Raw genomic sequence first — 53,709 nt, forward strand, 5'->3', positions numbered from 1 at the left:
TTTTTAAAAATACCAAGAAGTTTCAGTTCAACTTCAAGACTATTGACAATTGAAAAAAGAAAAGAAAAGACTAAAATGCTCCAAAACATGCCTGTGAATAATCCTTCAGCAATAAGCATATCTAGTACAACTCAGCATAAAGACAAAAATGCTATCCAAATACTTGGACTAAAATGAAAGGGGGACTCTTCTCCAAAAAAAAAAAAAAAAAAAAAAAAAGTGAGGGGACTAAAATGCCACCGCCAACCTTGACTAGCCAACCCATAAGGAATCTTCGTTCTACTTTTCTCCACGGCCATTGACTTGACTTGATACTCCAAACTAATATATAAACTAGTCTAGCAAAAAATTAGAGTATTACTACATATTCACAATGGGACGGTCCTTGGTGAAGTGCTTATTGTGGGGTTTGATAGTTCTAGTTCATCTTCATGGCCACAGAGGTTGCTTTGAAGAAGAGAGGATGGGTCTGTTAGAAATCAAGGAGGAATTTGCGAGGTCCACCCCCAATGCGACCATCAGAGATCATCTTCCCCCTTCACTTGCACGGGCCTATATTCTCCCTTCATGGGTCGATGACTACAAGAGTGAGTGTTGTGAGTGGGAGAGAGTCACCTGCAACTCCACCACCGGTCACGTGACCCATCTCTCTCTCCAGAATATCTGGGAATTCGATACTGAAGGACCGTATTATTATTTCCTTTACACTTCCGATTTCAAAGATATGGTCTGGTTTCTAAACGTTTCTTTATTTGAGAGTTTGAAGGAGTTAAGAAGTCTTGATTTATCTTATAATGCAATTGGTGGTTGGATTGAGCATAAAGGTATGTTACTATATATCATCTCTCTGTTTCTTATTATCTGTAATGACTGTAATTTATCCTATGTTAATATCAGTTTTGGTCAACAAATAGATCGATACCGAAGAAAAAATAAAACACTCAGAAAACTGTAATTTTTCTCACCTCCACTCCCTTACATCGGTCTCTCCTCTTCAGTTCGTTGGCCTCTGTTAATACGGCCTCTTTATCTTGTTATCTACTTATTTATGTGTGTGTTCGTCTCTTAACTCCAAATGTTTTTTTTTTTTTTTTTTGGATTTGGATGCACTCTTTATCTTGTTATGTACTCTTTTATTAATTAACTGATGGATCACATAGACATATATATTACTAATTCTTTTTATAATTCATCCAACCATTTTTTAGTTCCATTAATTCATGAGGGGTGCTTTGACATAACAACTGTACTTGCTATATTTTAAGGTGGTGGCGGTCTATGTTCTCTATTGCTATCAAGAATAAATTTGTTTAATTTTGAATACAAAATATAATTATTTTTATTTCTTACAATCTTTTCATATATACAGGTTCTGAAAGTTTACTGAGATTGAACAAGCTGGAGAGTTTAGATCTTGATGCTAACAATTTCAATCGGAGTATCATACAATCATTGAGGTTACTTACGTCACTTAAAAGTCTGAATCTTTCTAAAAATGCATTGGAGGGATCCCTGCCTACCAAAGGTATGCATTCCCCATAATATATTATCTATTAATTACGTAATATATTCAATCAGAGTACTTTTTCTTTTTCTTTTTTCTTTTTTCTTTTGTAGAACTTTCGGTTTTTGAAGACTTGGAAGTTTTGGATTTAAGAGACAACCGGCTCAATGGCTCCGAAACAGTTCAAGGTAGAGATATAGAGAAACCTTGATTTCGATTTAACCAGCGTTATTAGTTAATACTAGTTCATCCTTCCACATCAACAAAATTAAAATTTAGCATTTATGTCAATGACTCAATATATTAATTAATTGTCATGTTTTAACGGAAATTGTTTTTTGAGAGAAATGTTTTAATGGAGATAAATGCATTGATTTTCATGTATTTTACATGGTACACTAATTTATATATATATATATATATATATAAATTATTTATATGATTATTTTAATAAACTTTAAATAATAATAATTATTAAATTAAAATAACACATTCAATAAAAAAAAATGGTATGCTTAAATAAATAAAAATAACTAATTACGGTTGAATTCACTAAAGTAATATATTTATATTTATAATTATTTTAATCTTAACCATTTATATTTCCTAAATTCTTTTAATGACATATAATAATTATGCATACTATAGTATTCTAAATTTGTTATGTAATTATATAGAGATTATAGGGTAAACCTATTTATTTTCATGTTTAAGATATTTATAGGCCGTCCAATAATTATTTATGTAAAATGGATTTTGTAAGGACACAATTCCTTCGCGGCCCAATAATGATATTGGGCTCGCATATGAAAGATCCCTCACAATATGATTTGTAGAGAGTGGGCTTGAAAAGCTAGCCGTTGGTCACGGGGCGATGCCCGGTCTTGGTTTTAGAGGAATTCGTGTAGAAAAAGGACTTGGGCTTGAACATTTAAGCCCTACGGCGTCGCATCCTATGGGATGGGTCTCCTCGGACTTGATCCGAGGACCATTAAGGTCTTACCCCGGTTACCCGACGATGAGTTTTTTCTGTGATCTCAGGTGTTGTTGAGGTGTTCTCACCCATGTAGTCTTTCTTTTTTGGAGGTGGGATGGGAGTCCCCTACCAGATTCACTTACTTCTTCTTTTATACCAGCCTGCGTTCGCTGTCCTTCGTCCACGTGTAGGGTCAACTTTTACAAGACTGACATTTGTCCCATCAGTCCAATCCCAGAATTGTTGGAGATGGTTGATAAAGCTGAAGAATACGGCTCTGTCAGGTGCAAAGTCTTATCTGGGAAGGGTAGTAAGGATAACTTCTCCCAAGATATTTTAGATCTCCTTACAAATTTGTTCCTATATCTCTTTTTTACCCTTCTTCTCAATGGAGCTTTGGGTCTGCCGAGGACTAGACTGTCCTCGGCTGCGTCTCCGGGCCATTTTTGCCTTATATTTTTGAGCTCGGGCCATCACCTTCTTCGGCTTGGGCCTTTGGACTCCCCATGAGCAAGTGGGCCTGGCCCATAAATTATTGGGCCCCACAATAGCCCCTCAAAACCCTGCTATCCGACTTCTTGGTTGGAAGGGAGGGTTTTGGCAAACCCGGGCCTTTAGTATGGCCTATTTAATTCAGCTCTGCATTAATGGGGGCGGTTTTCCACCTGTCCAGGAAACACACTGGTTTACAAGGTATTCCCTTTGATTTGCTCATGACCCGCTCCTGCCGTTTGGCTGTCCAAGACGCGCCTTTACTGACTTCTCTTTACGAGGCTCATTTACGTCCGGCGGCTCATCTGATGAGGTGGGGAAGTGGAACGGACACATCTTTACTCTTCAGATTCTTTTGGAAACCTGAATGAATTTAATACCTTCCGTTTTGCCCTTCCTATAAGATGGCAAGTAGGAAGCCATCACTTTCGTGCAGACACCCTTCAATCTTTCTGAGATCTGAAACTCTCAACCTCCCTTAGCGTTCGCTTAACCCAATTGTTATTCCCCACATCAGAATATGTTTACCATAACGAGTGATGAAGGAACCATACCCCTCCTCAAAACATCATGTTCTAATAAAGCTCGAAATGGCTCGGTCAGGGCAAGGATGACGGAGACTTAAGATTTGCCCCACCTCCCTTTCAGCCAAAATCCGAAGCAGGAGCTCATCACGTCCAACTTTCGGCGTGACTGAGTCGAGAACTCCTATCATTATAACCAACCGCTCTTTTGTGAGCACACCTAATATGGCCCCAGTGTGTTAGGAGTCAGGACCGAGGCAGGGACTAAGTGTCTCTGCTTCTTCCTCTCTTCGTTCACTGGTGCTCCCCTCCGTCTCCCTTTCTTAGTCTTCCCAGCACCAGATCCATCCTGATACTTTCACTTCTCCCTCTTTTGCTCATTTTTCTTTCTTTTCATCTCTTCCCTCTTCTTCATTGATTTCTTCCTTACTATTTCCTTCTCCTTCATCTTTTTCCAAAGAAGGTTCTTCTCTTAATATGAGCAACATTGAGGCAGAGATTGGAGAGACTTTTGAAGACGAGTTTAAAAGGCGCCTGACCGTTTACTTATCTGTACTGCGGATGTTAGTGTTGCTTCGGCAGCTCACCTTCTGAATAGGCTTGTTTAAGCCCCTTTTTGTACGTTGTAATAATTTTTCATATTAATAAAAATTGTTGTTATTTCATTTCGCACGTTATGTCTATGTTTTTATAAATTTGAAAGCGCTGCTCGGCACAATAATATAGCATCTAAATCAGTGACGACTAAGACCAAAATACTTGATAATAAAAAGATGTCGCCATAACCTTAATAGAAGTGCTTGGCACAATAAGGCCGACCCGTGAGAAATAATACTTACCCCGAACTAGCCGAGGAGAGAACCGAAGGCTTGATGCCGTGTGAGAAATAACCATCCGAGGACATATCACCCGCCAAATGAACAGCCCTCTTAGGCTACTGAATACTGGGGCGTTCCACCACCTTCCTTACACCTTTGTTGGCCTTAGCCTTTTACGGTGTTTAAGCCGTGGCTGAAGTAACTTGGCATTTTTATCAAGTAGCCAATCTTACGAAACTCGAACTCTTTTTTTTTTATTTATTTATTTATTTTATATCCAAGTAGTTGGTTCCCCCATTGGCTTGGGTCCGAGGACCATACAAGGCCCTGGTTCTGTCCAAAACTTGTAATTTTTCTTTTTTTTTTACTTGGTTTCCCCATAGGCTTGAGTCCGAGGACCATACAAGACCTTGGTTCTGTCCAAAACTTGTAATTTTTTTTTTTTTTTTTTTTTTTTTTTTTTTTTTTTTGTACTTGGTTTCCCCATAGGCTTGAGTCCGAGGACCATACAAGACCTTGGTTTTGTCCAAAACTTGTAATTAATTTTTTTTTACTTGGTTTCCCCATAGGCTTGGGTCCGAGGACCATACAAGACCTTGGTTCAGTTTATCCCTTTCCTCAGGTATCTCACAAGTTGCCGAGCAGGAGGTTGTCCTCGGCAACGGTTATTCCTCGGCGTGGGCCGTAGTCCGTGGGCCCCCATGCAGAACGGGCCTGGGCCGCGAATTTACTAGGCCCACAAATTAAGAGGCATTTCCGTACTCTTTGGTCACGCGGTACTTTTTGGCGTCCCAGTGTTCGAGGTGCGCCTTCTCGAGGATCTTCAAATCCTACGGCTGAGGATGAAGTTGGAAATTAAGCCAAGTCTGCTTCGTCCGTAGCGTTCCTTGGAAACTTGCATGAATTAAATGCCACCGGTTCACTTCTGGGTATAAATAGGATAGGGGATCACTTCACTTGCACATGAACTCTCCTGTTCCCTTCAGAACCATATTTCTTCCATATCCGCGATCTCTCTTTCTAGTGCCACTGCCTCAAAGCAAGATGTTTGAGGCGTGGATGGGGATGAAAGGTCTCCGCACGCTTCAGAGGCACCGAATCCTCAAGGTGATATGGTATGGACAAGGATGGCACAGATTCAAGCCAGTCCTCTGTTTTGACAGGAGGAAGATGGTATTCCTCCCTCTTTTAGTCAAAATCCGAAGCAAGTTCTGGTCATGCCAGATTTTTGGTATGTCAGAAGAAGGAATTTCCGCCATCAGCGTCGTCTGCCTTGTAGCAGGCAAATTTTTGCGGGGGCTCCCCAACTTCCGGCTCCCTGCACCTTTTCTGTAGATGGTGTTAGCCTGAGGTCAGGTTCCCTGCACCTTTTCTTCACCGGTGCAGGCCCCAAGTTGGGTTCTTTGGCTGCCTGAGTTATGGGTATGTAAAAGCGTCGAGGAATAGTTTCCTTAGATGCCATCTTGGAACAGTAGCCAATCTCTCATCTGCACCTTTTTTCTTCGGCTTTTCTTCATTCTATTGTATCTTTTCTTTTCACTTGCGTAGTTAGTTGTAATGTAAGCTTGTTTCAGCTTTTCACTGTATACTGTACTATTCCTTTGTCTTAATAAAAAATAAGTTTATTTCTTTCTAAATACTTTTCTTTCCTGCAACGTCTACTTTGTGCCTGAATGTTAGATATAAGCTTGCCTTTGATGACACTCGGGGCAGACAAATGCATTAATACAGATTCATACTAGTTTAAACCTATGAACACTATTAAGTATAACGATGGCAATCCTTAATAAATTAAACTCTTGGAACTAACCGGGATAATAGCCGAGCGCTGTGCGATGTGTGCTGGACAAATGTCCGAGAACGATAAACTCCTAAATAATTCATCCAAAGGGGTAGCCGAGCAATGAGGGACCTCAATCGTGTTTTTGGTAGCATATATGCTCTATGTTGCATCAATCCCTTTGGTACTGAGGATCCGAGGGTAGACTGGGGAATCCATTCAGTATGGGGATTAACCCAACTGTTAATGGGTAGATCTCGGATAGATTCTAAGGTTCATGTAACGCAATTTTTCTTTTAAGTAATTGGTTTCCCCATGGGCTTGAGTCCGAGGACCATGCAAGGCCTTGGTTCTGTCCAAAACTTGTAAGATTTTTTTTTTGTACTTGGTTTCCCCATAGGCTTGAGTCCGAGGACCACGCAAGGCCTTGGTTCTGTCCAAAACTTGTAAGATTTCTTTTTTGTACTTGGTTTCCCCATAGGCTTGAGTCCGAGGACCATGCAAGGCCTTGGTTCTGTCCAAAACTTGTAATTTTTATTTTTTGTACTTGGTTTCCCCATAGGCTTGAGTCCGAGGACCATGCAAGGCCTTGGTTCTGTCCAAAACTTGTAATTTTTATTTTTGTACTTGGTTTCCCCATAGGCTTGAGTCCGAGGACCATGCAAGGCCTTGGTTCTGTCCAAAACTTGTAATTTTTCTTTTTTGTACTTGGTTTCCCCATAGGCTTGAGTCCGAGGACCATGCAAGGCCTTGGTTCTGTCCAAAACTTGTAAGATTTTTATTTTTTGTACTTGGTTTCCCCATAGGCTTGAGTCCGAGGACCATGCAAGGCCTTGGTTTGTCCAAAACTTGTAATTTTTATTTTTTGTACTTGGTTTCCCCATAGGCTTGAGTCCGAGGACCATGCAAGGCCTTGGTCTGTCCAAAACTTGTAATTTTTATTTTTTGTACTTGGTTTCCCCATAGGCTTGAGTCCGAGGACCATGCAAGGCCTTGGTTCTGTCCAAAACTTGTAATTTTTATTTTTTGTACTTGGTTTCCCCATAGGCTTGAGTCCGAGGACCATGCAAGGCCTTGGTTCTGTCCAAAACTTGTAATTTTTATTTTTTGTACTTGGTTTCCCCATAGGCTTTAGTCCGAGGACCATGCAAGGCCTTGGTTCTGTCCAAAACTTGTAATTTTTATTTTTTGTACTTGGTTTCCCCATAGGCTTGAGTCCGAGGACCATGCAAGGCCTTGGTTCTGTCCAAAACTTGTAATTTTTATTTTTTTGTACTTGGTTTCCCCATAGGCTTGAGTCCGAGGACCATGCAAGGCCTTGGTTCTGTCCAAAACTTGTAATTTTTATTTTTTGTACTTGGTTTCCCCATAGGCTTGAGTCCGAGGACCATGCAAGGCCTTGGTTCTGTCCAAAACTTGTAATTTTTATTTTTTGTACTTGGTTTCCCCATAGGCTTGAGTCCGAGGACCATGCAAGGCCTTGGTTCTGTCCAAAACTTGTAATTTTTATTTTTTGTACTGGGTTTCCCCATAGGCTTGAGTCCGAGGACCATGCAAGGCCTTGGTTCTGTCCAAAACTTGTAATTTTTATTTTTTGTACTTGGTTTCCCCATAGGCTTTAGTCCGAGGACCATGCAAGGCCTTGGTTCTGTCCAAAACTTGTAATTTTTATTTTTTGTACTTGGTTTCCCCATAGGCTTGAGTCCGAGGACCATGCAAGGCCTTGGTTCTGTCCAAAACTTGTAATTTTTATTTTTGTACTTGGTTTCCCCATAGGCTTGAGTCCGAGGACCATGCAAGGCCTTGGTTCTGTCCAAAACTTGTAATTTTTATTTTTTGTACTTGGTTTCCCCATAGGCTTGAGTCCGAGGACCCATGCAAGGCCTTGGTTCTGTCCAAAACTTGTAATTTTTATTTTTTTGTACTTGGTTTCCCCATAGGCTTGAGTCCGAGGACCATGCAAGGCCTTGGTTCTGTCCAAAACTTGTAATTTTTATTTTTTGTACTTGGTTTCCCCATAGGCTTGAGTCCGAGGACCATGCAAGGCCTTGGTTCTGTCCAAAACTTGTAATTTTTATTTTTTGTACTTGGTTTCCCCATAGGCTTGAGTCCGAGGACCATGCAAGGCCTTGGTTCTGTCCAAGGCTTGAAGGACTGCAAGGCCTTGGTTCTGTCCAAAACTTGTAATTTTTATTTTTTGTACTTGGTTTCCCCATAGGCTTGAGTCCGAGGACCATGCAAGGCCTTGGTTCTGTCCAAAACTTGTAATTTTTATTTTTTGTACTTGGTTTCCCCATAGGCTTGAGTCCGAGGACCATGCAAGGCCTTGGTTCTGTCCAAAACTTGTAATTTTTATTTTTTGTACTTGGTTTCCCCATAGGCTTGAGTCCGAGGACCATGCAAGGCCTTGGTTCTGTCCAAAACTTGTAATTTTTATTTTTTGTACTTGGTTTCCCCATAGGCTTTAGTCCGAGGACCATGCAAGGCCTTGGTTCTGTCCAAAACTTGTAATTTTTATTTTTTGTACTTGGTTTCCCCATAGGCTTGAGTCCGAGGACCATGCAAGGCCTTGGTTCTGTCCAAAACTTGTAATTTTTATTTTTTTGTACTTGGTTTCCCCATAGGCTTGAGTCCGAGGACCATGCAAGGCCTTGGTTCTGTCCAAAACTTGTAATTTTTATTTTTTGTACTTGGTTTCCCCATAGGCTTGAGTCCGAGGACCATGCAAGGCCTTGGTTCTGTCCAAAACTTGTAATTTTTATTTTTTGTACTTGGTTTCCCCATAGGCTTGAGTCCGAGGACCATGCAAGGCCTTGGTTCTGTCCAAAACTTGTAATTTTTATTTTTTTGTACTTGGTTTCCCCATAGGCTTGAGTCCGAGGACCATGCAAGGCCTTGGTTCTGTCCAAAACTTGTAATTTTTATTTTTTGTACTTGGTTTCCCCATAGGCTTGAGTCCGAGGAACATGCAAGGCCTTGGTTCTGTCCAAAACTTGTAATTTTTATTTTTTGGTTTATTTTTCGACAATAAGCCCCTATACCAGGGCGGAAATAGGTGGCTTGAGGCCGGAAGCCCCTAGAGATGCCCACGCCCTTGGCACTGCAAGGCGTACCCCCTAGCAGAAGTTTATGCCGGAGCAGCAACTGTATGTCGCCGGAGACGGAGGAAACCCCAAGAATTTCTGCTTGCTAGAGAGTTGACTCCAACGCCACCTTTGCCAACGCGCAAGCTTTCCCACAGACGGCGCCAATTGTAAGGACACAATTCCTTCGCGGCCCAATAATGATATTGGGCTCGCATATGAAAGATCCCTCACAATATAATTTGTAGAGAGTGGGCTTGAAAAGCTAGCCGTTGGTCACGGGGCGATGCCCGGTCTTGGTTTTAGAGGAATTCGTGTAGAAAAAGGACTTGGGCTTGAACATTTAAGCCCTACGGCGTTGCATCCTATGGGATGGGTCTCCTCGGACTTGATCCAAGGACCATTAAGGTCTTACCCCGGTTACCCGACGATGAGTTTTTTCTGTGATCTCAGGTGTTGTTGAGGTGTTCTCACCCATGTAGTCTTTCTTTTTTGGAGGTGGGATGGGAGTCCCCTACCAGATTCACTTACTTCTTCTTTTATACCAGCCTGCGTTCGCTGTCCTTCGTCCACGTGTAGGGTCAACTTTTACAAGACTGACATTTGTCCCATCAGTCCAATCCCAGAATTGTTGGAGATGGTTGATAAAACTGAAGAATACGGCTCTGTCAGGTGCAAAGTCTTATCTGGGAAGGGTAGTAAGGATAACTTCCCCCAAGATATTTTAGATCTCCTTACAAATTTGTTCCTATATCTCTTTTTTACCCCTCTTCTCAATGGAGCTTTGGGTCTGCCGAGGACTAGACTGTCCTCGGCTGCGTCTCCGGGCCATTTTTGCCTTATATTTTTGAGCTTGGGCCATCACCTTCTTCGGCTTGGGCCTTTGGACTCCCCATGAGCAAGTGGGCCTGACCCATAAATTATTGGGCCACACAGATTCTTATGATTATTATTTTTTAAAGTATATAAGAAACAATTGATTTGGAAAATGACACTATGCTCAATGATTTGCTTTGATAGCAATTGTAACAAATTACAGCAAAGATATAATATCTAATTTAATTACACTCAATCTTTTTTTTTTTTGGAGAAAAATTACCCTCAATCAAGAACCTAAAAGATAGTTATACATTTAAATGAATGAAAATAATTAAATATTTTTCAATTAAGTAATTGGTTCATACTCTTGATTACTCTTTCTTTTTAATAACAAGTAATATAATTGAAACTGATTTCATATATATTATGACACATAATAAGTGTTATATGTGAGATATCATATAATTTCTTATAAAATGTTTCAAAATGCATTGCACATTAGACTAGTTCTGGCTAGTTGCTCAATAATGAAAGTCCCCAGCGTGAGTAAAAGTTATTTGATGCTCTTTGAAAATGAATGAGCATTGTCACATTCACGTTAGTTGAAATGTACAAATATTTTTTTATCATACACTATTTTATTGCAAATATATATATATATATATATATATATATAGAGGTAAAGCTAAGAGAAAATTCAATTAGGTTTTAAATTGGATTTCAATTGTTGTTTAATTTTGCGCCACATGTCCTCGTTAAGATTTTTTAATTTTTAATTTTAGTGAGTTAATGAGGTGCAAAAAAAGAAAGAGTAAACTCATGTGTATATTCAAAAGAAATTAAAAAAAAAAAATAAAAGAGAGAGAGAGAGTATAATCTGAATATATATATATATATATATATGTGTGTGTGTGTGTGTAATTGTAATTTTTTTTTTTTTAATTGTACCGTGCATATGCATGAGTTATACACTAGTTATATATATATATATATATATACACTAATAGATAAAGCTGAGATAAAATCCAATTAGAATTCAAGTTGGAATTCAATTAAAGTTTAATTTTGTACCTAGTGCCTCATCTAATCTAGGTTTTAAATTTTTGAGTCAAGTGAATTAATTCAGTGTAAAAATTGGATTTCAATTAAAGTTTAATCTTGCGTCACGTATCCTATCTAATCTAAGGTTTTTTTTTTTTTTTTTTTTTTTAATATTTTTGTGCCAAAAGAGTTAATTTAATGTACAAAAAGATAAGTCAAATATAAATAAACTATAAAACACCTAATCATATAATTAAAACAATTCAAATTTATAAGTCATTTATGTAACATACCAGGACTCTGCACTGTTCATTACTAACTAAAATACCACCGCCCACCTTTACTAGCCAACCCTTAATGAATCTTCGTTCTCCTTTTTTCCACAGCCATTGACTTGACTTGATTCTCCTAACTAATATATAAATTAGTCTAGCAAAAAATTAGAGGAGTATTTACTACGCATTCACAATGGGACGGTCCTTGGTGAAGTGGTTATTGTGGGGTTTGATAGTTCTAGTTCATCTTCATGGCCACAGAGGTTGCTTTGAAGAAGGGAGGATGGGTCTGTTAGAAATCAAGGAGGAGTTTGTGAGGTCCACCACCAATGTGAACATCAGAGATCATCTTCTCCCTTCATGGGTTGATGACCACAAGAGTGAGGGTCGTGAGTGGGAGAGAGTCACCTGCAACTCCACCACCGGTCACGTGACCCATCTCTCTCTCCACAATATCTGGGAAATCAAACGGGTTGATTATCTCTATTTCATGCCATGGTTTTTAAACGCTTCCTTATTTGATACTTTCAAGGAGTAACGAGGTCTTGATTTATCTTTAAATGCAATTGGTGGTTGGATTGAGCATAAAGTTATGTTAATATATATCCTCTCTATTTCTTATATATCTGTAATGACTGTAATTTAACTTATGTTAATATCAGTTTCGGCCAACAAATAGATCGACACCGAAGAAAAAAAAACACTTAGAAAACTGTAATTTTTCTCCCTAAATTTCAGGATTCACCTCCACTCTCTTACATCGGTCTCTCCTTATTATTATTATTTATCTTATTATTTATCTGTGTGTATTTGTCTCTTAACTCCAAAGTTTTTTTTCCCCCCCGGTAAACGTAAATGATAAATTATTTCAAAATTTCTTTTTATTTTGCTAAAAGTCTTTGTTTTTTTTTTTTTCTAAATGCTAAAAGTCATTTCAAATTTTCCATTGTACGAGTATTAGTTAGTATATTTATAAGCTAAAATATATATTGGTGATATGAGTAAAAATTATACATTAATATTTGTTTTAGTAATTTATTAAAATATAATGACAATCTCGAAAGAATACATTGGTATTGGTTAATACCGAAATATATTGTTTGTTTGTTAAAAAATTAAAACAGACTTTAGTACAAAATTGACCCCCTTCTAATTAACTACTCATAGATAATGGTGTTAAAAAAATTAATAGATCCTATAATAATAATAATAACAAATCATAGGTGCCTAGGATTTAGTGGTCAAAATTATGCTAATTTTAAATTCACATCCTCTTCTAACCATCACATACCTTTGGTGCGATGGTCACTCTATAAGTATAAGTGCTTGTGAGGTGTGAGGGGTAAGGACCGGGTTCAAGTCTACAAGAGAGAGCTTCACACACATATATACTTAAATTAAGTTAAAACAGAATTTCTATTTTGTATAAAAAAGAAAAAAAAATTCACCTCTTTTGATACAATTACTTTTCATTTGAACCGTTGATTTAGAATATTAGCTACTTAAGTCATTATATCATCATCCATACTAGCGTTATACTGTCATAGGACTGGCTCAAGGCTTAAGCTTAGTTCCCATGTTACAAAAAGTCTTCAGCCCTTCGTTAAAAAAAAAAAAGGCTTCCACCATATTATAAATATGCCCAAATTTTAAGAGAATAATTTTATTAAATGATTGTGCATTATTCTACTTATGAGTGATGTAGGGACGAGTAGTTCTAGGACGAGTAGTTTTAGTAAATGTAAATTTTAAAAATTAGTCTCTATTACTTATGAAATAACCAGTACTTTATACATGTGTGAGGTGCCTGTGAATAATTTTTATCATTGACATTTATTTGTTAAAAAATATTCACAACATTCATTTTCTTTTTCTGAAGCTTTATAAAGTATAATTTGATAAGCTTAGTTTACTCCTTTATTTTTTTAATCTTAATTTTTGTAGAAGAAAATATTCACAACATCTATTAGAAACAACAAAAAGTGCTAATTAAACTATAAGGCTATTGACATTTTTTTTTCTAATTTTTGATTATTTGATTTTTGGAGGAGGGTTGATTTGAACACTGAATGTATTTTTTTAGAACAAAAAGAATATTTCAATTGTACTCTAAGGCTATTGACTTGACATTAAAAAAAAAAAAAAAAATTTAATGCTCCAAAACATGCCTGTGAATTATCCTTAAGTAAGCAATAAGCATATCTAGTACAACTGAATGCCTTTGAATTATCAACGATTCTCCTAACTACTATATAAACTAGTCTAGCAAGCAACGAATGGTGGCGTAATACTATTAAACTATATTTTCAGCCCAAAAAAAAAAAAGACTTGACTGAATTCTCCTACGTACCTACCGCCTTCACTTTGTATAAAACTGGTCATAGCAATGAATATAGGAGTACTACTAGTTTACTACTACATTTTTCACTATGGGATGGTCATTGTGGGGTTTGACAGTTCTAGTTCAACTTCATGGGCACAAAGGTTGCTTTGAAGAAGAAAGGATATATGGGTCTTTTAGAAATCAAGAAATTTGTGAGGTCCAGCCCCAATGTTACAAATCATCTTCTCCCTTCTTGGGTTGATGACCATGAGAGTGAGTGTTGTGAGTGGGAGAGAGTCACTTGCAACATCACCACTCGTCGCGTGACCCACCTCTCCCTCCACAACATTAGGGATTTTATAGAGTATGATTATTATGAAAAGCACAATGCCTGGTTCCTAAATGTTTCTCCATTTGAGACTTTCAAGGAGTTAAGAAGTCTTAATTTATCATCAAATTACATTGTTGGTTGGGTTGAGAATGAAGGTACGTTAATATTGCCTCCTATTTATTTATTTCTAATTATATTTTCCTAAGATTAAAGAAAAAATGGTTTTCATAAAGAATTGGTGTTATTGTTAGATATATGTAATTAAATGATTAAATTTACTATATCCCAATATTTTAAACCGTTGGGAGAATTGGTAATTTAATATTGTATCAGAGCATTATATGGTAGATTTGAAGCAAGTCTATAAAGAATAATTTGGTGTTTAATATTGTTGTTATTGTGAATAAAAAATATAATTACTCTATTTCTTACCATTTCATTATAGGTTCAATAAGTTTGTTGAGGTTGAAGAAGCTAGAGAGGTTAGATCTTGGTTCTAACATGTTCAATCGGAGTATTATACAATCATTGAGATTACTTAAATCACTCAAAACTTTGAGTCTTCCTGACAATTCTTTGGAAGGATCATTTCCTGCTAAAGGTATGCCTATATATCATAATACCTACAAAGTATATAAACAATTCCTACTTTTCACTTTTTTTTTTTCATTTTTTGGTAGAACTTTCGGTTTTCGAAGACTTGGAGATGTTGGATTTAAGCAGCAATGAATTCAATGGCTCCCTAACAGTTCAAGGTAGAGAGATAGAGAAGATCATATTTTGATTTACTTAGAGTTACTAGTTTATAATAAAGCAGTGATCTAATTAAATTGACAACTTTATGATCAATATGATCTCCAAATTGACAGTTTGGGTAGAGCACGTTGCTTCCAAATTTTCTTTTTTAAATATTCTTTTGTGTTATACTTGATTTAATTGCAAAACATCACTTTAGTAATTACTTTAATTTTAGTGAAAATGGTGTTTTGCTCTGCTTATTACCATAAAAAAGTGTAATTAATTTAATTGCATACAATAAGGAGTCATTATTTCCGTTGTGTACTCTCAGATTTCAAAATTTTGTCGAAGCTAAGCAAGTTGAAGCACCTAGACCTCGGTGGCAATCATTTCGACAAAGGGATTTTAAGATCTTTGGGTGCACTGTCAGCGCTTACATCCTTGAAATTGGATTATAATCAAATGGAGGGCCCCCTTTATGACCAAGGTAATGCAAGGTTCTTTTGGTTATTACACCCAAAATAAAGAATTAATAAACAAATAATATATATGAAAAGAGTGGTCGATGGAGAGTGGGACTACTAAAACGTTACTCAAAAGTTGTTTGGTCTTCCAAAAATAAACACATAAGGACTTTGTTATTTGGGCAGAAGTTGACTGCTGCCCTGCTTTTCGATATATATATATATATATATATATATTATTTAACGTGCAATAAATAATGCTCTGTTTCTTCTAAATTTGTTATATTCATATCTTGCTAGTCTAAGAAGCTTGGAGGTCCTCAATTTAGCTGACAATTATTTCAATGGTTCCTTGCCAAAATGTAATGGATTTTTCATTATTCTCTTTACTTCTTCTTCTTCTCCTCTCTCCCTCCTAAATTCTATGGTTAAATTAGCTTTGGGTGCATGTCTATATAATGGTCATGTTCAAATTACACTACTCAATAATTTTGTATTTGTTGAGGTTTTTTTTTTTTTTTTTTTTTTTTTTTTTTTGAAAAATCCACACTTTGAATACATTGTTTAATATCTCTCTCTCTCTCTCTCAACAAATATAATAAAATAGAGAAAGAAATAGTCACTATGCATGGAAGAAAGCCACGGAGGCAGCCTCCCCTGCCTCTCTATCCTTCTCTTCTTTTTTCTTCTTACCCACAAACTGCCATAAAGCCTTCATATAAGAGAACAGACTACTAATAGAAGTTGCACAAGGAGTAAACCCCCCCCCCCCCCCCAAAAAAGAAGGAAATTCGGATTGGGAAATTCGTCAAATTTTCAGGCCCATGTTGCAAAGGTGTAGCCCTTTGAGTTAAATTTCCTATCCAACTTGAATCATTGCAATCCAATATCTGAATTGAGATTTATACTCAAAATACTGAGACCTATGCAGAAAAATTCTGATTTTGGACTTTGACATTTTTTTTCTCCAATTGGCTTCTTTTCTTAATCGGTTAAAATTCTCCACATCTTGTAGGTCTTTGACTTTGAGTTGGGTTCTGCCCACTTGAGTTAGAGTCTATCCTTATGCCTTAAATAAAGTCCATTAGCATGTAAATTCTCAGTTACTAATAAAACATAGATAATTCAAAATTAGTCACTAATCATCATAAAAATAAAGATAAAGATACAAATATAAGAGTACTTTATTATATTTATTTCATATATATCGAAACACAGAACACAACATATATGTTGATTTAATTGTGGGCTACTAAATATCTTATTATTATTCTCTTTACTTCTTCATCTTCTCCTCTCTCTCTCTCCTAAATTATGGTTGAATTAGCTTTGGGTACATGTCTATATAATGGTCATGTTCAAATTACACTACTTAATGACCAAGGTAATGCAAGGTTCTTTTGGTTCCTACACTCAAAATAAAGAATTAATAAACAAATAAAATCTTGTCTAGATAATGTTTATTAAGATCTAATCTAGCTTGTAAGTGCAAAGAAAATAAAAGAATAAATTTGGAAATATATATATATATATATAAGAAAAGAGTGGTTGATGTGAGAGTGGGACTACTAAAATGTTACTCAAAGTTGTTTGGTCTTCCAAAAATAAACACATAAGGATTTGGGAAGAAGTTGACTACTGCCTTGCTTTTCAATATATAATTATATATATTATTTAACGTTGCAATACGTGATGCTCTGTTTCTTCTAAGTATGTTATATTCATATTGCTGCAAATTTTGCTAGTCTAAGAAGCTTGGAGGTCCTCAATTTAGGAGGCAATAATTTCAATGGTTCCTTGCCAAAATGTAATGGATTTTTCTTTATTATCTTTACTTCTTCTTCTTCTTCTTCTTCTCTCTCTCTTTGTCCCCTAAATTCTATGGTTGAATTAGCTTTGGGTGCATGTCTATATAATGGTCATGTTCAAATTACTCTATTTAATAATTTTGTATTTGATGAGTTTTTTTTTTTTAACAAATCCTCACTTTGAATACATTATTTAATATATATACAGTTCATATTTTAGAAATACATATTAAGATAATCAATAATTAAAAAAAATTATACCAGAGCCTTGTAGCTCAATTCATTGGTAGCTCCTAATATGTCTGACATCTAGGGTTCCAAACCTCCCTCCCCTCCTTGCTTTTCAATATATAATTATATATATTATTTAACGTTGCAATATATAATGCTATGTTTCTTCTAAATATGTTATATTCATATTGCTGCAGATCTTGCTAATCTAAGAAGCTTGGAGGTCCTTAATTTAGGAGATAATAATTTCAATGGTTCCTTGCCAAAATGTAAGGGATTTTTCTTTATTCTCTTTGCTTCTTCTTCTTCTCCTCTCTCTCTCTCTCCCCTAAACTCTATGGTTGAATTAGCTTTGGGTGCATGTCTATATAATGGTCACGTTCAAATTGCACTACTTAATAATTTTGTATTTTATGAGTTTTTTTTTTTGGGGATAAATCCACACTTTGAATACATTATTATATATATATAGTTCATAATTTAGAAATATATATTATGATAATCAATAATTAAAAAAAATTATACCAAAGCCTTGTAGCTCAATTCATTGGTAGCTCCTAATATGTCTGACATCTAGGGTTCCAAACCTCCCTCCCCTCCTTGCTTTTCAATATATAATTATATATATTATTTAACGTTGCAATATATAATGCTCTGTTTCTTCTAAATATGTTATATTCATATTACTGCAGATCTTGCTAATCTAAGAAGCTTGGAGGTCCTTAATTTAGGAGGCAATAATTTCAATGGTTCCTTGCCAAAATGTAAGGGATTTTTCTTTATTCTCTTTGCTTCTTCTTCTTCTTCTTCTTCTTCTCTCTCTCTCTCTCTCCCCTAAATTCTATGGTTGAATTAGCTTTGGGTGCATGTCTATATAATGGTCATGTTCAAATTACTCTACTTAATAATTTTGTATTTGATGAGTTTTCTTCATTTTTTTTTTTTTTGAACAAATCTTCACTTTGAATACATTATTTAATATATATACAGTTCATAGTTTAGAAACATATATTAAGATAATCAATAATTAAAAAAATATTATACCAGAGCCTTGTAGCTCAATTGATTGGTAGCTTCTAATATGTCTGACATCTAGGGTTCCAAACCTCCCTTCCCTCCTTGCTTTTCAATATATAATTATATATATTATTTAACGTTGCAATATATAATGCTCTGTTTCTTCTAAATATGTTATATTCATATTACTGCAGATCTTGCTAATCTAAGAAGCTTGGAGGTCCTTAATTTAGGAGGCAATAATTTCAATGGTTCCTTGCCAAAATGTAAGGGATTTTTCTTTATTCTCTTTGCTTCTTCTTCTTCTCCTCTCTCTCTCTCTCCCCTAAACTCTATGGTTGAATTAGCTTTGGGTGCATGTCTATATAATGGTCATGTTCAAATTGCACTACTTAATAATTTTGTATTTTATGAGTCTTTTTTTTTGGATAAATCCACACTTTGAATACATTATTTTATATATATATATATATATAGTTCATAATTTAGAAATATATATTATGATAATCAATAATTAAAATTTTTTTATGCCAGAGCCTTGTAGCTCAATCAATTGGTACCTCCTGATATGTCTATAGCATTTGGGGTTCCAATCCTCCCTCCCCTATTATAATTACAGAGTAATCAAAAAATTATTTCATCAATTATTGATATTGAAATATAAAATAATAATAAAATCATGCATAGAACATGCCTTTAATGATCACAAGGAAAATAAAATTCTACTGGCATATATTTGGTGTATGTGTTAAGATTGTACATTTTAGTGAGATTTTTAAAATATTAATCTAATTAAGTTATAAAATTGTGTAATACATATAACAAAGAGTAATATTAGATGTAATTCTCACATACATAATTTGAGCAGTGATTTTTCCACACCACAAATGATTTTCTTTTTCTATAGAAATTAGGCAGCTTTGGGTAGGTTGGAGCTTTTAGTAACAATCACTTCACTGGAATTGTTCCTCCTTCCATAGGAGTATTATTTTCTCTCAAATCTTTATCTTAGTTTGAGCCGAAATTATTTTGATGGCTCCTTACCATGTATTTAATCAAAATTTGATGTCAATAGTTTTTCATGAAATTGAAGAAAAAAAGGGGAAAAAAAAAAAAAAAACTCAACTTTAGATCCTATGTATTCTTATGAATAAGATATAATAAAATTGAAGATTTTCAAACGTTTAGTCATTTTCTACAGGTTTATGTGGACTCAAAAAACTTGAAGAGTTAGATCTTCGCGGGAATTCTTTTGAAGGGACCCTTCCATCTTGCCTATACAATTTGACATCTCTTCAACAGTTAGATCTCAATGGGAATCAGTTCCGAGGAAACATTTCATCTTTGATAGTTGACCTTACATCCCTTAAGTATGTTGATCTCAGTTATAACCTTTTTGAGGGTTTATCATTCAGCTTATTTGCTAATCATTCCAAGCTTGAGTCATTTCAATTTAGATGTGATAACGAGAAGGTCGAGATAGAAATTGAAAATTCAGATTGGGTACCCTTATTTAACTTGGAGTCTTTAGTGATATCTAACTGTTCTCTGAATAAGCTATCCCATCAACTTCCGACATTTCTCTTTCACCAGCATAGCTTGAGAAAACTTGATCTTTCACACAATGGGTTGAAAGGACCGTTTCCTGATTGGTTGTTTAGAAACAATACTAGGCTAAAATCTGCCTTTCTTAACCATAACTCTTTCACGGGTCATTTTCATTTGTCGCAGTGTCTTAACTCTACTTATGCGATAGATGTGTCAAACAATCAGCTCAATGGAAAGCTTCAACGAAATATTGGGGAGATCCTACCAAATATACAGTACCTACAGTTATTCAATAATTCTTTCACAGGTTATCTCCCATCCTCATTTGGTAATATGAGTCTCTTGGACACACTCGACGTGTCCCTTAACAACTTCTCCGGAGAAGTACCAAAGGACTTATTTGTCGGTTGCTCCAGGTTGTTGATCTTGGTGTTATCCAATAATTATTTTGACGGCCATTTAGATTGGGTACCTTTATCTAACTTAACTTGGCTATCTATTTTAAAAATAAATCATAATCAGTTCTCCGGAGCTATGCCAAATGAATTACCCAATTTCGTGAATATTGCTATCTTGGATGTTAGCAACAACAAAATGTCGGGTAGGATTCCTACTTGGATATGCAATTTAACATCTTTTGGTGGTATTCTCATGCAAAATAATAATTTTGAAGGTCAAATTCCATGTGAAACAATTACATCTGAGTTTTTGGACCTTTCTCATAACCTCCTTCACGGATCTTTACCTTTGTGGTCAAGCACTCGGTTAAAACATTTACATTTGGAAGAGAACAGCTTTTCAGGATCAATACCAGAAGCATTTCTCAATATGTCGGAGCTTCGGACATTGGATATCAGTGATAATAAATTGTCAGGCAGCATTCCCAGTGCCATCAGTAAAACTTCCAACTTAAGAATTTTGTTGCTGGGAGGAAATCATTTGAGTGGCAATATTTCAACACAGTTATGTCAACTGACCAATATAACTTTAATGGATCTTTCAAGAAACTTATTTTTCGGGACAATACCTCATTGTTTTGGACACACACTATCTTTTGGTACTTTTGAAGCACGATATTTGCAATGGGCTTCTGGATTTGGTACTTCCTTCGATGGTACTGGCGATCTTTTTTATTACCTAGATGTGGAAATTAACTTTGTTACCAAATATAGGCTTAGCTCTTACAAGGATGACATTCTTACTTACATGTCAGGTTTGGATTTATCTTGTAACAATCTAACAGGTGAAATCCCACTTGAACTTGGACAGCTACAAGGAATTCATGCACTAAACTTATCTCACAATCAATTAACAGGTTCCATTCCAAAATCTTTCTCAGGCTTGACTAAAGTAGAGAGTTTGGATCTTTCTCACAATAGATTGAGTGGAGAAATTCCTCCAAAATTGATTGAGCTTACCTTTTTGGAGGTGTTCAGTGTTGCTTATAATAACTTATCAGGTAGGACCCCAGATATGAAAGCCCAATTTGGAACTTTTGATGCAAGCAGTTATGATGGAAATCCATTTCTTTGTGGACTGCCATTGGAGAAAAATTGCACCAAGAGATATGATTCTCCAACGCCAATGCATTCCTCAGATGTAAGTGATGAGAAATGGTACAAAGTTGATCAAACGGTGTTCTTCACTAGCTTTTCGGTAACTTACATCATGTTTTGCCTGGGAGTAATTACTATTCTTTATATCAACACTCATTGGCAACTGTGGTGCTACAATTTGGTTGAGGATTGCATGTATTCTTGTTATTTTTCTATTGCAATTACTCTACGTAAGTTATCAGCCTATTTGTATAATTAGCTAAGGTTGCTTCCTCAATATTTGTGAACTTTTATTGTAACGAATTTTATATCTATGTTGATGAATGATGGACTGAGAGCTTAAGAAGCAGAATCAATTGCACTGTTAAATTACTCTCCATAGAACTCATAATTGCCTGAACAGATTCTATTACAATTTTGTTACGGTCTAACAGCTATAAGTGAAAAGGCATTGTTTAACTATGCTTCATTAATACAATTATAAAATGTTGTCACATGCATCGTGAACTTTAACAGGTGTATGTGAAACGATGTCGTGTACATTAAGTGTCACAATATCATTTTGTTTTTTGAACTTTGACCAATGGTCACTACTCACTGGCTGTGGAACGGTGCCATTTCTACGTAAATATTACGGTACGTTCTAGTCAGGGCCGGTCCAAGTGTTTCGTGGCCTAAGGCGAAATCTTCAAATGGAACCTTTATGTTATCACTTAAATAATATTTAAGTAGTATTTTATATAATAATTTTTTAAAAATCCATTCTTTTTACTTTTTAATATGATTTTTTTTTTTTATTTTAGAAAATGCTAAAGTTATAACGAATTTTATTACAAACTGGTGTTGTAATGAATGTGATCAATGACATGAGGCTTACAAAAATACTAGAAATATTATAAAATTTACAACATAAGAATTACAAAGATATATCACCAATTACAAATATTCATTCAAAAATGCATTCAATAGTTTGTTGAAATCCACCTATCATATTCATTTTCATTTAAAATTATAAAAGTTATGAAGACCACCACATACTCTTGGTGCAGTGATCACTTCACAAGTATAAGTTCTTGTGGGGTGTGGGGGGCAATGGCCGAGTTTTAAGTCTCTAGAAGAGAATTTCGCATAGATATATATTTAGATTAAGTTAGAGTAGAATTTTTATCTTGTATAAAAATAATTAAATAAATAAAAGTTATGTAGTAAATTTTATAGTATTTTTAACATTTTCCTATTTGAATTACTTGTGATTAGTAACACGTCTATTTGTAAGACCTATTTATTTAAATTTGTCTTATCTCTATCTCTAGCATACCTTCATTCTTTGAGCCTTCTTAATAGTGAAAAAAAAAATGTAAACTAAAATATTTTAATATCTTCCAAAAATATTTATATATAAAAAGTAAAAATAAAATAAAATTTGCCCCCAAATTTGGGGCCTTCTCTAGTAAGGGGGCCCTAGGCAATGACCTAATTGGCCTAAGCCTAGGGCCGGCCCTTGTTCTAGTGCACTATTGATGTGGATGATCACACTAGATATTACTATCATAGTTCTTTTAAGTACTTTTAAGCTAATTAAAGGCCAGTTTGAGAACAACATTTTTAACTTTTTGCTAAATAGTCTAAAACATTGGCACTGGATACCTAAAATTCAAGCAGTTTATTTGTCTTTGATCAATAGTCAATACACATGTTGTTACGTCCACAGGTTGATAGCTCATTTTAGCATTTGTGAACCTCTTTAACTAATCTTCTTGGTAAATTAATTAAACTTTTCGGATTGTCTCTCAGGTTATGTGTAGGAATCATTTATGGTTTGTTTGGACTGAGGGAGAGAGAGGGAGAGTAGAGTAAAGCATAGTAAATTTGGTCCAAAATTAACCTATTTTCAACTAGCACTATACTATTCTACTCCCCTCCACTCCTCCTCCTTTCCCCCTCAATCCAAATGAGCCCTTAGTCTACGCCCTTATATATACTATGCTGAAAACTAATTCAAACAACTTGTAACTCTTGCTTGATCACAAGAAATTCTGGCTTCATGGCAAAATACATGAAATGTGCCTTTACTAATTATGTAGTGCTCCTCCTTAGTCACCCTTCCCGTTTGTGTATGAAGCGTGAGTTCATTTATCAACTTTTAAAAATCATTTTTAAGGTAAGTAAGAAATTTTTATTCAGTTTCTCAACCAAAAAAATAATAATAATAATTCAACAACACCAACCGTCTCTAATTAGACATGGCAAAACGGGCGGGTCGGGTTGGGTCAATCGGGTTGCAGATCAAACGGGTCGCGGGTTAAGTTGGGTCGAGTTGACCCGTATTTTTCAAACAAATTTTTTTTTTTTTTTTTTAGAAATAGATGTAATCTGTCAATTGTTTATGAGTTCCGTAATTGTGATTAGATTCTCACTAGTGATATTGTTACCAATTACCACTAAACACTTGAATTGATACCCAAATTTGGTGCAACTCTTGTTCCAGCTTTCTAGAAACTAATCTTGGTATAATCTTCAATCTATTTAAAGTAGGAAGAGAAAATGAAGGTGACAAGTGAAAAATGACAAACTATAATGGAGTATATAACATATTAAGTAAAAAAGAATAAGTAAATATTTTATAAAAATTACACCTCAATCTCAATCTACTCAACGTTGGTAGACGTGGCAAAACGGGCGGGTCGGGTTCGGGTTCGGGTCGGGACAATGGAGTCGTGGGTCAAAACGGGTCATTTTTAAACGGATCAAATGGGTTGCAGGTCAAACGGGTCGGATCAAATGGGTCTGACCCGTTTTGCCATGTCTATCTCTAACAGGACACTAATACAGTCACCGCACTCCTAGGTATAAACAATAACAGTCTAATACTACAAAAGCATTATAAATTACAACAAAGTTTTTAAATAGAAAGTTATATTTAAAGTAAAATATGCACAGATTTCTTATTATTGTTATTTATTTATTTATTTAGTAAAATATGCAGAGATGAAAAGCAGCTTGTCATGAATAGACATTAAACAGTGAAGTTGGTAAGTAAATATATATTAAAGAGACGAAAAGCAGCCTGTCATGAATAGAATGAAATAGCTGTTCAAAAAAAAAAAAATGAATAGAATGAAATACTAAAGTTGGTAAGTAAATATAATAAATGGCATTTTTAGACTTAAAAAAAAAGACTAGTTATCTTATTCATTGTTATGAATACTGCTTCAGATATTGTTTTGATTTATCTACTGGATTGAAATATTTGGATACTAACTTATTTCAACATAACATTTTGAAGTGTTTCGGGTTGCCTATTTTACATATATTATATATATAAATCTCAAATAAAGCATGCAGATGATTTTTCCTTAAAAAAAAAAAATAATAAGTAAATGATTTTAATTGTTATTTTAAAAATAAAATTGTAATAACCTTTTTGTAAATAAAAAAAACAAGTTGGGTAATTATATAAAAGGAACTTCCAAGAAGTTTCCTTTCACTAAACTTTTCCCATTCCGGCATTCCCCTACCCACTCACATCGCATGGCCCACACTATGTACTTCTCATCTCACCCCACCACTTTCTCCTCTTTTTCTTCTTCTCATTTCCAAAGTTCCAACGTCTCATCAATTTTCAGTGGCTCAGGTGCTCTCTTCAGTCTCTGTTCTCCTCTTTTTCCTCTTCTTCTTCTTTTGTATTTTCTCTCTCACACCGGCTGTGCTTCATGCCTTCATCACCTTCTTCTTTGTTTTGTTTTGTATTTTTTTTTTTTTTTTTTGCCCTTTCTTTTTCATCTCCTTTATAGAAGATCCAGTGACAGTGATTTTTCTTTTTAAGAGGGAAAGCCCAAAATGCGTGCCGGCCGAATCATTGATTTTGACGGAATTTACAGAAATCGACCGAAACGCCCGAAACACACCGGAATAGGCTGAAAGTTTCTCCGAGGTGGAACAAGAGGGTATCTCATTCCGGTTTGCAGACCGGTACGAGATTTTCAGTCCGTTCCAGCCGAAACGGAATGGAATTTATAACATTGCAATAAACAATTTAAAAAAACTAAAAAGAAAAAAGAAAGGAGAGAGAATGCACATTGCCACAATAATTTTTTATTTATTTATAAGTTTCAACTACAGTAAACTGACTACGCTGAGAGTTATTTATAAGTTTCAACTACAGTAAACTGACTACGCTGAGAGTTTTATATATATATATGTTTTCAAATATAATAGCTTTGACGTAGGGCCTACTTTAGTATTTTGAATTATAAAATGGAATTTTAACTATTTTAACATCTTTAAATTGAATGCTTTTAATATAGTCAAAGAACAAGCCAAAGAAACAAAAGAGTACATAAATAATAGCTTTGACGTAGGGCCTACTTTAGTATTTTGAATTATAAAATGGAATTTTAACTATTTTAACATCTTTAAATTGAATGCTTTTAATATAGTCAAAGAACAAGCCAAAGAAACAAAAGAGTACTCTCTCCTTTCTTTTTTCTTTTTAGTTTTTTTAAATTGTTTATTGTGTAAGATATATTAATTTATTATGTTATTTATATTATTTTAATACGTTGTATATTCAAATAAAATATTTAATATTGGGTGTATTATAAAATAAATTGTTAAAATAAATAATGTGACTTTTTAAGTTATTAAAAACTAAGTTATTAAAAACTATATTTTTAGATGTTTTGACGTGAATGCTCTAAAGTTACAAGACAACACAAGCAAAACAAAAGATAATTTCAATCTTCCATCAAGCACTACCAAAAACAAACAGTACTTTAGTGGTACAAACTGTTTTTTTTTTTTTTTGAGAAACTGGTGCAAACTATAGAAATGGCGCGCAACTCGAAGAGCAGTGGTACTGAGTTTATCCAAGGCTGTGGTTGAAGAAGTTAGCTCACGCCTGTAGATTAAGATATTTGGGTAGAAGAACTACATTTTGATTTGAAAGATGTATTTCAAATTGATTTTATTTAATAAAAATGTTTTACTTCTCAAAAAAAAAAAAAAAAAAAGTAAGACACTAGCCTATGACTTAAATAAATAAGAAAGAAAGAGTAAAACTCATGTAGATATCTATGACATAAACAAGGTATAATTTGAATCTATATATATGTGTAATTGTGTTGCTTTTAATTGTACCACCAAAGCTAAAAGAAAATCAAATTAGAATCCAAATTGACTCTCAATTGGAGTCCAATTATGCGTCATGCGTCCTATCTAATTTTTAATTTTTGTATTAAGTAAATTATTGATTGTAAAATTCGAAGTGTCCAAATCTAATTAGATTCAAAATAGGATTTCAATTAGATTCCAATTAGGCGCCATGTGTCCATCTAATTTTTTAATTTTTGTGGCAAATGATTTATTTATTTTTTTATGAATGACAAGTGACTTATTGGATGCAAAAATCGATGAGTATATATATATATATATATATATATATATAATGAGAAACCATCACATATTTTAGAAATCTATGGTTTAAAAAAGGTCTAATGTAATACCATGTATAATTTCAATCTCTTTTAAAAAAAAGGGTATAATTTGATCTATGTATGTAATTGTGATTTTTTTTTAATTGTACCTGTGCATATGCACGAGTTACACACTAGTTAAATATAAAACTTAAGTTTATTAATTACATGGTAAATAAATCAAATTGACATAAAATTTGGTGTAAATGTTAAAGAACATATAAATAGGTGACAACTTTAAAATATTTATCCAATAGAACTGATAAATGACATAAAATTTGGTGCACATGTGAATCCAACTCACATTTATATCTATATATGATTTTGCCAAAGATTTTTTCTCCGCGCAATTGATTATCTTTTTCGGCAGATTTTGCTGCTTTGGATGCCTTGGAGCTATTAGATTTGAGTTACAATGAATTAACTGGAATTGTACCTCCTTCTATAGGAGCATTATCTTCTCTCAAATCGTTAGTTTTGGAGGGAAATAAACTTAATGGCTCTTTACCAACTCAAGGTATGTATTTAATTCATTTGGTGTAAATAATTCTTTGTGAAATGAAAACAAATGAAAAAAGACTAATAAATTATAGGATTGGACCTGACGTATTCTTACAAATAAGATATTATAATTTTGAGAACTGCAAAAATTGGTTCCTTTTTGCAGGTTTATGTGAACTCAGGAAACTTGAAGAGTTAAATCTTAGGTGGAATAATTTTGAAGGAACCCTGCCTTCTTGCCTATACAATTTGACATCTCTTCAAGTGTTAGATCTCTACGAGAATTCTTTCAGAGGAAACATTTCATCTCATTTGATAGCTGGCCTCACATCCCTTAAGCAGATTGATCTCAGTTATAACCTTTTTGATGGTTTCTCATTCAGCTCATTTGCTAATCTTTCTAAGCTTGAACTCGTTCAATTTAAGTGTGATGAGAAGATGGTCAATATAGAAACAGAAACTTCAGACTGGGTACCTTTATTTCAGTTGGAATTCCTTGTGATATCTAATTGTAGTCTCAACAAGCTCTCCAATCAAATTCCAACATTTCTCTTTCACCAGCATAGCTTGAGAGTACTTGATCTCTCTTACAGTATGTTAAAAGGACAGTTCCCTGGTTGGTTGGTTGGAAACAATACAAGGCTGGAATATGTCAGTCTTCATGATAACTCTCTCTCGGGTAATTTTCATTTGCCGCTGTGTCTCAACTTTACTTATTGCATGGATGTGTCAAACAATCAGCTCAATGGGCAGCTTCAAGGAAATATAGGGAATATGCTACCAAATATATTGAGTCTAAAGTTATCCAATAATACTCTCAGTGGTTCCCTCCCATCCTCAATTGGCAATATGAGTCTTTTGAGCACATTCAGTGTTTCCTTCAACAACTTCTTCGGAGAAGTACCAAAAAAGTTATTAGCAGGTTGCTCCGAGCTAATGATCATGGATTTATCTAATAATAATTTCGATGGCCATTTATTGTCAAGTGATTTTAACTTGACTATGTTAGAGGCTTTGATAATAAATGACAATTCGTTCTCAGGAACTATGTCAAATGAATTTTCCCCAAAAACTTTTGATTCTTTCTTCTTGGATGTTAGCAATAACAACATGTCAGGTAAGATTCCTACTTGGATATGCAATCAAACACGTTTTTCTACTCTCTTTTTGGGAAATAATTATTTTGAAGGTGAAATTGTATGTGAAACAACTTCATTTAGCATTTTGGACCTTTCTCATAACTTTCTTTCGGGATCTTTACCTTCGTGGTCAAGCAATGCTTTACAATATTTAAATTTGAAAGAGAATAAATTTTCAGGATCAGTACCAGAAGCTTTTCTCAATATTTCAATGATTGTGACATTAGATATCAGTGACAATAAGTTGTCAGGAATCATTCCAAGTGCAATCGGTAAACTTTCCTACTTAAGAATTTTGTTGCTGAGAGGAAATCGTTTGAATGGCACCATTCCAACTCAGTTATGCAAACTGATCAATATAAGCTTAATGGATCTCTCTAGAAACTTCTTTTCTGGGACATTACCTCACTGTTTTCGACACATTGTCTCTAACGAGACTCTGTATTTTGGTGATTTTTTCTCAAGAGATGTGGAGCCCTTCACTTCCAGACCTAAGGGTGTCTACGATGGTGTACGTTTTGAACGTCACAAAAAAGACATTGAAGTTAACTTTGTTACTAAATATAGACTTAGCTCTTACAAAGGTAGCATTCTTCTTCACATGTCTGGTTTAGATTTTTCTTGTAACAACCTAACAGGTGTAATCCCACCTGAACTTGGACAGTTACAAGGAATTCGTGCACTAAACTTGTCTCACAATCAGTTCACGGGTTCCATTCCGGAAACATTCTCCAACTTGGCTGTACTAGAGAGCTTGGATATTTCTCATAATAAGTTGAGCGGAGGTATCCCTCCACAATTGATTAAGCTTACCTTTTTGGCGGTGTTCAGTGTGGCTTATAACAATTTATTAGGTAAGACCCTAGATATGAAAGCCCAATTTGGAACTTTTAGTGCAAGAAGCTATGAAGGAAATCCACTTTTGTGTGGACTACCATTGGTGAAAAACTGCACCAATAGAGACAATCCATCTCCAACGCCAACACAATCCTCAGATGCAAGTGATGAGAAATGGTATGAAGTAGATCAAGCAGTCTTCTTCACTAGCTTTTCGGTGACTTACATCATGTTCTTCCTGGGAGTTATTACTGTTCTTTATATCAACCCTTATTGGCGACTGTGGTGCTTCAATTTGGTTGAGGATTTCATGTATTTTTGTTATATTTCAACTAGCATTACTTTGCGTAAGTTATCTGTCCATTTGTATAATTAACTATTGTTGTTTTCTCAATATTTGGGAACTCTTATTGTAGCGAACTTTATATCTAATATTTAGAATAATGGACTGTGATTTAAAATACACAATAATTTTTTTTCATGGTATAACCTTTAATTAATATGGTTCTATTTACTTTCTAAAAATATATATACATATAGTTCTAATTAAAGTGGGAGAATTCGACTATCAATATACAAAGTCTATTCACCCTCCATTTGGCTTTTGCGAATATGGTCAGAAGGATGACAATTAAATGAAGTGTTTTCAATCTAAGTGAGTTCCAATTTGGGAAACTATTAAATCAATCTTATAACAACTATCAAGACATTCTTTGAAGATTAAAGACCAATTGGCACTGACAGTCCTACCCCCAAATTTATCCCCATCAACAGGCATTTCAATGAAATCACCAGCAATAAACCAAGGCTTATCATGAAGGTTAGCAACATTTTTCAAATTATTCCACAAAATACATCTTTCACGAAACCTAGGATTAGCATAAATGGCAGTAAGAATATAATCAAAGTTGGAAGAGATTACCTTTACCAAAACATGGATTTCCTGTTCAGACTTGGCAAGCTGAGTAACATGCACCTTCTCAGTGTTCCACATGAGCCAGAGGCCACCAGCATAGCCTATTGTGTCCATATGAATCGCTCCATCAAAAGGGAGCTTGTCCGTAATTTCCTTAGCTCTCTCACTGCCAACATTTCATCTTTGATAGCTAATCAGTCTAGGTTTGAATTCGTTTGATGCATATGCAATGACAAGGATGTCAAGATAGAAACAGAAAGTTCAGATTGGGTACCTTTGTTTCAGTTGGATTTCCTCGTGATATGTAACTGTAATCTAAACAAGCTCTCCAATAAAGTTCCAACATTTCTCTTGCACCAATATAACTTCAGAGTACTTGATCTCTCTAATAATATGTTGAAAGGACGGTTGCCTAGTTGGTTGTTTGAAAACAATATGAAGCTAGAATATGTCACTCTTAACGATAATTCTTTCTCGGGTCATGTTCATTTGCTGCTCTGTCTTAACACTTATTGGATGGATATGTCAAACAATCAGCTCATTGGAAAGCTTCAAGAAAATATTGGGGAGATCCTACCAAACATATTTCATCTAAAGTTATCCAATAATTCTTTCACAGGCTCTCTCCCATCCTCAAGTGGTAATATGAGTCTCTTGGGCACATTCGATGTGTCCTTAAACAACTTCTCTGGGCAGGTACCAAAGGAATTACTTGCAGGTTGCTTGAGACTATCATCCTTGGTATTATCCAATAATAATTTTAGTGGTCATTTTGATTGGTTATCTTTGATTAACTTAACGGAGCTATTTCTTTTGAAAATAAATCATAATCAATTCTCCGGAGCAATGTCAAATGAATTACCCAATTGGGTGTTTCTTGCTTTATTGGATGTAAGCAACAACAATATGTCCGGTAAGATTCCTACTTGGATATGCAACCAAACAAGTGTTTCCACCCTGTTTTTGTGAAATAATTATTTTGAAGGTCAAATTCCATGTGGAAAATTTGATGTTTTTTTCTTGGACCTTTCTCATAACTTTCTCTCGGGATTTTTACCTTTGTGGTCAAGCAATAGTATACATCATTTACATTTGGAAGATAACAACTTTTCAGGATCAATACCAAATGAATTTTTCAATATTTCAGAGCTTTTGCTGACATTGGATGTCAGTGGCAATAGGTTGTCAGGCAGTATTCCTAGAGCAATCGCTAATGCCGCTTCTAGCTTAAGAATTTTGTCACGCAGAGGAAATTGTCTGAGTGGCACTTTTCCAACTCAGTTGTGTCAACTTACACAAATGAGCATAATGGATCTGTCTAGAAACTTCTTTTTTGGGACAATACCTCATTGCTTTCAATATTTAGTCACTGCTTTCACTCCTTTTGATTTAGCTTTTTCAACACAAACTGGTGGTAGTGATAATGGACAATTGGAACAACGCTGGGTCCTAAGTTACCAATGAAAAACGCTGGGTCCTAAGTTTCGTCAAACTCTCATCATCCCAAAGGACGAAAACGTCGAAATGGAATTCGTTAAGAGTTGGTTCCCATTATAAAAGATCACCATAGTCCCTGATGGCCATCTTCCTCCCTAAAGGAGCAAAAGATGTGCATCATCTAGCCCCCACTTGCAACAAATGAGTTAACATCAAAACCAAAGATCAATCGGATTGCTGAAGTATGTCCACTCTATCACTGGGAAAGGAAAAGACGATCCAAGAAAGCATCCTATTTCAACACAGTCCTATCCACACATTTTCTTCTCAACCCTACTACAGTGCATGTATTTCAAGCGGTGTCTCGGAAAGAAACTTGAATTTCCAGAGGGGATGGGGTTTTAACAATTGAAGCTTGGGACACTACTGTTCCATCATAATCCAAAAATATTGCTCTTCTATTCGTCCTCCTATGTGCAGAGATAATATGATCAAGATAGAACTCTAGAACTCAAACCAAATCCAAGGCCCCGGTAGTGATCTTTGCATGCTCGATCCAAATCCTGCACAAAATCGCGGGACCAATAAGCCACACCATGACTGCTAATATAGCGAAAGTGTTTCTCATGCCGCTACTGCTTCTCTAAATCAGGCATCGTGATTGCCAAATACAGTGCATTGGCTACAGCATCAATACCCTATGAACTCTGAAGCATCAAATCAAAGTCAAACACACAAAATTAACCAACAGAACAGTCCTAATTAAACTAGTTAGACTCTAAGAAATTAATTAAAAAATTATTCAGACTCTACAAAACAACAGAAAAAATAAAAATAAATAAACATATAATAAATCAATGAAAAAATCCTCACCCCACATTTCTCCACATCCCTCAAAACCTTCAAATCCCAACCACCCATCATCATCATCACCATCCCCATCCTCCGAAAAACTAATTTCGTCACTAATTGAGAGTAATTTCTCCCACAGAATAATCATCAAACACCTTTTGTGCAATGGAGAACAACGACAACAACGATAAAAAAAACCTAGTGGACGAATAGCTTATGAAATCTCTCGCCGACCCGCCCAATTCCTACATCATTCCAAACACATTTGGGCTGGGCTAAGGTCATATTACATATTCATACCCACCGACTTCATTCTTAAGAAATATAGATTTTTGGGCTGGCTAAGGTCATATCAAATATTATTATTATTATTATTTTTTAATTTATTTGAAAAGAATAGCTTGTTTTGTTAAAGTGTGGTTTTGGTGTCAACAGGGTCTATTCTATTTATAGGCTGATTGGGCTTCCGAAGTCCCAAAGGTTATGATCCCCAATTAATAAAATGTTGGTTCAGTTTACCATGCTAAATGAGGCCCCTGATTATAAGTTGTTAGAGTTTCTAATAACTATTGCTGTTATCTAATCAAATGGGCTGGAGTTTCATGTACGGTTAGATGAAAGAGTTTCAAAGAGAGTTTATGGGCCCAATATCTAGTCTTTCTCCCTTTCTTCTTCTTCTCCTTCTTCTTCTTCTTCTTCTTTATTTATTATTTTTATAACAGACTCAAGCGTTTTTTTTTTTTTTTTTGAGAAACACTTTAAAAGTGATGAGGTGGATAAGTTGAATAACAAAGTCAAGCTTGGGTGAGTAAAATTACACTTTTTCAATCCATGAGTAGACAATGTTAAAATTGCCAAAACCATAGTGGGTAAAACGTAATTAGCCCAAGTTAAAAGAGCAAGCATTGAAATTTTAATGGCTTATTACCAATCAATGTTCTCTTTAAGACCATATTTGTCTAAACACAAGAATAGCGGAAAGGTTATTGTAAATTTGTATTCATGATATAACCAAGACAAGAATTCTTCAATCTACAGATGAAACTGCATGCCTTGCTCCAACATTTCTAGCCATCGAGCAGCCTATACAACATGCATTATTGATATCACCCTTGGGTGAAGCAGTCTACATACCAATTTATCTAGTTCATCTAGTGAGCATAAAGGGACTGCTTTAACAACAGCTGTATTGATTGAGTCAAATATTTCACCCACCAACTCTTCCTTGGGTCTATTTGGATAGAAAGACATTGATTCAATTAGTTTTTAGTTTAAATCAACCGTATAAAGACATAGAGTATTAAATACTAAAGCCTTGTAGCTTAATTCATTGACACATTTTGATATTTTAAAATGTCCAACTTGACATATATATATATATATATATATATATATATATAGATAGATAGATAGATATATAGATATAGTTTAATAGGTAAAACTGAAAGAAAATCCAATTAGATTTTAAATTGGAATTTAATTATAATATAATTTTGCGCCACGTGTCCTATCTAATTCAAGTTTTTCAAATTTTGTGCCAAGTTAGTTAATTCAGTGTAAAAATTGAAATTCAATTAGAGTTTAATTTTGGACCACATGTCTCATCTAGTGTAAGTTTTTTAATTTTTGTGTCAAATGAGTTAATTCAATGTAAAAAACGAGGAGTAATATATATATAAACCATAAGAAACCTAATCATATATATAAAACTAATGTTTAGAGAAAATTTAATTATATTCAAAATTGACTTTTGCGTTTGTTAGCTTTTCATACAAATTAAATTGTTGAGATTTTTGCTATTATTTTTTCTCTGAATTAATGAGCATATTTGTTATACTGTTTTTATTTAGATATTTTGTATGTCAAGATCTTGAATGTAACAAATTGTAATTGAGCTGAACAATTCCACGCACCTATTCCCATCCAATTTAGGAGATACTATTAGACCAATTTATTCTTTTATTTTGTGTTGTATTTAGTAGAATTTTACGAATAGTGATTGCGAATTGATATTATCAATTATATATTTAGTATCCGATAGTGATTTTCAAAATTATATACATAATGGCTGTGTAATGAGAAATTTGGCGTAACCAATATCATGAAAATTGCAAATAAAAAAAAAAAAAAATTATTTTAGTACCTCCAAATGCTTTGGTCGAACTAATATCCTGTAAGTTTTATAACCTAAGTTAACATCAATAGCAGTATTCCAATTCATCATTCTTGTGCCTAAGCACGGGTTACATACTAGTAATAGCATTATTACAATTCATCATTCTTGTGCCTAAGCACGGGTTACATACTAGTATATATATTAATAGCCAAAACTTAGAGAAAACTCAATAGATTGAAGAGCTTGTTTCCAAAAATCATTAGTTAGAATCTGAGTACATTCATGTTTGAGTGCCTTATTACTGATAATGTGTTGGTTACTTTTGAAACAATACATCATATTAATCAAAAGCGAATGGGGAAGGTGGGTGAGATGACTGTCAAACTTGATATGAGTAAAGCTTATGATTGGGTGGAATGGGGTTGTTTGGAGAAAATTATGCTCAAGATCGGTTTTCATGTCAAATGGGTTGATATTTTGACGAGGTGTGTGCGCTTTGTCTCTTATTCCATCAAAATTAATAGAAGGCCAATAGGGCACATTACTCCTACTCGAGGTTTGCGCCAAAGGGACCTCTATCGCCATATCTTTTTTTGATCTATGTAGAGGGTCTTTCTGTAATGTTAAAAAAAAATTTGTGGTGGATGGCCAAATGAAAGGAGTGGCATTTTGTTCAAGAGGACTGGAAATTTCACACTTGTTCTTTGCTGATGATAGCCTTATTTTTTGTCAAGCCACAAGGGGAGACTATTCTAGTCTTGAGAAAACTTTGGAGGCATTTGAGAATGCATTAGGCCAACAATTGAACTAACAGAAGACATCCTTATTCTTCAATAGTAATACATCACAAGATATTCAAGATGACATCAAACACAAGTTTTGGGCAGAGGTGATCCATCAACATTAGAATTACTTAGGTTTACTATCCTTAGTAGGTAAATATATGAGTAATACCTTTTGGCAACTAAAAAAGAGGTTGGATAATAAGCTATCAAGGTGGAAGGAAAAAATGTTTTCACAGACGGGAAATGAAATACTTATTAAAGCGGTGGCTCAAGCAATTCCTACATATACTATGAGTGTTTTTAAACTTCCAAATATTCTGTGTGATGAGATGACGGGCATGTTTCGAAAATTTTGGTGGGGACAAACAAATGAAAAAACTAAGATGGCTTGGCTTAGTTGGGATAAAGTTTGTGTTGGGTTAAAATAGTAGAGGCACCAATAAATCACCAAATAAACTAACTGCAGTGGAAAATAAATTAACATGGTGATTTGCTGATAAATGGGGAAAACCTCTTGCAAGGCAAAAACCTCATGGGATGAATTTAAGGTCAACACTACCAATAATCCATTAATCAATAATCAAGTGGTTACAAGTACGATGAATCTTACCACTACTCTATCCTATCCCAAAATACCAATTGGACTTGATATTGTATCAGTCTTCTTTCCTTTGTTGCACAAATCTTCAATTTATGACTAACTCTTTTACACGGATCCTAATATGTGACTAATTCCAAAGTTCTTTATTTCATAAACGATGAAGATCAGGAAAAATTTAGTTACAAAGCCCTAAGGCATACAAACGCAATAGCTTTACATAGAGTATATGAGTTCTAGGTCTCTGTTTCCATACTTGATTACTTTTAAAATGAGCCTTATATATGACTAGGGTTGTGAGAAAAGAAACTCTAATCATCCAAGTCATCATGGGTTGAATTTCAGATCTGGAAATTTTGAAATTGTAGATATCGATAAATCAAGCTTGTGTCGAGTTTCTACATTAAACTTCGATAGAAGCATTTGTCAAATCTGTCGAGACTTAATGAAACAACTTTTCTTCACTTGTTTCTTGGATCAACCTTCATATCTTTTAATGATACCACTTGATATGTTTGAACAACATACTTCTTGATATATTAAACCCAACTTAAATTTACCTAATTACAAGTAAAGTGCATTTTGTCAAAGGATCTGCCAATTACATAGATAATATGACCCTAACAGTTTGCACCCAAAGGAGGAGGGTGGCTTAGGCTTCCATGACCTTGGTTTATAGAGTTTTAAAGGCTAAATACTTTCTGGATAGTGATTTTCTTGGGGCAGAATTGGGGTCTCATCCATCCTATGCATGGAGGAGCATTTTGGCGACACATAATATTGTTTGGAAAGGGTGTAAATGGCAAGTGGGTAATAAAGCTTCAATTGATATTTGGGCAGATAAATGGCTCAATGGACTGGCCACATTCAGCGTGCTTACTAGACCAAATACCTTAACAGATTAGTCCTTGGTTAGCCTACTCATTGTCTTCGTGACTGGTGGATGGCATGATGAACTAGTGAGATAGGTTTTTCTTTTGGATGATGTTCATTCCATCTTGAGCATCCCTTTGAGTGTTTGCATGTCACAGGACAAGTTGGTATGGGCTTTCACCTTAAAGGGAAACTTACAGTTTGTAGTGTGTACAAGATCACAGTGGCTGATTCTATGGTGACATGCATGAAGGGAACTTTGAATGGTGAGGATCACAAAAAATTTTGGAGACTTTGGAGCTTAAATGTACCAAACAAAATTAAGCCCTTTGCCTGGTAGGTGTGCCAAAATATTATTCCAACGAAGATGAGCTTATATCATAGGCAAGTTATTGATGATGATATGTGTGAAGCATGTGGGTTGGGTAAAGAAACTATTGGGCATATTTTTTGAGAGTGTGAGGCAGCTCGTGAAGTATGGGTCCAGTTTGGCATTAGCTTCGAAGTATAAGGAGTAAGGTACAATGAATTTGTTGATCTGGTCCAGTATCTCATTTTTATCTGGTATGTGGGGAATGACTTTTTTAGAGATGCTATTTATGATGGCATTGAATATGTCATATAATCAAAATGCAGCTCGACATGGGAGCCCAAGACAATTTGCAAATCTAGTAGTGTAGAAAGCTCGGGCGTCGTTAGATGAATTTCAAATAGTAAACCACTTTATTTCCAGGCCAAAGGAAGACGTGCAAGAATTTTGGGCAACTCGAAGTGCACCTAGCTACAAGGTGAACATGGATGAGGCAGTTTTTAGTTAATCTTGCCAAACTGGAATGGGTGTTGTGATCCGAGACTATGAAGGAGAGGTAATAGCAGCTTTAAGTAAACAAATTCACTAGCCACTGGGACCTTTTTAAACTGAAGCAAAAGCTATGGAGATTGGGGTTTCGTTTTCTTGGGATGTGGGTATAAGGGAGGTGATCTTTGAATGTGACTCCAAGATTGTATCTAATGCTCTTTTGTGGTTATGTACACTGCCTATGATTATCTCAAATATCTTGGCCGTGCATCTTTTAAGTTTTAAGATTTTTGATTAGCTCAAGTGTCTCATGTTAGGCATCAAGACAATAGGTTAGCACATATATTGGCAAAGCATGCCAAAAATATAATCAATAGTGATAATTTTGTAACATTGATAGAAGAAAATTTATTGTTGATTGAGTCAGTTATTGCTTATGCTGTATTGAATTTTTATTTGTCTTAATAAAGTTACAAGTTTCTTATCATTAAAAAAAAATTAAAAATTAAAAATTAAAAAAAATCCAAACGCAAACGTTACTCAAACGTAAGAGTAAACTAAATTAAAATGGAAGGAAAGTAGTACTCCAATCCTACCATACTTCCATTCTTTCTCCATACATTGTTCTTTTTACTTTTTCGGCTTGGCTTGACTCAATACATTGTTGTGAAATTTATTCTTAAAAAAAAAAAAAAAGGAATGCTGTGCAATTATTGTAACATTTTATTATGTCCATGACATTACTTTAAAAAAAAGAATTTATTGGATAATACGGTTTGATATGATGTTAGTACTACCTAATGTGAAGATAGAACCATCAAATGTAAGATCTAAGATACGAAGCTCTTAGCTAGCTTGCTTAGTTGGTGTCAATTCTCTCATATTTGACGTTTAGGAAATGTTGTAGCTCACTACTCTTGTGATACAAATCAAGTTCCCCCCCCCCCCCCACCCCTCTCTATTTTAATAGTTTGGACAGAAGAAGTTCCACCAAACTTGAAACTATAACTCTTACTGGTTTGGAAATTTAAGCATTAGTTAAAGGTCCATATATTTCTTCTTAAAAAAAATCTTAATAATATTCTAACCTTTAAAAACTGAATAATTTATTATTATATAAGTAATTTAGATTTTGTAATATCATTAGTATTTAAGTAAATCTTATTAATCCTATTATTACTTAATTTATTAATGATTTGATGATATCAAAGCTACTCATTTATCAATGAATAATTAAGATTTTAAGTAAATTAAAACATACTAATCCATGCCAATGTGGAAACTAATGCGCTATCTACTATATCTTTAATCAAAATATGAATATGGATTTGTGTTCTTCAACGATCACCTGAATGTGGAAAGTTAAGACATTGACTGACTTTGACTTTTAGGTAGTTGTTTGAAAGTTGAAGGAAATACTAAGGATGTAGGCCTATTATGTCTCTGTCATTGCAGAAATTAGAGTCCCTATTTCCAAAGTATATTTCTTTATGATTCAATTTTCGAACAAGATTACTTTCAAGTTTTTGGATTATTTACTGGTATCTTCTAATAATAGTTCCAAACTCTTAAAAATTTTAGGCAAAGTAAGAAAACACATATAATTTATCATATATTACTAGCACTAGGGAAATGGATTGAGAATTCATAGTGTGACCCTACGGTGTCATGGTTTCAATTTTTCTTGGCTGGAGGTAGTTGTTGGGTCCAGGCCTCTTTGTTCAGTCTTTTCTTACTTTTTTTTTTTTTTTTTTTTTTTTTGAGAACAGTCTTCTTACTTTATATATAAAATTCCATCTTCTTTTTCAAAAGAAATAATAAAATAATAAAGTTATCAATTAAATATTGTGAATTGACGAAAACAAACACAATTTTAAGAGTTAATAGACAGTTTAATGGAATACTAACTAAGGTTTTAATTGAACACTTATAAAATTTAGAAAGCTAAATTGAATGAAAGTAAAGTTAGAGGAATAAAATGAATTATGGTGAAACTTAGATGGTAAGTTTTGTATTTTAACCTAAATTATAATAAGAGCTCTTTCTCCATCAATGCAATTTTTTTATAGACAAACTTTCACTTCTTCTTGTTAAATTTTTTAAAAAAAAAAAAGAAAAAAAGAATTTATTTAAATCATTTTTATTCTATTTTTTAAAAGTGATAATTAGAGAGGGAGAATTCGAACTATTGAACATCTTCTTTACAAACACAAAAAAGTGCCATCAGAAATTGCTTGTTTTTTTTTTTTTTGAGATCCAAGATAAAGTATATATATGATTGATTGAAAAGAGTGTTACAAGTAAAACACCAGCAGGGTACATGGAAGTTACCAAGGCTGTATATAGTTATAGTACACGTAGGCCTGTTATAGAGACACTAGTTTTTAGTTACAAAATTGCAGGCCTGGTATCTCCTTTATGACGTTGTCCGTGAAGCTGTGAGACGCTGAAAATCCTTCAACATACTACTAGCTCCCTCCACAATGCCCAATGGTTGTAGCTGAGTTTTCTTGAAGTAAAACTTGTTTCGTGCCCCCCATATTGCCCACACCACCACGGCCCAGCTTTCAAGTTCTTGCTTGCTCAACCTGTTCGTCATACTCCGAAACAAGCTGAAAAAATCAGACGTACCATTTGGACTTTTTGGGATTCTCCTACCTGCCACTGCCCAGATATCCCTTGCAAAAGGACATTCCCATAATACATGGCATGTTGTCTCAGGATGTTGGAGACATATTTCACACTTTGGGTCAATTTGTACCTTGCGACGCTGCAGATTTTCTCTTGTGGGCAGAATGTTTGAACAGGCCCGCCACAGCAAATTCCTTACTTTTGGAGGAACATTTAATCCCCAAAGGAAAATGTTCTTGACATTTTAAAAAGAAAAATTAGATGCCCCAAAGGAAGCCTATAAATTATCCCTAATTGATTAGAATAACTTGTACAACTAAGTGTATAATTAAATGTTGTGTGAAATTTAGCACCAACAAAGAAAAGAAAAGAAAAGAAAAGAAAATGCTATCAGAATACTTGGTCTAAAATGAAAGGGAAGTAGTAGGTGCTCGTGGGACTGCAACCTTTACCCCCAAATCTCTATTCTCCATTTTTTCGCTGCATTGACTTGAGTCATTGCCACTTTGTTTACTAGAATTTAATTTAGACAATGTAATTTAAAATTTTGGCTAATACTTAATCTTGCATAAGAATAGCACTTAGTAGGTTGGATATTTGCTTGAATCCACCCGAAATTGTTGCTAATCATTACTCAAACTCAAAGGCCATGACTCTTGTTAGTCTGTCTAAGTAATTATTCAATATTAAGAATTAGCAGTCAGAAGGTTTTTTTTTTTTTTTTTTTTCTCAAAAAAGAAGAAGAAGCAATTAGTAGGTTCATAGGGCACCTAGCGTATTATGGGTTGCGTTGGGCGAAAAAGAAAGAAAAGAAAAGAAAAGCATAATTGCTAGAGGTTCGTGACTCTTTGTAATTTCTCTTTGTTTTGCTATTAATATTATAGGGCCTTTGGGTCCGGTTTCTCAAAAAAAAAAAAAAAAAAAAGCGCATCTAGTACAACTCAGCATAAAAACAAAAATGCTATCCGAAAACTTGGACTAAAATGAAAGGGGAACTTTTCTCAAGAAAAAGAAAAAAGAAAAAGAGGGGTCTAAAATGCCACCGCCAACCTTGACTAGCCAACCCATAAGGAATCTTCGTTCTACATTTCTCCACAGCCATTGACTTGACTCGATTCTCCAAACTAATATATAAACTAGTCTAGCAAATAATTAGAGTATTACTAGATATTCACAATGGGACGGTCCTTGGTGAAGTGCTTATTGTGGGGTTTGATAGTTCTAGTTCATCTTCATGGCCACAGAGGTTGCTTTGAAGAAGAGAGGATGGGTCTGTTTGAAATCAAGGAGGAGTTTGTAAGGTCCATCCCCAATGCGACCATCAGAGATCATCTTCCCCCTTCACTTGCACGGGTCTATATTCTCCCTTCATGGGTCGATGACTACAAGAGTGAGTGTTGTGAGTGGGAGAGAGTCACCTGCAACTCCACCACCGGTCACGTGACCCATCTCTCTCTCCACAATATCTGGGAATTCGATATTGAACTGGAAGAATCGTATTATTATTTGTTTTACACTTCCACTTTCAAAGATATGGTCTGATTTCTAAACGTTTCTTTATTTGAGAGTTTGAAGGAGTTAAAAAGTCTTGATTTATCTTTTAATGCAATTGGTGGTTGGATTGAGCATAAAGGTATGTTAATATATATCATCTCTCTGTTCTTATTATCTGTAATGACTGTAATTTATCCTATGTTAATATCAGTTTTGGCCGACAAATAGATCGATACTGAAGAAAAAATAAAACTCAGAAAACTGTAATTTTTCTCACCTCCACTCTATTACATCGGTCTCTCCTCTTCAGTTCATTGGCCTCTGTTAATACGGCCTCTTTATCTTGTTATTTACTTATTTATGTGTGTGTGTTCGTCTCTTAACTCCAAAGATTTTTTTTTTTTTTTTTGGGATTTGGATGCACTCTATATCTTGTTATGTACTCTTTTATTAATTAACGGATGGATCACATAGACATATATATTACTAATTCTTTTTATAATTCATCCAACCATTTTTTAGTTCCATTAATTCATGAGGGGTGCTTTGACATAACAACTGTACTTGCTATATTTTAAGGTGGTGGTCTATGTTCTCTATTGCTATCAAGAATAAATTTGTTTAATTTTGAATACAAAATATAATTATTTTTATTTCTTACAATCTTATCATATATAGGTTCTGAAAGTTTATTGAGATTCAACAAGCTGGAGAGTTTAGATCTTGATGCTAACTTTTTCAATCAGAGTATCATACAATCATTGAGGTTACTTACCTCACTTAAAAGTCTGAATCTTTCTTACAATGCATTGGAAGGATCCTTGCCTACCATAGGTATGCATTCCCCATAATATATTATTTCTTAATTAGATAATATATTCAATCAAAGTTTTTTTTTTTTTTTTGTAGAACTTTCGGTTTTTGAAGACTTGGAAATTTTGGATTTAAGCAAGAACCAGCTCAATGGCTCTGAAACAATTCAAGGTAGAGAGATAGAGAAACCTTGATTTTATTTTAACCAACACTACTAGTTAATACTAGTTCATCCTTCAACATCAACAAAATCAAAATTTTGCATCTATATCAATGACTCAATATATTAATTAATTGTCATGTTTTAATGGAAATTTTTTTTTGAGAGAAATGTTTGATAAATGCATTGATTTTCATGTATTTTACATGGTGCACTAATTTATATATATATATATATATATATAAATTATTTATACAGTTATTTTAATAAACTTTAATTAATAATATTTATTAAATTAAAATAACACATTCAATAAAAAAAGGGTATGCTTAAATAAATAAAAATAACTAATTACAGTTGAATTCACTAAAGTAATATATTTATATTTATAATTATTTTAATCTTAATAATTTATGTTTCCTAAATTCTTTTAATGACATATAATAATTATGTATACTATAATATTCTAAATTTGTCATGTAATTATATAGAGATTATAGGGTAAACCTATTTATTTTCATGTTTCAGATATTTATAGGCCATACAATAATTATTTATGTAAAATGGATTCTTATGATTATTTTTTTTATAAAGTATATAAGAAACAATTGATTTGGAAAATGACATTATTGCTCAATGATTTGCTTTGATAGCAATTGTAACAAATTACGGCAAATATATAATATCTAATTTAATTATTCTCAATCTTTTTTTCTTCTTTTTTCTTTTTTTGGTTGAGAAAAATTACCCTCAATCAAGAACCTAAAAGATAGTTATACATTTAAATGAATGAAAATAATTAAATATTTTTCAATTAAGTAATTGGTTCATACTCTTGATTACTCGTTCTTTTTAATAACAAGTAATATAATTGAAATTGATTTCATATATATTATGACACATAATAAGTGTTATATGTGAGATATCATATAATTTCTTATAAAATGTTTCAAAGTGCATTGCACATTAGACTAGTTCTGGCTAGTTGCTCAACAGTGAAAGTCCCCAGAGTGACTAACAATTATTTGATGCTCTTTGAAAATGAATTAGCCTTGTGACATTCACGTTAGTTGAAATGTACAAATATTTTTTTATCATACACTATTTTATTGAATATATATATATATATATATATATATATATATATAGAGGTAAAACTAAGAGAAAATTCATTTAGGTTTTAAATTGGATTTCTATTGTTGTCTAATTTTGCGCCAAATGTCCTCTTTAAGATTTTTTAATTTTTTTTTCTTAGTGAGTTAATGAGGTGCAAAAAAAAAGGGTCTAATCTATATATAAAATAATAGGTGAAGCAGAGAGAAATTCAAATTGCAATTCCAATTAGAATTCTAATTTTGTGCCATTTGTCTCTGCCACCTGTATTCAATTACTCCATAATCTGTGAGCCACGTGGGGACCGCAAAATAATATTAATATAGGTGTCACTAATTAACTCATAAATTCCATATGGATTTACCCTGAAAGAATCTGTAATTTAAGACTCTTTCTCTTCTTTCTCGGCTCTTTGCCTCCTCCCCTTCTTATTTGCACGACTCTTCCTTTCTCCAATTCTTCATGTCCCGGTTCAGTTGCCTCTATCTCTAAAAAATCAAAGAGCCACAACTATTAAATGAAAGAAAGAGGTCTTTGTCCTTGGAACAAGACCCAAACTCCCATTGGAGCCGTTCTCTTTCTCGGCAACAGTATTAACCCAGACCCAGAGCGACGAGTCCGTACGAAAAGGTTGCTCTTTCTCTAACTCTTCGACTGTATCCATTTTAGTATGAAGAAATGGAGTATTATGGTTTCTTAACCTTCAATGCATCAGACATTTATGAATCGTTTTAACTTTATTTAGTTTTACTGATCAGTTAATGTTGATAATTACTTTAGTTTGAGTGTTGTTGGTTTTGAAATTCAATTTGGATTACAAGAGTCTATTTATTTGTTTCCACCTAATTATTTCTTTATGTAATTTCTTAGCCCACCAAGGAACTTAAATATAATTGCAATCTTGTGATTTTGTTTTTCTAAAGGTGATACAATGAAGATTGAGGAAGCAAAGAGCACATACTCCTAAGGAAATGTAAGTAAATTCTTTTTCCTTTCTTTTAGTGAATTTTCTTTTTTTGAATAATTTTAATATTATTTTTTCTATGATTAATGTTGCATGTTTGTTTTCTATTTGATAACAAGATAGCATCTTTTTTTTTTAATCTTTATTGGCTTGAGAACAAGTTAATATCTTTATTTGATATCTAATTGGGTGGTCTTTTTTTTTTTCTCCATTCTTTGAGGTTTGCATGTGAAACGATTTCTGGGTTTGTGAGGGTTTGTGAAATTGAAGGGTTTTTATTTTATTTTGTCCTGCAACAAAATATATATATAGTGGTACTTCATGTTGGTGCTTTTGCTCCTAAGATTGGCCTTTTGATTATGTTATAGTGATCTCCTCCGCTATTATTGACCCGTTGCAAGTTGAGAGCACATTTCAACTCTCCATCAACAATGAAGCAAAAGTAGTGTATTCCTAATGGAAGCATCATAGTAACAGAAGCAATTTTTCCTATATTCTGCAAGTCCTCCCTGTTGAAGAAAGAAAGAAAGAAAGGGGGGAGTTCATCAATATCAAATTATGAAGTTAAAGGAGAAAAATAGATTAAGTTGAAACTTGGAAAATGAAAAGTTATGTTACTTAGTCTGCCAGTTGTTCCACGATCCCACCACAGATACTACATTGCCACCACCATACCATGTGATTTCAACAGAAATCAATCTTCCACCGAAGTAATTCTCATTATGCACCATGCTTCCTGGCAATGGATGCCGCTTTTTAGACTATATAAATTCACAAGGTGTAAATTCACGAGGTGTTGGCATGGGAGTCACAAAAACCTACAGGTAAAATGTAAAATGAGCTTAAATCCTCATATAAACATTTTGTGCATTGTTTACATTGTTTTTAAAGTAAAACTTCCATTATCATTTTTAATAGTATCTCTAATACATTTACATTTTATTGCAGCTGTGCGGTATAACAATGTCCAAAGGATACAGCTTTCTTGATCAAATATCTTATGCTAAGGAGACATGGAGAATTAGAGTGAGAATATGCAGAATGTGGAAAGCAGTGAATAAGAGAAGTGGAAATAACTTCATCAGTCTTGACATGATCTTTATCGATGAAAAGGTTATCATACTTGACAACAATAAAATGTTTGAATCTTTCAACTATTAGTTGTATTTGTAATATAATATATAAATTAACTTTTGACTTCCATTTCCCTTTTTGCAGAAAAGCTTAATGCATGCAATTGTAAGAAAGAATGTGTTTCAGAAATTTAGTACCATCCTACGTGAATGAGGAACCTTTATCACTTCAAACTTTAAAGTAATCGTGACAAATAAAGGTTATAGACTGGTTTCAAATGACCTGAACATCATTTTCCTCTTAACAACTTCGGTTAAGGAGTGCAATGAAGAAAGTGAACTCATACCTATGCATGCCTTTGAATTTGCAACATATGATTGTATCAACAATCGTTTGAATGACAATTCTTACCTAACAGGTAAATTATGTTTTACTTCACCTCTTCCCCATTTTAATTAATCAAAATTCATCCTTCAAACATTATTTTTTACGTGTACAAATTTGCAGATATGATTGGCAAACTTACTGCTGTTGGACCCATTGAACAAGTTCACTTTCACAACGGCTCTACAAATATAAGAAATCTCCAAATTCTACTACCTGAGTAATGAACATTTCATTTTACTCCCATTTACCTCAAAATAATTCTTTTGTTTCTTCATGTGACTCTGTTTGCTATTCTGACAAAATTAAATGATAAAAGAAATATATGAATGTCTCTGAACCCATGCACCTTTATTTCTATTCATCTTCCTTCCAACTGGGTTTGAGCCCACCACCCTATTTATATGAAAAACTATCCTTTTTTAATATTTGAACTATAAATATCTACTTGAAAAGTATTTCTATCTCAGTTTGAACACTAATGACCAGATTGGACTTTTGAACCTGGCTGTGTTGCACATTTATGGTATAGAGTTCAACTCTATTATAATTAATCGAATATAAATGTTAAGTTTTATTTCAGTAACATTCAATAATTATTATTAATTTTATAGTATGGATGGGAAGCCGGGTTGGGTTAAGACCTTCCAGTCTTGCACACACTGTTAAGTTGACTAGGTACCATTTCTAAATGGAGTTTAGAGAGGGTTGCACTTAATATAATTCTATTTAAAAATTGAACATGAGATGCACATTGCACCCATCATAAAAGTTATACTTGAATTTCAAATTGCATATTTTGAAATCTTTCAGACTATTTAATGGAGATGGTTTCAGTAATATTGGACTCATTGCTACAATAGGTATTGGTTATGGCATGTGATTTTGGCAGGCCTGCCATGAAACCATGCTATTAAGTATCAAAACTGTGAAAATTATTTAACAATGTTCCCAATTCCTTTATGTGATCACTTATTCAACACGTTTATCTGTTAAGTATGAGTTTACTATGGTTCTATTATTCAATTAAATTTGTTTGTTTGAAGTAACTTCTTTCTCCTTTTAGGCTTCCTATGTGTTCCCTTTTACTTTACATGGTTGTGTAAATATAGAGGTGAATTGCTTATTCAAGTTTTCCACTCTTTCAATTATTAACACTAAGATTGTTTTTAACTACTGTATTTAATCATGAATGGTAGCAAATCTCACATTTTAATGTCTTTTGAATGCTATAATGTACCATTAGGGACAAAGAGCTAAAAATATCATTGTGAGATGAAAGTGCTGAAACAATTACTGAAAATGACTTCAAAGAAGATGAAGGTCCTTATATAATTATTGTTACTTCAACAACTGTAAAAGCATTCCAAGGTACTGAAAGATAGGTAGTATATGTATATTTAACACTTTTTATATAATAATAAAAAAAATGTGTATAACAAATTCTTCAATGTGTTTTATGGTTTTTTTAATAAGGCAAACTGAATCTTAACACCACAAGTGCAACTAAAGTTTACGTCAATTTGGACATTACTGAGGTTTCTGAGCTCATTGACAGGTTCATAAACATTTACTTTACTAATTCTCTATGATGGATTATGAATGGATTTTTTTAATTAAAAATTTTATCTCTTCCTTTCTTCAGATATAAAGTTGTTGAGGATGAATACGATAATGTTGTTCGATCTATTCCAGCACATGACAAAAAACCCAAATCTGAATCAGAATTGATATTGCAAACTACGATGTCATTGGCAGAAATTAAAGCACTGGAATGGGTGGAAGGAGTCAAGGTTTTCTTTATCTTGAAATATTTCAAATCTAAATCTTTATTATTCAATCAAAACTAACTAGAATGACTAATTTTGCAGGAAAGATTTTTTACCTGTTATGCGGATATTGTAAACATAGAAACAGAATTAGGGTGGAATTATATCTCATGTCAACTTTGCAAGCGAAAAGTAAAACAACAAAATAATATGTTTTGGTGCAACAGTTGCAATTCTGAATCTCAGTTCCCTATGCCTAGGTGACTAAATTCTACATTGTTTATACTATATAACTGTTCAAATGATTGCATAGGAAAACAAAATGAAGCACACTTTCTAACTTCTCTCATTATTATATACAGTTACAAACTACAAATCCAAGTGAAGGATCATACTGGGACAGCTTCTTTTGTTCTTTTTGATAAAGATGCAGAAAAAATAATTCAAAAAACTGCTATGGAACTTTCTTCAAAATATCTAATCTAAATTCTTAACCGCTTCCAAATTTATGCTTAAACATAATGTTTTTATTATACTAACAATTTATGGGCCTTACATCATGTTGTGCAGAATCAAGAGCCAAATAAAGTACCTCAAGAAATTCAAAGCTTGCTTGGAAAATCTTATACATTCCAAATAAAAGTTGATGATTACAATGTCAAAGAGGGATGGGAAGTTTACACTGTCACAAGTGTCTTTAAATCTGAGTCTAACAAACACTCAGGAAATGTTGTTGCTGACAACATTCAGATTAAACCATCAGAAACACTGTTCAGCCATGACCAAACTATTGCAAACAGTTCTATTGCTACTTCAGATATTAAATTACTTACAAGCCAGGTGAAGGTGGCCACTGAGCATTGCTTGAAGGGACAAAAAAGATCAAAAGTAGGAAAAAAAAGAAAGCCATGAAGAGGGGAAGAAAGAAGAATGAAAGGAAGCTATAATGTGGAGAGAGTAGGATGATTGTGATTGTGCATGAAAGGTGAGAAAATGAGAGACAGAACTTCCAGAATTGAGACAAGGTGTACATGAAAGAAGAGTATGGCATTACTGTTCGATATAAATAACAGGATTAGTGGTTCCCTCTAAGAGAGGTACAAGCAAATGACTCATGAGGAAATTGATTATTATTAGGACTCAAAACCAATCAAATTGCTCACAATTAAAAGAAACCCTGAAAAGCTCTAGAGCTCTGCACAATAATAGACTTGGTAACAATAAGTACAGTAATACTAATAAGTAGTAAATGTATGAACCATTTCTCAAAACGAATTTTTTTGTTCTTTTCTTTCTAAAACTACTTTCTTTCATGCTCTTAATGAAAAGAACAACCTGTTATCTTTGTTTGCATGGTTGGAAACCTACGAAAAGAAGTTGCAATGAAATGCATAAGTATTGGTAGTAGATTTTAAGAGTACGTGTAGTTCTCAATGAAACGCAGAAGTACTGGTAGTAGAGAGACTTGAGATTGGGAGTAGAGAGAACGAAGACTTCTGAGATTGAGAGTGAGATTTTGATTTAATATTGAGAAGTGAAAACAGATCTAAGATGGGATTGAACTCCTTGAAGACTTAGGTTTGCGTGTGGATTCAGTGGAACAGTGTTTGAGATGGGATTTCCCTTTCGATCTTAGCGTTCTGAGCTTCTGTCTTCTGGTGATTTGATCTTTGCTTTTGCTGATTTGATTTTTGCTTTTGCAAACTCAGTTTCACGAGCTCACCTCAAGAACCGAGAGATATATATCTTTTTTTTTTCCCTTTACTCTTAAACTTTCGGTCGGGTTGGGTTATACGGATTTTCAAACCCTTAACCCACTGTCCAAACAGAATATTCAGGTTTACTAAGAAAACAAACCAAATCCAACTGATCAGAGGCTTCGGGTCAACCCACTGGTCTAAGGGTCTGTCGGATTCGGCCTTAAAACAAGGCCACCTCCCCATCGAAGCAAATTAAATTAATAAGATAAATTAAAGTCACAATATTGTTAACAACATATTTCATAATTACCTTATTTATATGATAAGTTATTAATGGTAGTCAAGAAAGTAATGTTATTGTCCTAACGATGACTCCAAAAATCAATAACAATTTACTAACTCAATAATTGTAAAAAATGTTTATAGTGTAACATTGCTCTAATTTAATAAGAAAATTTTAATGATTCTTTTCTTTTTCGTGTTATAAAAGAAGAAAAATTATTAAATACATTGGGAGTATCATAAAAACGTATTGCTAAGTTTTGTGAATGAAATTTTCTGGTTAATAATATGAATTTAAACTTAACTGAGCATTTTAAACATAAATAAACTCATGATTAATAATATATTCATTTCCGTGCGGTAGCACGGGTTACATACTAGTATAAATAAATCATAAAAAACTCAATACACAAAAAAAGAAAGAGTAAACTCATGTGTATATTCAAAAGAAATTAAAAGAATAAAATAAAAGAGAGAGAGTATAATCTGAATACATATATGTGTGTAATTGTAATTTTTTTTTTAATTGTATCGTGCATATGCACGAGTTATACACTAGTTAGAATTCAAGTTGGAATTTAATTAAAGTTTAATTTTGTACCTAGTGTCTCATCTAATCTAAGTTTTAAATTTTTGAGTCAAGTGAATTAAATCAGTGTAAAAATTGGATTTCAATTAGAGTTCAATTTTGAGCCAAGTGTCCTATCTAATCTTTTTTTTTTGCCAAATGAGTTAATTTAGTATAGAAAACGATGAGTACAATATAAATAAACCATATAACACCTAATCATATAATTAAAAACAATTCAAATTTATAAGTCATTTACGTAACATACCATGACTACGTACGGTCATTACTAACTAAAATGCCACTGCTCACCTTTACTAGCCAACCCATAATGAATCGTCGTTCTCCTTTTTTCCACAATCATTGACTTTACTTTTTTTGAGAGAAGCCATTGACTTGACTTGATTCTCCTAACTAATATATAACTAGTCTAGCAAAAAATTAGGGTATTACTACATATTCACAATGGGACGGTCCTTGGTGAAGTGGTTATTGTGGGGTTTGATAGTTCTAGTTCATCTTCATGGGCACAGAGGTTGCTTTGAATAAGAGAGGATGGGTATGTTAGAAATCAAGGAGGAGTTTGTGAGGTCCACCACCAATGTGACCATTGGAGATCATCTTCTCCCTTCATGGGTCGATGACCACAAGAGTAAGTGTTGTGAGTGGGAGAGAGTCACTGGCAACTCCACCACAGGTCACGTGACCCATCTCGCTCTCCACAATATCTGGGAAATCGAACGGGTTGATTATCTCTATTTCATGCCATGGTTTTTAAACGCTTCCTTATTTGATACTTTCAAGGAGTTAAGAGATATTGATTTATCTTTAAATGCAATTGGTGGTTGGATTGAGCATAAAGATATGTTAATATATATCCTCTTTGTTTCTTATATATCTGTAATGACTGCAATTTATCCTATATTAATATCAGTATTGGCCAACAAATAGATGGATACCGAAGAAAAAAAGAAACTCAGAAAACTGTAATTTTTCTCCTCAAATTTTAGGATTCACCTCCACTCTCTTACATCGGTCTCTCCTCTTCAATTCGTTGGCCTCTGTTCATACGGCCTGTTTATCTTGTTATTTATCTCTGTGTTTGTCTCTAAACTCCAAAGTTTTTTTTTTGGAACTCTATACACCATTTCAATTCTTTTTTTCTTTTTTCTTTTTTATTGGGTAAACGCAAACGATAAATCATTTCAAAATTTCTATTTATTTTGCTAAAAGTCTTTTTCTTTTTCTTTTTTGCTGAATGCTAAAAGTCATTTCAAATTTTCCATTGTACGAGTATTAGTTAGTATATTTATGAGCTAAAATATATATTGGTATGGTAGAAGAGATATGAGTAAAAATTATACATTAATATTTGTTTTAGTAATTTATTAAAATATCCTGGTAATCTCGAAAGGATATATTGGTATTGGTTAGTACTGAAATATATCGTTTGTTTGTTAAAAAATTAAAACAGGCTCTAGTACAAAATTGACCCCCTTCTAATTAACTACACATAGATAATGGTGTTAAAAAAATTAACCAATCCTATTCAGATAATAATAACAATAACAAATCATAGGTGCCAAGGATTTAGTGGTCAAAATTATGCTAATTTTAAATTCACCTCCTCTTCTAACCACCGCATACTTTTGATGCGATGGTCTCTCTACAAGTATAAGTGCTTGTGGGGTGTGAGGGGTAAAGATTGAAGTTCAAGTCTTCAAGAAGGAGCTTCACATATATATACACTTAAATTAAGTTAGAGTAGAATTTCTATCTGAGTTCCCACGTTACAAAAAGTCTTCAGCCCTTCATAAAAAAAAGGCTTCCACCATATTATAAATATGCCCAAAATTTAAGAAAATAATTTTATTAAATGATTGTGCATTATTTTACTTATGAGTGATGTAGGGACGAGTAGTTCTAGGACAAGTAGTTTTAGTAAATGTAAAATTTAAAAATTAGTCTCTGTTACTTATGAAATAACTAGCACTTTATACATGTGTGAGGTGCATGTGAATAATTTTTATCATTGACATTTATTTGTTAAAAAATATTCATAACATTCATTTTCTTTTTCTGAAGCTTTATAAAGTATAATTTGATAAGCTTAGTTTACTCCTTTTTTTATTTTATTTTTTTAATCTTAATTTTTGCAGAAGAAAATATTCACAACATCTGCTAGAAACAGTAGAAAGTGCTAATTAAACTATAAGGCTATTGACATTTTTTTTCTTTCTAAATTTTGATTATTTGATTTTTGGAGGAGGGTTGATTTGAACACTTAATGTATTTTTTTATAACAAAGAATATTTCAATTGTACTCTAAGGCTATTGACTTGACATTAAAAAAAGTGGTTCAGCTGGGTGAGTTTGGTTCAGCTTTTTGTAAAAGTGCATAATGAAAAAGTGGAGTTTTGTTAAAAGTGCATAATGAAAAAGTGGAGTTTCAAAAAGCTGAGTGTTTGGTAAAAGCTGTTAAAAAGTGCATAATGAAAAAACTGAGTGTTTGGTCAGCACTTATAAAAGTGGCAGTTTGAGGGATAAATTACCAAAAAGGACAATGTGTATATAAGAGAATTTATTTCATACTTTTTTTTTATAATTATGTGAGTTTATTTCATACTTAAATCAATTACTTCATTATACTTAAATCAATTTTTCTCTTTCTAAAAAAATTATTTTTTTCACCAATATTAGCTAATAATAACCTACTACTTAAGATTTATTATGAAAGTATTGTGAAAATATTGTGATAAAAATTGATACTGATTTTAATTTTAACATACCATTAAAATTTTTTTTTTTCTCTTTCTAAAAAAAATTTTTTTTTTTCACTAATAGTAGCTAATAATAACCTATCTTAAAATTTATTGTGAAAATATTGTGATAGCGTTTCTTTTTTATCTCTTTTTTTCTCTCCACCCACGTGGCTCTCCTTACTTTTTTTTTTTTTTTTCCTCTCTTTTTTTCTCCTCCACACACGTACCCACACTCTTTTTTTTTTTTTTTTTCCTCCTTTCCTCTAATTCATTTCTTCATACCACTTCCAGAACGTTCCACCTCTTCAGTCCAGAACGTTCCACCTCTTCATACCACAGC

General features: G+C 33.7%; 3 protein-coding genes across 3 annotated transcripts; all 3 read left to right on the plus strand.

Annotated features, from left to right (window-relative positions):
- The first annotated feature begins 243 nt into the window (after window positions 1-243).
- On the plus strand, window positions 244-21,688 carry LOC115991566 (receptor-like protein 13). Its single transcript, XM_031115364.1, has 8 exons — window positions 244-824; window positions 1,370-1,525; window positions 14,647-14,721; window positions 15,036-15,191; window positions 17,405-17,476; window positions 17,900-17,971; window positions 18,419-18,490; window positions 19,426-21,688. Exons 1-8 carry the CDS (start codon window positions 374-376, stop codon window positions 21,585-21,587), a joined length of 3,216 nt encoding a protein of 1,071 aa, XP_030971224.1. The 5' UTR covers window positions 244-373; the 3' UTR covers window positions 21,588-21,688.
- A 4,470-nt stretch (window positions 21,689-26,158) lies between these two features.
- Window positions 26,159-31,659, plus strand: LOC115991353 (receptor-like protein 56). Its single transcript, XM_031115055.1, has 6 exons — window positions 26,159-26,183; window positions 27,173-27,319; window positions 27,470-29,591; window positions 30,231-30,398; window positions 30,567-31,108; window positions 31,310-31,659. The coding sequence occupies exons 1-6, from the start codon at window positions 26,159-26,161 to the stop codon at window positions 31,657-31,659; spliced, it is 3,354 nt and encodes a 1,117-aa protein (XP_030970915.1).
- A 14,134-nt stretch (window positions 31,660-45,793) lies between these two features.
- LOC115991354 lies at window positions 45,794-48,211 on the plus strand. The gene is made up of 8 exons (XM_031115056.1): window positions 45,794-45,943; window positions 46,049-46,109; window positions 46,164-46,322; window positions 46,412-46,508; window positions 47,102-47,151; window positions 47,765-47,846; window positions 47,934-48,081; window positions 48,200-48,211. The coding sequence occupies exons 1-8, from the start codon at window positions 45,794-45,796 to the stop codon at window positions 48,209-48,211; spliced, it is 759 nt and encodes a 252-aa protein (XP_030970916.1).
- The last annotated feature ends 5,498 nt before the right edge of the window (window positions 48,212-53,709 follow it).

This window comes from Quercus lobata, chromosome 5 (genome assembly GCF_001633185.2).
Source record: "Quercus lobata isolate SW786 chromosome 5, ValleyOak3.0 Primary Assembly, whole genome shotgun sequence".
In the NCBI taxonomy this organism is placed as follows: Eukaryota; Viridiplantae; Streptophyta; class Magnoliopsida; order Fagales; family Fagaceae; genus Quercus; species Quercus lobata.

Bases quoted from the DNA above. Each gene is read 5' to 3' on its own strand.
- LOC115991354 (XM_031115056.1), top strand. From the start codon at position 45,794: ATGTCCAAAGGATACAGCTTTCTTGATCAAATATCTTATGCTAAGGAG. The intron at 45,944-46,048 runs GTTATCATACTT...CCCTTTTTGCAG, and splicing joins TGATCTTTATCGATGAAAAG to AAAAGCTTAATGCATGCAAT. The intron at 47,847-47,933 runs GTTCATAAACAT...TCCTTTCTTCAG, and splicing joins GTTTCTGAGCTCATTGACAG to ATATAAAGTTGTTGAGGATG.
- LOC115991566 (XM_031115364.1), top strand. From the start codon at position 374: ATGGGACGGTCCTTGGTGAAGTGCTTATTGTGGGGTTTGATAGTTCTA. The intron at 825-1,369 runs GTATGTTACTAT...TCATATATACAG, and splicing joins TGGTTGGATTGAGCATAAAG to GTTCTGAAAGTTTACTGAGA. The intron at 17,477-17,899 runs GTAAGGGATTTT...ATATTACTGCAG, and splicing joins CAATGGTTCCTTGCCAAAAT to ATCTTGCTAATCTAAGAAGC.
- LOC115991353 (XM_031115055.1), top strand. From the start codon at position 26,159: ATGGCGCGCAACTCGAAGAGCAGTG. The intron at 26,184-27,172 runs GTACTGAGTTTA...CTTTTTCGGCAG, and splicing joins GCGCAACTCGAAGAGCAGTG to ATTTTGCTGCTTTGGATGCC. The intron at 27,320-27,469 runs GTATGTATTTAA...TCCTTTTTGCAG, and splicing joins TGGCTCTTTACCAACTCAAG to GTTTATGTGAACTCAGGAAA.